The sequence below is a fragment of the Mixophyes fleayi genome, chromosome 2 (genome assembly GCF_038048845.1).
Source record: "Mixophyes fleayi isolate aMixFle1 chromosome 2, aMixFle1.hap1, whole genome shotgun sequence".
NCBI classification, from domain to species: Eukaryota; Metazoa; Chordata; class Amphibia; order Anura; family Limnodynastidae; genus Mixophyes; species Mixophyes fleayi.
In genome coordinates, this window is record NC_134403.1 from 88351322 (window position 1) to 88423410 (window position 72089).

Below are 72089 nucleotides of genomic sequence, written 5' to 3' on the forward strand. Positions count from 1 at the left end.
AAAGCAGTAAGTGGTTTAGCATAGTCCAGAGTAATTGGGGAATGTAATGTGTATAAAAGGTGAACAGAGAACACTGTAGAACTTAGAATGAAATAATTGTAGCACCTTATAGAAAGTTTTAGCAGTGGTATAATACGTTTATAAGGTGAACTAACCATTTGTAACAGGACACAATTACCAAGCAAAAAATTTAACAGTCATAAAATGACAATATTGGAGCCTATACAAGCTGTGGTATTGGCAGGTAAGCTTACAGGTGATTGTATTTAATAACTTCATGTGCCAGCATTCTCAAAATTTATGGTAATCTAATAAGCGGTTTTAATATAAATTTTAGTTCAGCCCACAAAATGTCTGTCCATAGCACATAAATGTCTTATCCCAGGCTGGTTTATCCTATAGTCAACTTAGATGACTCCATAGTAACCTGATCTCCAGCCTCATTATCAGATCTCTCTCATTATGCAATAGCAAAGTCCATACTGAATGTAACACGTTCTGCATCAAAGGAAGCACTGAGTAGGGAAAAATAAATGCGTACATTATTTTATTTTCACCCAATAATAAATGGTTAGAAATGCCATTTGTACACTAAATATAGCAGAACATTTACAATTTTCAAGGGACTTTCAAAGACAAATCACTCTAAATCCTCAAAGACCAGACTACAAAAATAATAGATTATACATATCACTAATTTTTCAATATCAAAAGGCATGGATAGAGTTTCATCATACGTTACCATTACAAAATACCAAACCTGACAGATGTGCCTTTAAAATCCCTGAAAACACCATAGATCACTTTCACAGAATCCCCAATAAAACAATTGTGCTACTATATATAGTGCTCCCTCCTATCTATATATGTAAACACCAACATACTACTCCCCCTTCTGCTTCACTACTTCGACTCTTACATTTCTTCATATGACGGTCTTTCACTCTTGCTATTAAGATTTAGAATGGAAACAAAAAGAAAACATAGGGTTAGAAAAAAACTCTACAAAGTCTTCTTACATGTTGTAAAGTAAAAATGATCAAATTATGTTTACCCATACCTCCCAACTGTCCTGACATAGGCGGACAGTCCCAATTTCTGGGTTCTGTCCCGCCATCACGATCAGGACAAGCTTGTCCCCCTGGTGGGAAAGTTGGGAAGTATTCTGTTCACTGCTGCACACCGCAATTAAGGTGAGAGGAGAGAATGGGGCATCCCAACATTTCAAAAGTGCTAGACATAGGATGTGGCCACACCCCCATCATGGCAAGGCACACCCCCTTTGTGATGTAGACATGCCCCTTTCCCCCCAGGCAGCCCTTTCAAATGGGATGTACCCAAGCAATAATAATGTAAGGTTGGTCAATAATTAACAACATTGTACTGAATGCATAAGAACCCTCTTTCCAAATGGAGCTTCATTTACTGTTTTCACATCTAGCAGAATATGTCTTCTAAAAGGTGTGGACTGTAGACCATCCTCCCACTCTACAAATTTCTCCTGTTGGTACTTGTGCTCTTTGAGCCCAAGAGGTTGTCACTAACCAATTGAGTGTGCATTTATAATTTTGGGGACCTTCAGACATTTCCCCTTATAAGCCTGTATGATGATCTCACAAACTCATCTTGCAAGGATATCTTTTGATGGGGCATGACTTTGTCACCCTCCAGAGGGTAATACAAACAGCTGATCAGTTTTTCTAAAAAAATAAATAAAAATAAATAAAAAAATCAGGATTTGTCCTTATTACGCTATGAGGAAAATATTTAAGAATGGTTCCATGCACCATAATATATGTATTTCTCCTATTCATTTTGTAGATGTAATTGCCACTAAAATCAAACACTTTAAGGGCGAGCCATTTGAGACACGTCCTTTGCAGAGGCTCATGTGGATCCGTTAATAATGAGTCCAGAACGAGATATAGATCCCAAGATGTCACAAACGAGTTAATGTATGACCAAAACCTCCAGACTGCTTAAAAAAAAACACTAACTCTTCCAATGCTAATTTTACATCCAGAAGGACAATTAATACTAAAATAAGAACTTTCAAAGTTTATTTAGGCCTTCCAGCAAAATGTCCAATATTTGTGGAATATTTGGCATGTTTGGACTAACGGTGAAGCATTCCCCAGACTATGGTAAACCATGGTCGCCAGGGCCAGAAGTAGAAAATTGCTATCACCTCTAATCCCATTTTTATCTTTCTCAGAACTCTTGGGATTCTTGTGGGGTAGAAAAACTGACTCAGTTGTATTCTGTGTTGTTGCCATTAAATCTATTGGTAGTAGACAAAACAGTTGCACCAGTAGTCAAAAAAATGTCCATTTTACTGGCTGAAACCGATATCGGCTGAGGTAATCTGCCACCATGTGCTTTCTGCCCAATTAACAATTGGGGCCAATTCCTTCATGATGGCCATACTTCTGGTACCTCCCTGTTTTTGAATGCCACCACTGTCTGGTTCTCCGAGAATCCTTTCAGATACCTTTGGCAAAGGAAATGTTGAGTACGTATGATTGCTTTCCAATCTGCTATCATTTCTAGGACAATTATATGTAGCTCCTTTTCTTCTATGCTCCAAGTACCTTGTACCTTCTGAGAGTTCAAGTGTGCACCCCAGCCTGGTGCTGGAATGTGTTGCTAAAAGGCGCTCTCTTATTGGTGTTGTTGATTGAGAATGTAACAATCAAACCTCCCACCTTGTCCATCCATTCTTTTCAAACAGTTACTTTGTCCTATTCGATGTCTATATATATATATTTAGACCTAGTAATTGCAACTGCTGTGATGGTACTAGATGAATATGTCTGTTGATGATCCATCCATGATCTTGTATAAACAGAATTACCTTGTCCATTTCTTGTGATCCTCCTCGCCCAAGTAAGGCCAACCATAATTCCCTGTTTTCAGTGTGCCACCATTATTACCACCAAGACTTTGATGAATGTTTTTGGAGATGTTGACAGACAGAATGATAGGCATATGAACTGAAATTGGTAACCTAGAACATAACACCTGAGAAACTATGATGTTGTGGTGCTATTAGAATATGAAGATATGCATCTTGCAAATCTATTGAATGTCGGAAAATATTCTAACTCCAATGTTTTTATAATGGAGCCTACAGTCTCAATCAAGAAACGCTTTACTTAAATCCCATTCCGTCCTGAAATATCCTGTTTTTGCACCAGAAATAGTTTGAAGTAAAATCCTTTCCCTGTTTGATCAGAGCTGATGAAATTACTTATTTTGTCAGAAATGTCTTTAAACTGTTGATTAGTGCTTATTTTAGTACTAGGGAGACCTGGACCTTACAAAAAACACTTGTTCTTAGAGTTTCTCTGAATTCTATTTTGTAACCTGTGGTTATATCTCTTACATAGTGATCCAGGGTTGCTAGGATTGCCATAAAAATTCAATATCCTGACCCCTACCTGTCTATATGAGGTACTGTCTCCCAGGCCTATAACTACTTACCCCACTGAATTGCTGGCAAGGGGTCAATGGTCTCCTTAGATCCTGTGGTATATGATGCGATTTTCCTCCAGTCACCTCATGGATCATAGTGTAACTTGTCTCCAAACAATATAAATCCTTCAAAAGGCAGTAAGACCAGTCTACTCTTTGCAGAATCAGCCATCACGGCTGAATCTACAGATCTTGCTGACAAAGTTACCATATCTAATGAAGCCTCACACCAATACCTTTTTTCATTGTTTCAATACCTTTCAGTAAAAAAATCTCTATTAAATTTCGTCCTCTACGCTTTGCATAAAGCTTCTTTTCAAGTTTTTTTCATCGCAGTATTTTCACCATGTATTTCAGTTTCTCTGTCTAATACAATGTTGACATTTTAACTGTGTTGATCCTATGAACATGTACACATTATGACTGTCGACCTTATAACTGTATCGACATTATGATAACCCCTGGCAAAAAATGGATTTCTGGCCTTGAGCAATGTCTGAAACACGCAGTACAGGAAATCCTTGGCTCTAAAGATGGTGGCTTCAACTGCCATGCCGTTAATGACAACCAAGGTAAACATTGATAAAACAAAGGTCCCTGACTTAGTAAGTGTAGCCTTAGAGGCAGATGGCATTACGGCTCTCCACTATGCCCCAAAGGCTGGCATCCATAGTCACTAGTGTCCAAACAATGAAGGGGCGCACCTTGTCGAGGTTGTGTCTCCTCAGCCAACAGAGGAGAAACTATCATACAATTGTCGAGTCTGCAGAACTGACTGGTCAGAAGATATTTGTTCCATTTCAAAATAAATTTAATCTGGGACTCTCTTGAGTGAAACCATGCAAATTGCACCACCTGAAGGTAGACTTTCTTGCCTAGGACTTTCATGTAAAAATAACAGACATCAGTTTGCACACTAACACAGAGTTCCTATAAAGAGATGTTTTTCTCTCTGCTGACCTTCATGAGGAGTGGAGATTTGTCCTCTGTAGTTCTGACTCTTCACCTTCCCTGGATGACAAAAGGAACAAAAACCTAGGGTCCTTTGGTATTGGGGCATTAACGGAGAAAAGAACACTCTCCTTGTGGCCACTGAATTAATCTTATCCAATTCAAGAGCCTAAGTACTATTGCACTCTACTTCTGCCACCTACATCCAAAACAAGAGGGCACAGCGTGCTAGGACTACCGAGGATGAGAACCTAGTCCCAATGAGCCCCACGATGATGGCGGTGCCTTACAGATATTTGGAGGGCTCACGGACATGCACTGCCAGATTGCAAACCCTCCGTCAATTGCTCTGACTTATTGAACCAACCTGAAGCTAAGATAAGTCTAAGGGACGGCCCCCTGCTACCATGTAAATAGACTTAAGAGTGGCCCCAATTCTCCAGTTCATGCTCTCCCTTAAGGTAGAAGCATTCGGAATTGGAACAGTGGTAGTCTTAGATAGGCGAGCCATGGAAGCATCTAACAGGTGGAGATACCCATTTTACCATATCCTCACTATGGAGATGATAAAGTGACTGCAAGCTGTGGGATACCCAATACCTATGATCAGGCTAGGTCCAAGCTCCGCATAAAAGGACTCCAACTTAGTGTAAGACAACAGTCTTAAACAGCAAATTATCTGGAATCACCATTGCCCAGTGTCCTGAATATTTAGTGTCTGCCAGACAACTCACACAAGGTCCCCTACTCCCTGTTGGGAGTCCTCATCAAGACACTAGGAAACCTCAAGGTCAGAGACTTTGGCCTGGGAAAAAAAATCAGTGTCTGATAATTCCCAAGACTAGAGGAGGTGGCGCATTCCATAATCCTTTCTAAGGGAGAGGAAACCTGAAACGGGCTCTGCACTGGCCTCAAGCCCAAGCCAGCTTGTTGGGGCAGTAGCCGAGACGCTGTAAGACTCTTGTTGAGAGCCATAGGGGTAGAAGAGTCGCTCCCTTTGGCTACAGTGGGAAGGGTGAAGGGTCCCTGGGACTTGCAGTGAGTTAGATAGCTCTGCAATAGATTGGACCTAGTTAAGATTGGCCTGCCATCTAAGTGGACACCCCCATAGTCAAGGGCTGCCAAAGGTCCTCCCTAAAAGTCCAGAGCAGACACACAAAGAACTCAGACAATACACATACACTACTTCCCTGCAGATGTAGTTTGTAGAAGAGGATGAGCTGCTCACTGGTGTCTCTATGGACTTGTTGATTAGAGCCTAAGTGTTTATAAGAAGTCAGGTTCTTTTATTATTATATTTCAGAAAGGTTTCATCTAGTCAAACAGAGTGTTGCGCTCTGATCAACAAGTCTTTGGTTGGATCATTATGGGGGGAATTCAATTGGCTGCATTACTGTAAAAGTAACGCGGCCTGTGTACTATTACCGTTATTACGGTAATAGTGCGTTTAAATAGTTATTATGGTAGTTTTAATGCCGACTTTTTGCTCGCAGCTCAAAGTCGGGTTAATTTTACCGTAATAATGATAATATAGAGTTATCGCAACACTACTTTGGGAGAAAATTGAATTCCCCCCTAAATGTTAGTATTAATTTTCATTATTACAATTGGGTGATTCTAAAATCTTTATGCAAATTCCAGAAAAAGTAATCCTGAGGCAATATAACCACTCTCTCAGAACGACATTATAAATGTCAATGTTCTGTACACAAGAAGATATAATTGTATATTAAGTAAATATACCTTTATTAATAAATTGAGACAATTCAAAAGTGACTGAATAAACTATTTTGGTCCAGCTCTAAAATGGAATTTCCTTACTATTTAATCAGAGTTTAACTGATCATCCAAGGATCCATCATCCTTCATCAGTCTACTAATTATTTTTAAATGGTTTAAATATTTCATTCTAAAATATAAAAACATTTTTATGGGAATTAAATAGAATGATATTATTTAATATTTCTGGTCTGAATAGGTCACAAAGTTTGATGTGAGGAACCTACTAATATTCTCTCTCTCTCTCTCTCTCTATATATATATATATATATATATACCTACCCCAGGAGTGCCTCACACGTTAAGTCAGAAAGCACCCAGATATACTGACATAAGATGTTGAAGAAATAAAATATAAACCATATAACAGGGTTATTTCGATTCTACGGATTTGTAGCGCATAAGGTTTATTCGATACGTCCTGTAAAACCAATCAGAGAAGCCTACTATGACATCACTAGCTGCACCACAAGCACATTTTTAATTTTGTTTTTATATTTATTTTTGAGCGCATTTATAGCTGTTTTTCACAAACAAGCAATTTCATGGCTCAGAGATAAAACAGCTCCCAGAAAGTGAGCACCCTTGTTTACGTGAACCACCAGTCATGGTGATATGTGCTGTTGGTATATCAGGGGCTGTGTTGAACTTGATTTAATAGTATAGTGAAGGGCTGTGATACAGAAGTGGTAGGTTTATGTACATCTGTACCGCTACAAGAAAAACCCTGCATCAGCAGTTTTCCAAGCTGTTTAACAGAAAAGTTAAGCTTCACACATAGTAACCGCTTATATTAGTCTGACTCCTTGTACAATAGATTATGCAGACTCAAATTTAGTAGCGCATTCATAAAAGGAAGTAGAGCGGTATCACCGAAGGAAAGGTATCCCCTTCTTCAAACAATCCTCCTGCTGTCAAGAGAGATAAATGATGTAGACTTGGAAGACACACAGTCCCTGTGACGAGGGTCATTCCCTGGAAATGCTTTACCCACTTTAAATACCAAGGTTAGTATCCAGGAAACACCCTTTAAATGGCTTGAAGCACAGAAACTGCAGGCACCTCCTTTTAAGGGCTGTTTAATGTGCAACACATTTAAACAGCAAGGATACATAAATACACATCTATAAACCTACAAGGGAATACAACTACTACAAGATGCCTCAAAATGACATACAAACGTAGGAGACTCAGATTTCAAAAAAATTACAACAGGTCCACAAAAGTCTACTCAGTGATGTATTGGTTAGTTCACCTGTTTGCCTCATTATCCCATTATTATTAAATACAAAACATTATTAGAGATTAGCTAAGAAAGCTTGTGTGTGGTGGTGTGAGGGATACTATAAAAGGGGGCTTTCCACCTTCAAACAAATAGTCCACGTTCCCAGTAATAGTACGTAGGTAGGGGACCCACCATTTACATCAGGATTCTGATATACACATCTAACCAGGACCACTGTTGATTACCTTATGGTATGTTTGGTTCTCTCCATAGCAGGAAAGAGCTGAACAGCGCCAAGTGTTTGAAAAGGGTCACGGCTATATGGGACCCTGCTGAATAGAGTGAATGGTAGGAGGCCAAGTGGTGGGGTTAGCGGTATATTTGGTGAAAGATGAAATATAACATACATAGAACTTTTAGATCCCAAAGGATTCAGGGACCCAAGTAGTGTCCGATCCACATATGTTGAGAGAGGTATTTAATGATGGTATATTTTCTAATCTTTAGATATCTGCATGCATTCAGGCTTTTTAAACAAAACAAGAGATTTTCAAATGGGTTTTATAAATTTTAAGATTTTAATACCCCATGACTGGGGAATTGTAAGATACACAGACACAGGATAAGGTACAGGTAACATGAACAGACAGATGGGGGCAGCACAACCAGGTGTCAATCAAGAGTTCCAAGGAGGTTACAAAGCACTCTCGCCCACGAAAAGAAGGACGTCTCCCTTCAATGTGCCAGCAAATCACCCAACACTTTGCTCTCTAGCTAGAAGACCTTGCAGTAAAAAACAGACAAAAAAATGCTCCCAGCCTCCTTTCATTAAAGTGCACTCCGAACCCCATGTCACCCATCCCTGCCCAAAAATATTTAAAATACAATGATTCAAAATAATAAAAAGTTATATAGTTAAAAGTTAAAATATTTTACTAAGGTCAAATAGTGCACTATAGAGTGAGACACAGAAATTCCCAATTGTCATCCTTCTGGGATACACATTTCTCACCCTCTCCATTCACAAGCAGCCCATTTCCTCTGAGGAATACATGGACCTTTCTGCACAGTTCTCCACTTTGTACAAAGAAATCATAGGGATATGTAACTCTCATAGCATCCAAAAGATATGAAACAATGAAATGACCTTAAACCCTGTGCAAGTGCAATGACTGTCATACTGGATACCATTGTTGGGAAAGAGATATGTTCCCTCTACACCAGTTACAACAGAGGCAAATATGCACTAAGGAGGAGATGCTCTGGCTCTTCTGGAATAACAGCCATGAGACGCCAACATTTTAAATACCAATTGTTCGGTTTCTTGCACTGATAACACGCACATAATAATCTTTGCTGCCAGAGATTTGCTATCCATTATTCCAGATTTGTACTGGAAGGTAATCCCCATTACAGCAACAGTTTTCATATTGTCTGATGCACTGATGTTTTCAGAAATTAAAAATTACAATTTGAGTTTTCTTCTCCCATACGCTTTCTGTGTTGGAACTCTGCACAGTACACAACGTGGTTCTATTAGGCATAGAACTGGTGAGGATCCTCTCCCAGGTGACTCTAGTAGCCGTGGTTCTTGTGAGCAGACACCCATGTAAGCCAGATCAGTTCCCATCCAGTCCATAGCTTTGTAAGCATAATGAGCTCATTCCTCTATCCCCACAAATTATTGCAGATACACACAGTACTGTTTGCTGTGCACTACGTTTCTGGACCCTCTAATAGAGAAAGGTGTAACAGTGGATCCTGCCAAGTTCTATCCTCCTCCATTACAGGCCCCATTGGGGAATACTTTTCTGCAGTTTATCCTTGAACAGCAAACCATTGCTGTGCAGGTCAGTCGTCAAATAAAATAAATCATGGTCATGACACAAAAGGGGCACCATGTTCCTGGATAGCTCAACGCCTAGTTCCGAGACTGTGGGAGATATTGAAACGGCAGAAAAAGATTTCCACAAACTTTCTCCACTCCCCCCTTTGACCGTTTCCCCCAAAACAAGAACCGTCCCACTATTACTGTTGGGCTGGGGCAACTGTGTTTCCAATTGATTCTGGAGGCAGAGGAGTTGCAGAGTCTGAAAGAAGAAACAAATGAGAGTTTGGAAAAAGCTGTAACAAAGAAATCCACCAAATTAAGCACACAATTCCAAACAGGTTAAACTATAAAGAAAGTTCACTTGGTGTATTACAAGAGCTGTCGTTGTATCACAGCTTTATCTAAATCTTGTCCACGGACGTGTATGTCAATACAATGTTTACTATTAATGAGAAATTAAGAAACAATCCATATTTGAAGAGAGTGAAAGAGAAAAAAAACAATTGATCTTTCCCCATATACTATTTTTTAATTCTACATTACAGTAAAAAAATATGGGACACAGATTCAGAAGATACAATGGGCTGTTTAGCTAAAGAATATACAGCATTATACAGAAGAATATGAAGAATCAGAAGATGTGTGCAGCAAAGACGAGAACTAAGCATTTCTATTCAGTCTAACAAATGAATTTCAGGCAGAGCCCAAACAGGGTAATAAAGCGAGACCAGAGGACAGTGTAAGAATGACTAGCTTAGTACCCGAGAAGAGATCAATTAACATGCTTACAACTCCCCCGTGTGACAGGCTGGAAAGTGCAGGCACACATTACATAAACAGTCATTCAACTAAAAAATTATCGTACCTAATTAAAATCATTATTATGCTGTTATTCTTGAAGATTCAGCATTAGGTATTGTATACTTCTACCAATGAAATGGTGGTTTTTGCTTGTTTGCCTTATCTTTACCAATCCCCTTTTTTATCCCAATATTTGAATTGAATAAAAAAAAAAATGGACACCCCTTTTGACAGACAAGTAATGAATAACTGACTTCTGTAGTAATGGAAACAAGATCTGGGCTGCAGTGATTGCTTCCATGGTGACAGATGTTGCTAAGGAAGAGGAGTTATTGTCAACCTGTCAGATCACAATAACGGTGTATTTCTGGAGCTTTATCCAGGCAAGTCCAATTTCAAGTATAAGGAGTCAATAAGTTGGTTCTAATTTAGCAACATTATTTAGGTGTTACAGTTTACGTAATATGTAAATATAGCACTCATTACATAATGTGCTTAATTTAAGAACACTCCCTCTAAATCTCTAAAAAGGCACAAAAACTATATTGTAAAACATAAGATTATATTGAACACATCAGTAAAATAAAAAAAATAAAAGTTAAATTTCTTAAACAATTTTAAGCAGAGTCTTGTGTTAAACAACAGCAGAATCTTAGGTTAATTTGTGTCACGATTTACAGCTTGTATACTATATGTAACACTTTGTACACAAGGTTTTGGACTTCTCAGCTGTGGAAATCAAGATGCACACTCATCTCTAATAAAGCAGGACAAGTAATCATCAGCACTGCAATTGTTGCTGAACCACATCTTGCATCATATAAAATCCAACAAACAGTAGAAGTGATCATATTTGCATCACTACTTTTACATTGCATTTGAAATATTTTCTATAACATGTGGCCCATTCACAAGTAAGCTCACCTGGCACAGGACTGGATGTGACGGCAGCCCCTCCCTGCATTGCGGCTACGATCGCGGGGCTATGAGAAGCAGCTGAACCCAGGGAGGATGGCAAGTTAGGAGGCGCTGAAGACATGGTTATGGCAGAGTTATGTGGGAGTGGAGGTGCCCCACCGACCCGACATGCTGCAGGAGGGAAGGTGCCATGCATGGGATGGTGAACCGTATAGGGGTTAGTCGGTGGGTTGTGATGCACAGAGTCACCTAGGTCACTACCCAGATTAAATGGGACAGGTAAAGGCATGCTGGGATGCTGATTACCGGGCACCGGAGGCTGGACAGGAACAGGTACTGCTGATGGGATCAGTGGGTTAGGTGCTGGTTGACCTGTGTACGCACCAGAACCTGCAGGGAAGAAATGAAGACACCGTAGTTCTGAACAAACACTATAAAACAAAGGCAGGCCCTCCTTAGTAAACTCTGTCCAAGACATAAAGGGGGATATTCAATTTCTGCGTTGTTCTAAATAGCAATGTGGGCTGCTTCCTGAGCCGCGAGCAGAAATCCGCGTTGAAATTACCGTAGTAACTGTAATTGAGCGCGGCCCGCGATGTTGGGAATTGAATTCCCCCCAAAGAATCTTATTAAATAACCTCATGGAAAGAACAATGCTGTGCTATATTGCACAGCCACCAGATATTATCATTTATTTGACTTTACAAGGCTAATTAAAAGCTGATATGTTGCTACGGATAGTAGCACACCATTGCTCTTTGCATCAGTCTCTTAAGCTGGCCCCATATAGGTCGATCATGCTGTAAGACCAGAGCCACATAAGGTGGAAGGTCTAATTGGAGGCGCTGCGGCTAAGCAGCAAGATAACTTCTGGATTCACTATACCCAATTACAACGGTCATGAGAGAACTACATATCTTTCCACCATGCTCAATAATGATCCTGCTAATCCTACTGAATCATTATTAGACATAATTGCCGTTTTAGGGCAACATCTGCTGCATTATCACACCTATAAGGATATCACCTGCAATATGACAGCCCGTGGCCAGCTTAAGAGTTCAACAGGAAGTACTATGTATAGAAGTTATGTTAAAAGATGAATAAATTATTGTAACTAATTATGTGCAAAAAAAAAAAAAAGAGTAAAAAAAAAAAAAGAGAGGTCCGATATTGATTCGGTGTTTGTTAGGATAAGGTATGTATCTGATGATGAACTTCAAGGCTGAAATCACAAGAGTCAGCTAGAAATATAAAGTAATATAGTTAGTAAAACTTGCAGGAGTACATGTATAAGGGCAATCAGTCAAAAACTACTATTTAAAGACCAGCCAATGAAACTGTAGTAGAACATAAACTCTGACTCTGCATATAATAATACATACACAACAGAGTACATAATGGCACAAACATTCAAAATATTGTTCTAAACAATAGGTATCAGTTAAAGTGTCTAATGCACTATAGAACACAAACACGCACACACTATATATATATGTTATGTTAAACTATAATTCTAGCATAACATACATATATTTTGTTACAACTGTATTGTTATAAAAGATCAGTTTTATTAACAGGATATGCCTTTTTTGTAATGTAAAAATAGATATATAAAAGGCTTAATAACACTAGTTAAAAACAAAAATATGCATGCAGTATACAAGTAAAGAAATGAAGCAAATGGCAGGTCACTCACCATGTGCCGGGCTTGGCTGTGTCCCTCCCTGCTGTTGACTGCTCACTGGTGGCTGTGCTGAGGGTGCATTTGGCTGACCAATCCCATCCGCAGTTCCTGTTGAGCTCCCAGGTGCGGGTGTGAGAGACACCTGTGGCACTGGGATGGAATGAGCAGTGGGCGGCACGGGCTGACTGCCTGGTGGAGTCTGATGTTGCTGCTGGTGTTGGTTTTGTATGTGCTGGAAGTGCTGCTGACGGGCTCTCAACTCTGCATATTTCAACTGTTCCATGTGGAAGGATTGTCTATCTGCTAGGAGCTGCTGGCGCTGGTACTCCAACTAGAGAAGTAAGTGGATTTAGAAACTCATTCACAAAAGGCAAGACTGTTCACTGTGAGCGGACAGCTTAGGAACCACCTGCAAAATGCAGCTGGAACAGGAATCACTGACCCCTATTATAACAAGTGCTAACTAGAGACAGGCTGAGAATGCTGCATGCACCGTTTCAACTTTGTATCATTTAGGTGTGCATAAGTACTAGACTCAATAGTCACTGAAACAGGCACATATGTCAGACAGTTCACAAGCAGTTTGCCTGTCACAAATGTGCATATTTTATTATCAATCCATTCTTTCATAATAAATAACAAGTCCACATTTAACACAAAAATACACCATCATTCCAGGTTTCCATTAATGAAGTACAAAGTCTCATTACACCTACATATGTCAGGTGCAGTAAGGGCTATACATTCAGAATTATAATTGGTCCACTGGCATTTGAGATTGCTTTTAAGCACAAGTTAAAATGCAAATCATATACATAAATCGATATGCATGTTAGAAAGTTTTCATATGCATTGAAAGCCGGTAACACAACGGAAGGGAGACATGTAAAAATGCGGTAATCGGTATAAACTCACTTGGAACAAAGGTTTTTAGTGTCAACATCCATGTACATGCCTTTATCCAACATTAAAAATGAATGTAAACCCTGTAATTCAAATGCCAGAAGGCATGTACTCCAACACCAGCATACATCGCAATACTGACAAATGCAGGATATGCAATATCCCAAAGGCTACCAAGATAAATAATGGTGATAGATTGATGCACTCTTAGACATTTGAGAACATACATTTTAATCAGCAGGAAAAGGCCTGCACTGTTTTCCCACCTGTATTCAATGTCTGGCATTGAGGATAGCAAGCTATAGCATGCGGCTCCCTACTCTTAAGTAGGGACAAGTGAGAAGACCTGGCTTATTATCACCTACCGCTTCCCTTTCTCTGTCCATGATGGTCTCCAGCTCCTCGAAGTGCCTCAGTTTGATTTCTAGCTTCTTCATCTGAGTCTCTACCAGCAGAGCCACCAGGGACTTGATCTTGCGCTCCTCGACAGCTGCCAAATGCTAATTAAAGACACAGAATTACTGGCAGGAGAGGGCAATACCATATCATATAATGGTTTACACTTTATATTCTTGCAACATAACCATGCAGGTAACTCCAGGATCACAGCAGGTGCACTCTACTCAGTGTACTATAAGTAACATCATGTTTGAGTACTGCAATTAAAGTATAGCATTCCTTAAAACAAAGTAAAATAGGAAATAGAAGACAGTGTAGGAGGTATTATTAAGGACGCTGGGAAACATCTAATACAATCTCCAGATATATTTGATCTAAAATTCTGTTTATAAGTAATCATTTATTATTCATGTTAATTGTTAACAAAATGGAATCCCTTACATTTCGATCAGTGCACTCGCTCATGCTCTTCTACAATTACTTTGTGTGTTCTTCCTATCCAACGTTATCTCCTATCTCCAACGTTATATTGTGGGCTCATCACTGACCAGCGACATTGCCATGTTAAACCCTATGCACACAACCGACTCACTCACCTTAGCCTTCACAGCAGCAGCTGCCAAAGCAGCAGCAGCAGCTGTAGACAAGTTGCCCTCTCCGATGTCTCTCTCTACTTTGTTCTTTCCATCACTGTCTTCCTTATCTGTCTCTTCTGATCCTTCCTTACCATCCAAAACTTTCTCTCCGTCAGCTGCAATAAACAGAAAGAGTCAAAACACCCAGCCGGTTATTGTACATCTTTCAGGAACTGTCGCACACCCAATCTGCTACGAAACAACATTAAATACCTGGTACATTAACCAAGAAAAAAACCAAACAAGTGGGCACTTTTTAATTTTATACATACACTTAAATGAGATCTTGTCATTTACAATCTCTTACCCAATCATTGCTCTCACTGCCTTGTGCTACATATCAGCACAATAACATGCTGCCTGGTGCTTGGGATTTTAAGGCATTATGAGGGCACTGTGTCACTGCTGTACCAAGGTTGCCTAGTGTAAGCCAGGTATAGATACAACAATAAAGCACATGGAACAGCACAATAGTAAACATGCAGCATTTCACATGACCAAACGATGGATGTTCATCTTCAAATTGGGAAGCACCTACCCATGTCAACATCACTCTTATCAGAGTCCTTATCAGTGTCTACATCTTTGTTCTTCTCATCTTCCTTCTTTACAGTGTCACTGACACGCTCCTTCAAGTCATCCTCTGGAACAGCCTCGCTGGGTGAATCCTAAAGGTAAAGCAAAAATGTGTTTTTATAAATAAGGCTTTTAAGTGTATATATAATTTATATAATCAGTGGCCACTTTATTAGGTACACCTTTCGAGTATTGGGCAGTATCCCCCTGGGGCCACCATAGCCTCAGTTTCCTCCCCTGGGGCCACCATGGCCTCAGTTTCCTGTTTCGGAGTGGAAGCAGGTGTGGTCTTCTGCTGCTGTAACCTATCCACTTGGTTTGACTTGTTGTGCATTCAGAGATGCTCTTCTACATACCACAGTTATTTGTGTTATGGTCACCTTCCTGTCAGCTTGAACCTCTCTGGTCATTCTTCTCTGACCTCGCCCATAGAACTGCCACTCCCTGGATGTTTTTTGTTTTGCGCAACACTCTTTGTAAACTCTAGAGACTGCTGTGCATGAATATCCATGGAGATCAGCAGTTTCTGATATACTAAGACCACCCCATCTCGCACCAATCATTCCACAGTCACTTAGATCAATTTCTTCTCCATTCTGGTGTTTGGTCTGAACAACAAGTGGACCTCTTGACCATGCTTTTAAACACTAAGCTGCTGCCACATGATTGGCTGATCAGGCTGATGCCGGTGTACCCAACAAAGTGGCCACACAATATTGTTGTCAACTGAAGAATGCAAACCTGTAGTTTAGACTTCTGCACTGTCACAGAGTGACAATATAGAAGCACTACTCTCAAAAGTAGCTTTTTAAAGAAAACAACTATCAACAAATAGATGGGACATGTCAATTTTGTGAGGCACACGCATTTTGGATATATCAAGTCACTCATACTCGGCTTTAATATATATACTGAAAGGCCAGTAAAGATAGAAATCATTAACCTCCTCCTCCCCCATTCAGACATGTAAGTGTGTATTGTCAGCAAATACCCCAGGAATGGGCAATAGTGAGTAGGACCGAGCTGCAGGACTCTTCTGGTGGTGTCATTATCATCAATTATTTATAGCTAAACTATTATGCAAAATGAGGGGCTCAAGATACATTATTATAGTGTGTGTGTGTGTGTGTGTGTGTGTGTGTGTGTGTGTGTGTGTGTGTGTGTGTGTGTGTGTCAACCAGCTGCAGGAGTGAAAGAGAAATAACATATTTAGTTAAGTATATACACTCAAAGTAATTCATGTATATTCTTCAGCTCTGTAATACACAGATTTTACTATAGTACTCAGTAATAGGTCCTCTGCTCCCACTTCTATTGGAAACCTAATAACCCTTTTGGATTTCAGTATCATTTCACCTTCAATGCCCTCTTGCCAACTCAAACTCAATCTTTCAAAAACTGAGCTACCAACAGAAGTTACCTACCTGACATTTCTATTTTTATGACATCACGACCATAAATCCCACCCCACAAGCTTGCTGTCTAGGTATGATCCTTGATCATGAACGATCTTTTGTTAACCACAAACTCTCTATCTAAATCATGTTACAAACATCTAAAAAACATTTCCAGAATATGCACATCTCACACAAGATACTGCAAACACATTAATTCATGCACTTATCTCTATTGACTATTGCAATTCCGTCCTTACTGGTCTTCCTTGTATTAGACTCTTACCTCTACAATCTATTTTGCATGCAGCGGCTAGATTGATTTTCTTTGCAAATCATTTGTCCATTGCTAATCCACTCTGTCAGTCTCTACATTGGTTGCCTGTTTTACACCAAATCCAATATTAAATACTTCTACTAACATGCACAGCCATCAACAAAACTGCACTCATGTCTCAAAATCTCTTTCAACTCGACACCGCTGTTCTGCAGAAGATCTGCATCTCTCATCCACACTTATTACCTGCTCTCATTCCCGGTCACAGAACTTTTTAAGGGTTGCACCCACTTTGTGGAATTCCCTCCCTCACACAATAAGACTTTCCACTAGTCTTCAAACCTTCAAGCATTCTCTGAAAACACACCTTTTCAGGCTAGCTTATAAGATTCCTGAACCTCCCAAGGTTACCTATTACCACCCTTTACACAGTTCACACAAGACAACAACCCTCTGACCAACACTGCTGCGTGACTGGATCATCACTTCCCTTATATCTCTAACCTCCTTTCCATTCACACTCTTGCCCATTCCCTGTGCTTGGCCAATGACCGTCACCTCTCCTCCCCACTGATCACCTCATCCCATGCTAGAATTCAAGATCGCCCCACTCCACTGAAATGACCTCACTCGCTCCATCCATCTGTCCCCTAATCTGAGCACCTTCAAAAGGGCTCTCAAAACCTACCAGCTATCCACCTAATTTTCTCCATCCTTGTTCTCCTCACCTCACACTTCCCTCTTGCGCTTGATCCCCTCCACTGACTCCTCTCGTGCCTGATGTCTGTTTCCCCTTCCTTTAGTATGTAAGCTCTTACGAGCAGGGCTCTTTCCTTCTGTCTTAACACTGTTATCTCCACTCCGACGTCACTGTACTTGCTTTGCTTGGAGCCTTGATTTTACTAATTTTGCTCTGTACTGTTGAACCCTGTACTGATTGTATTATACTTTGTATGGCGCCATGTAAAGAACAATATTAATCATCAGATCCTACTTGATTTGAAAACAAGAAACAATCTTAGGTTGGTATGAGGGAGCTATACAAAGGACCACCTACTCATGGAAGACTAGTGTGAGGACTTATGGAGAAGAGATACAAGCTCACAGATAGGCATAGCTGAAAGAATAGCTAGGAGAAAAATCACTTGCTAAGTGAGAACGCATAAAGGTACAGAACGCAAGGGCTTAAAGGAAGCACCCAATATAACCATCGAGACTAAGGAAATAAAAGAGACTAGAAGGTCTGCTGAGCATGGCCTGCTCCTTGTAGAAACATTAACATCTGGAAGTAGCGCAAGCTGGCACTGAAAACAATACTTAGGAACCTGCACCTTGAGAGAACTCCAAGGCAGGTATTTTAACAGAACCCTATGGAGGAAAAGATGAACACAAGCAAATATAAAAAGTCTCAGATGGAGCTTCTATTCCTCACACTAGGCAGATAGAGCTATAAGATATCTCCTCTTTTGTTCTATAGATGCTCAGGCCCAGACACAATGGACTCCTGAGTGGAGGATATACCCTGCTTGCAGTTCATAGGGACTACCTGCCACACCAGAAATGAGGAGGATCTCCCCATAAGTTATTATCCCTGTGCTCCTGCTACTGTCTGGCTGCACAATGCGTACAGAACTCAATTGGTCTTACAACCTTCAAGCAAGTGTCACCCAAGAACTCCCCTGGAAACCCATGTTCTTGCAGTCCCTATCTCCACGTTGTGGCTACCATCTTGCCAAAGATCGGATGTCCCATGAATTGGAATTGTGGTGTGCTTCATCGCTGAAACCACAAAATATGTTTTTCTACAACCGGACTTCATATCACTTATATTCAGATCTTCTCTGCTTACAAGCATTAAAACCTCGACTTTGGCTTAATGGTGGATGCATATGGTAGAGATAGCTTTGTTTTATATCTCTTCTATAAGCTTAATAAGGGGTTGCTAACTCCTTCCCCTTTACCTGTCCAGTTATACTGTGACATTCTACCACTACAATGACATAACACCCACCCATATCAAGCCACTGCCTTCTAAGTAAACTGTCACACATGAATAAAACATACAAAATATCTAAGGAGGAGTAAAGGGCTTATGGAAAACAGAGAAAGACTATAGTACTCCACTGAGAGCTGGGACTTCCAAGTTCATCCATATTTTGAGGACACATTTAATTAGAAATGTAGGTGTGCCTCTCAAAAGCAGTGTCTTTCTTTTCTTCTGATAATTCGTGTTGTAACATATATTACAGAGGGAGCAAAATCCCAATAAAATCATAATACAGTGGTCATTTAAATAACAATAGATTATGACAATTACATTCCTACATATGGAGAAGTACATTATTTATGGGTGATATGGTATTACAACTTTTCAGTACGGAGGGTTTTGCAGTTTGAGAACTCCACTGAAACTGCAAGCAGATTTATAGACACTTCCTCATGTAACACAAGTGCACTATATATTTATCTCATAAGCTTATGATGCCTTTACAGATGGAATAGAGAGTACTTAACTGGTTATGTAGGGTATAGGTTTTACCTTTGGTTCTTTTTTTTCTTCTGTGGTCTGTACTTCCAAAGGGGGCTCATCTGCATTATTTTCCTCTGGAAGAGGAATGTTATCAATATCAATGCTGCCAATCATATATTAACAAAACACTTCTGTATGTATTACCAATCTACCCTTACCCTGTGACCTACTTATGGGAGAACCATGCATTTGTCTCTGTATTAGGCATTTACCTCATTATTACATTTTTTTATTCAATCTTTTATTGAGCTGAAAGACTGCAAAGACAACTTTTCCTAAATGATTCTTATACAGTAATAGTGATGACAAGTTATGGAAAGTGCTTATGTTTAGGGATTTTCACACATATGCTGGCGAGCTGTTCAAACAAGTTTTGGATGGACAGAGATGCCCACACAGGGTGTGCAGTATTTGTAGGTCACAAGCAATAGGATCATTTTCAAAACTGGTGGAAAATATCAAATCAGACTAGCTACATCAGAGCCTGTAAGGGTGGTCGGAGGATAATCACAAAAGGAGGTGGATTGCAGTCACATTACGACCGCATCATCAAGCTGCAACAGAGCTTGGACCAAGGGGCGGAACAGCTGAATCTAATCCGAACAGTCTGTGTGTGGCCAGATTTATTTCTAACACATTTCTTTTGTAAATATATTTGGGGTATAATAAACAGTTGAGTATTCCCTACCATGGGTTTCATGGGTGTTCCTTTTGGGGCAATCTGTAGAAGATATCAATAAACAAACAGAAAAATTGATAACACCCACTGATCAGTGAAAGAAATAGTAAAAACCTATTTAATTTTTTTTTTTTACACAGTACATTAAGGTATTTTTGAACATGTACTTGAGATATACATAACCTATTAAATAAAACTATACATTAGGCTTGAACAAGTTCTGGTTCTCAGCTATTTTGAAACTACAAACCTCAGCATGCTTGACAGCCAGGTCAAGCGTAGTCTTGTAATTCCAAAATAGTTGCGGAGCCAGTTTGCTTAGCTTTCTTTTGTACTAGATGCAAAATAAACCAAGCTATAAAACGCAATAAAAAAATGTATTCACATGTTCGTTGATACACGTGCAGTTATGAGTATCATTTGTATTATTAATTGAAGTGAGATATTAATTGTGTGGCACATGTGGTAGAAAAAAGGTCTTTATATCAAGAAGTGTTGGATTTCATATCTTCGTTCTAGGTTACACTTTGAAGCTACAATAATATTGAAATACTTTAAAAAAAAATAAAAAGACCTCCCCAATAACCATATTAGTTGTGTTTCTTACATTAGCTTGCAGTGTCACCTATACGACTAGTGGTTTTATATCCAGGACCCTACACAAAATCTTCACCTTTTATTGTTTCTATGTAAAGCTGTATGTTGCCATTTTATAAATATTTAATTTTGATGTTCAATGGTGAGCTCTATCTAAAGCATAAGTCCTGTGCTATTCAACACAACGGCTTCAAATTGCAGATCACAACAGCTGAAACCCCTTTTGTAGACATACAAATTGTGAACTTCTTTTCTTCGTTTTCGTTTAGACACATACTATGATCGAACAGGAAGATTCTCGTGTATTCAGAACAGGTAATGAAAGATTATCATGAACAGAGTGAGAAAGGGCCGAGTAAACAGTACACAAACATTTTATGTCAAAGCTCACCTATCCGCTCACCTATCCGCTCATTGTCTTCACCAGTAGTGCCAGCAATTCCACTGCTCTCAAGACCATAGCTAGGGTCAGGTTTACCCGTCATTTTAGCTGCATCCTCCACCTTGCGGACATGAGCTTCCACTAATGCTGTGGGAACTTCCTCCTTCATCTTGGAAAACTCGTCTATTACGAGAGATAAGAAAGCTAAGCAATTGCATGATGAACACATGGAAAAATTCTGCATATCGTGGTGAAGGTCTTCTTAGAAAACCTAAATGATTTTACATCGCTGTTGTGTAACCTTACATAAAGTAATCTAGTTTAGTTGCAAAAATAAGATCCAAAACAATAATGCATGAACCATGCTATTATGTCCACAGTAACTCTCCATACTTTTCAAAACAGCCAATACCGGGAAAAACATACCAAGAGCTGATTTGGCTGCAGCAGATGCTACACGAGGGTCCACCACAGACGCCAGAAACGCTACAGTGCTCATTACAGGGTTGCCAGATTGGCTAAAAGGTATGGGCTGATAGGCCAGAGGTCCAATTGAGGCCTCCGAGTCTTCTAAATAGGGATCCTCAATGGGTAGACGCAGGAAGTGTAAGATACATTCATCTTGAGTACGACTACCAACATGTTCAGACACCTTGTTCCAGTCGTCTTTGTACATTTCCAGTGCCTAACGAAGATACAAGGAAAAAGCTCAGACACATAAAGCATAATTTGCAATAGTGTACTTTTCGCATATAATATACCTCAAGCAACAGTAGAGTTTCTTGTTCTGTCCATTCCCGTGTGGCGCTTGCAGCCGATTTACTCTATGATTAAACACAGAAATAACATTGCATACAAATCACTGAAAGCAATGGGTGAAAATGTGAGTATACTGTATATACCATGTAACAAAAAAGAAGATTTATGTACTTACGTTAAATCCGTTCCTCTGATTCCGTCTGGGGGACACTGCTTACCATGGGGTTGTGGAGGGGAGCATGGGAGTTGGCACCTAGCTGGTTAAGTTTAGCACTGCTGACAGACCCCTCCCCTCTACAATATCCCTGCCCCTTCCTGTTCAGTTAATTAAAAAGCCCAAGGAGAAAAGGCCAATCAAACAAGAACACACAGAAGAAAAGCAGAAGGGAGGGATCGCAGTGTCCCCCAGACGGAATCAGAGAAACGGATTTAACGTAAGTACATAAATCCTTTTTTCTCTTTCATCCAGTCTGGGGGACACTGCTTACCATGGGGACGTTCTAAAGCAGCCCCCTAAGGGTGGGACCACTCTGAAAGCCCCGCTCGTAGAACACTACAAGCAAAATTTGCATCCGCAGATGCAAATACATTAAACTGATAAAATTTTGTAAAGGTGTGGACAGAGGACCAGGTGGCTGCCCTGCAAAGCTGGTCTAAAGAAGCGCCATTTCTCGCTCCCATGACGCCCCAACTGATCTGGTGGAATGGGCCGTAAGTCTCTCTGGCGCAGGACGGTTAGCGTTTATGTAAGCCTGCTTAATGGTTGCCGTAATCCACCTTGCAATGGACTGTTTTGAGGCTGGCCAGCCTCTTTTATTAGAATCATAAAGAACAAACAGAGAATCTGTACGTCTAATCTGAGAAGTTCTCTTGACATAAATGCGGAGAGCAATAGCTAAAAGAAAGACGACCTTCCAAGTAAGATACCTAAAATCTGCCGTAAGTAGTGGCTCAAAGGAAGGCCCTTTAAGCATATCCAGTACCAGGTTAAGATCCCATGGTGCTGTAGGCGGAACGTAAGGAGGCTGAATATGTAAGACTCCCTGAAGAAAAGTCCTGACGTCTGGCAAGTCCGCTAATTTCAGGTGAAAGAAAACTGAAAGTGCTGAAACCTGAACTCTTAATGAACCTAAACGGAGGCCAGCTTCCAGCCCATCCTGAAGAAAAGCCAACAAGCGAGGGAGACGAAAAGAAGATGTGTGACAGGACTTATTTTCGCACCATCTAATATAGGCTCGCCAAATACGATGATAGATGCGAGTCGAAACCGGTTTTCTAGCTCGCAGCATAGTGTTCACTACACTGGGGGAAAAACCCCTAGCTCTCCAGAGGCTGGCTTCAACAGCCATGCCGTTAAACTGAGCTGAGGTAAATTCTGGTGACGAAAGGGACCTTGGAGAAGAAGGTCGTCTCGTGCCGGAAGACGATATCCTTGCCCTACCGCCATGGATATTATGTCTGCGTACCACACTCGACGCGGCCATGAGGGAGCTATTAGAATCACCGGCAGAACGCCTTACCTTACTCTGGGAAGCATGGGAATCAGGGGAAACAGATAACCTAACCTGAATTCCCATGACATGGACATCACGTCCACCGCTATTGCTAAGGGATCTCTTGCCCTTGCGCAAAACCTGTGAACTTTCCTGTTGTGTCTGGAGGCCATGAGATCTACATCCGGAAGACCCCACCTCTGAACTAGAGACTGAAATACTTCCGGGTGGAGGGACCACTCCCTTGGCATCATCGAATTGTGACTGAGGTAATCGGCCTCCCAATTTTTTATTCCTGGAATGAACACAGCCGATATTGCTGGAACATACAGTTCTGCCCAAAGAAATATCTGAGCTGCAACTCGCATTGCAGCTGCACTCCTTGTTCCTCCCTGTCTGTTAACATATGCCACAGCCGTGGCATTGTCGGACTGAACTCTGACTGGGTGGCCCTGAAGGAGAGTCTGGGCCCCCCGAAGAGCTAAAAGAATTGCCTTCAATTCCAACGTGTTGATTGATAAGGCTGATTCCTGAACTGACCAGAGCCCCTGGGGCCTGAGGTGCAGGACCACCCCCCCCCATCTCTCTGTCTGGCGTCTGTTGTGGCTATGATCCATGACCATGGAGCAAAGGACCTGCCTACCGCCATGTGATCTTGAATCAGCCACCACTGGAGCGATTCTCTCGCCCTCGGAGACAGCGAGATCCTCTGGAGATCCAAGCGTAGGTGGGATCCTGACCATTTTGTCAACAGATCCCACTGGAAGCATCGAGAATGAGCTCGACCGAAGGGGATGGTCTCGAAGGAGGCCACCATCTTTCCCAGCAGCCGCATGCACAAGTGTATTGAGGGGCTGGGAGAAGACAAGACCTGAGATGTTATACTCCGAATTGAACCGATCTTTTCGGCAGGCAGGAACACCTTTTGCTGGCTGGTGTCCATGATGAGCCCTAGGAAAACCCTGCGTTGACACGGAACCACCTGGGATTTCTTTAAGTTTATCAGCCATCCATGGCCCTCGAGAACCGCCAAGGTGAGGGATAAGTGCTGACGTAAGCAAATCTCTGAGGAGTATTTGATGAGCAGATCGTCCAAATAAGGCACGACCTGAACTCCCTTTAGGTGAAGACACGCTGCCATCACTGACATGATCTTCGTGAAAACCCTCGGCGCTGTGGAGAGGCCGAAGGGAAGAGCCCGAAACTGATAGTGGGAGGACCCCACTGTGAATCTTAGGAGAGACTGATGGTCGCTCCAAATGGGAACGTGGAGGTATGCGTCTTTTATGTCTATGGAAGCCATAAACTGATCCTTCTCTAAGCCGTTTATTACCGACCTCAGGGATTCCATCCGAAATCTGTCCACCCGTAAGTGCACATTGAGATTCTTTAGGTTTAAGATGGGTCGAAAGGACCCGTCCGGCTTCTTGACTAGGAACAGATTTGAATAAAACCCCTGTCCCTTCTGGTCGTCTGGGACCCTGCAGATGACTCTTTGCGAAAGAAGAGAGGCGACACAGGCCTGTATTGCCTGTCTTCTTGTTGGATCTCGGGGTAGCGGGGTTATGAAGAAACGATGTGGAACCGGACCCAGCAGGTCTATCATGTACCCCCTTGATATAATGCCCCGAATCCAAGGGTCTTGGGAGGACGCTGCCCACTGTTCCTGGAACAGAGACAGACGTCCCAACACTGGCGCCACCTTTGGCAGAATAGAGTGGTCGTCGGGACGCAGGCTTCTCCTGGGTCTTGGAGGCCTGGCGCCTAGCTGCAAACGAGGATCTACCCCTAACAGAGGAGCCTCGAGCATTTGGTTGTCTTCCTCTAAATGACTGTCTTCTAGGCAAGGAGGTCCCCCGAAAGGGCTGACGAAAGGAGCTGACCCGAGGGTTCTGGCCCCTACTAGAGAATACCGGCAAGGAAGTGCTTTTGCCCCCTGTTGCCTGTGAGATCATAGTATCCAATTCCGGGCCGAATAAACCTGCTGCTGAAAAAGGAATGGTTTCAACTGACTTTTTTGATTCCGAATCTCCTTCCCAGGATTTCAACCATAACGTTCTTCTAGCTGAAATAGATGCAGCCTGAACAGAGGAGGACACAGACGCAGAGTTCTGGGCCACCTCATAAAGGTACCCCGATGCCTCTATTCAAATGTAAAGCCAGGGAAAGTAAATCAGAGTCCTGTAAGGCCTCTGCCAGTTGGTCTGCCCATGTTTCCATGGTTTTAGCAACCCAAGCTGAAGCAAATGTGGGCCTAAAGGAAGAACCCGCTGCCACAAATATAGATTTCAGCTGTGATTCCACTCTGCGATCAGTGGCATCTTTCAGCGTTGCTGAACCTGGGACTGGTAGTAAAGTGTGTCTGGCCAAACGGGCTACCGGAATATCTACCTTAGGAATACTCTCCCAACGAGCCACGTCTTCCTCCTGCAATGGATACAGGGAAGAGAATCTCCTGGAAACAGAGAACCTTTTATCAGGCTGTTTCCAGGCTCCCTCTGCAATATCTCTGAGTTGTACAGAAGGGGGAAAACGGATAGCCTTCCTCTTGGCCTTCTTAAACAGACTTCTGTCTCTAGGAGTAGGATCCTCCGGTTCTGGGAGGTCCAACGCCTGTCTCACCGCTAAAACCAAATCATTTATAAATTGGCTTTTAGTGTTCTCTTCCTGTTCCAAAGGTTGAACCTGGTCAGGATCAGAATTTATTTCCCCCTCCTCCTCTGAAAACCCCTCAGAGTCTGAAAGGACCATAAGGGAATTAGCAGATCTAGTCCGCTTCCTTTTAGCAGGCGGGGTGTTTGGGGATTCAAGTAACTGGTTTAGTTTGTCCAAACCCTTTATAAATGCTGCGGACCATGCCGGTTCTGTGGGAACAGGGGGCTGGTCCGTAAGCAATGAGGAAGGTCCTGGTATAGACGTTCCAATAGAACCTGTGGTAGCAGGGAGGTCCAATGAACTAGCATTATTAGCCGCTGAGGCTGCTTCACTAGATAGCAACTGAGTAGATTGTGATATCATCTGCGCTAAAGAGGAAACCAACTGTGTCAGGGAGGCCACCCAGGCCAGTTCCTCTGTCAGTGGGGCTTGAATATGCTGGGTTTGCACAGGGGGGACCCCCGCTTCGCAGACAGCCCACTTTGCAATCAGTAATTACAATAATATGAGATTAAATAAATCAGATACTTAGCCCACAGGACAAACAGGGGAGAAGTCCAACAGCAGTGTCCTGGTGCCTGCTCCCTCTGATCTGTGTCCTTTCCTGGGCTTCTCTTTGGCGCCAGAAGGCCGGGCTAGTCCAATATTTCATGGAGAGTAGGGGAGCTCTATGTTCTAGCTACCCCCCCCCCCCCCTCCGGTAATGCTGTTTCTCTGAATTTTTTTAGAAGCCACCTTTGGAAAAAAACGGGTGGTATACGGCAGAGTAGTGGAGACCTCAATTGAGGTCTCCGCAGCGGATTTGCACCCCGATGCCCCCTCCTATGTATGAGGGGGGATCTTGGTATGGCCCCCTTCTGCTGTCTCTTTTTCTCTCCTCCGCGGAATCCAAGATGGCCGCCGGCATTTAGATTTTTCCGATAACCGGCACTCCATGCCCGCAGTGGCAGCGCCGGTTATCAAGAGTGACAGCGGTCCGGAGAGACCGCCTTTCACTCTGTTTTCAGACACCTTATTTACTCTGCAAGTGAGAGCCTCTGGCTCTCATCTTACAGAGCTGTGCCTGCGCTGCTGTTCTGGGAGTGTGTTCTCTATAGTAGAACATACTCCCAGGTCTGCCACCAAAAGAAGCTTTTCCTATTAAAAAAAAGGAATCTAATAAAATAAATTTAAGTGAAAATAAAATAAAAAAACACTAGCAGTACTAAAAACACAGCCCAACTCCATGGGCAGCTAAAAAACTGAACAGGAAGGGGCAGGGGGATTGTAGAGGGGAGGGGTCTGTCAGCAGTGCTAAACTTAACTAGCTAGGTGCCAACTCCCGTGCTCCCGTCCACAACCCCATGGTTAGCAGTGTCCCCCAGACTGGATGAAAGAGAAAATAGAGTACAAATACTAGTTACGAATATACAAACAGCAGCAGACAACCGCCAGGACACTTATTATGCTGTTTTATATAACACTAGAGCAGAACACAACCTGAAACTTGAAGACTTTACAGAACTAAGGCTTAAGCCTTTTTGCTCTACTGTCTACTATTTTGCCATGAAGAACCACGGGTGTCTAACCTTAGAAGTGGTGTTCTTCTTGCTGTACATATCAGTCCTCAGGCCAAAGTTTTGCAGGTCGCTTGGTTTTTCTTTACTTTTGTCAGGGAACGTTAGCATCTGTTGTGAGGCAGACGTCTGTGGGGAGAAGGCCAACAATCATAAGTGAAGCAAGGTAAATTACAGGTAAAAAAAAAATGGAAGAAAAATAAAGCCCATGTTGAACTCATGTTTGAGGTTTCATATATCTTCTCTTTTATGTTTATGTGTGACTTTCATGAAGACAAAAAACCATGTAAATCATGAAAAAGGGTTTAATAGTGAATGAAAATCCCCCCACCAAAAACACATTTCTGAATTAAGTGGTTTCCATGATAATCCTTCAACTAAATGTGAGGTTACAAGTAGAGGCTACCTGTGGTGTTTTTGGCTGCAGTGGTACCAATCCTGATGGTGTATCAGCTAAGACATGGAAATGTGAAGTGGGAGGTGGTCCCATTGGTGTAGGGCGACTTTCAGCATCCACCTGATAGTTAATCAGACCCCATTGTTCTAAGAAGGCGTGAACCCTGCAGCAAGCATAAAATAAAACAGCTTGGACAACTATACACTCCTTCTGAAACAGAAAGCACTTAGATACTGCTCTACCAAGAGTAAGTCAATGTTTTTACGCATTATATCAGCAATCGCCCCCTTTCGGTCATTGCCTTTTAGTCCTGTCAGCTGAAGTTCCCCTGTCACTCGCACCTCATGATAGCACAGACATCCCCTGCCAGGTTGCGTCGGCACGCTGTGGAAGTGAGGTATTCCTGAGGGTTGAGTCGGTAGGTGTCAATCATGAAGTTTCTATACGCCAAGTAGCTAAACAAAAGAAAACAGTATTCCCACATTTTATGGCATTTTAAAGATTTCAAATGATATCAATCTGTTACTGGCCAGTCTGCATATTTATATCAGGTATACATGTTCCTGTCCCTAAGGCAATGTAGATAAATGGTGGCTGGTAATAGCAGACCATTTCTGGACCTTGGATGCCAATAACACTGGTTCAGTTTCAGGCACCTACTGTAGTAACAAACAGACTTTAGGGGGCATATTCAATTACAATTCCGGTCCGCAGGATCGCGCCGGAACGGGCCGTGAACTTAATCCACGTTACCGCAATACCGGCAATAACGCGCACTTTCGGCGGACCGGAACCCTTATTGAATATGCCCCTAAGGATTAATGCGGAGGCTACAAATTCTACCTGGCTATAGCTGGGTATTACAGGTTGCCATGGACAAGTTTCCCTCTCAGGCACAATAGAAAAGCTACCCAGGCCAATCTGACATGTTAATTATCCAACATTACCAGGTTTTTAACTTTCAGTGAGAATATCTACTTGGCTAAATAACTTACAATTTTAACTAGAGCTAATTAAGCAATACTGTACTTCTATGAAAAATGCATTTATAAAAAATGTTTGGAAAGTGGTCATAACGTATATGGGATCTAAACAAACAGGAATGCTGTATTAAGTGTTAATTAAAATGGAGCCCCTCCTTAGACTCATACAAAAACTGATTGTGCAACACTTACATCTCTGGCGTTTTTGACTTGTTCTTGCCGTTGAAAAACTCAGGCAGTGCTCGGCGCTCAATGGCATGTACACTGCAACACATAGTACAGGAGGGGGACACGCATGAAATACTGTATTGAAGACAGTGCATTGGACATCTTAAGGAATATTAAGAAAAAAAAAAAAAAGTAAAAAGGATTTGGGGGATTATATGTAAGAAAACTCAAATGGGTTTATGTTGTACCTATTATAGTCAAACCATGCCGCATAACTGGGGATGATAATATGATGTGTTTGTTCAGTTACATTGTCCTCATGAAGGTCAGAGGTCTTCACTTGTTCATTTTTGATCCCTGAAGAGTTCTCATCCTCTTCCTAAGAGGTGGACAAGTAAAGATACTGGCTGTCATATGCTCAGAAATTACCAGAATTGAATATACCTGTATAATATATGTAAAGTATTCTGAATAACAATATCTATTTGCACACTGTAGAGTATGCTGTACTCAGAATGGCTCTTGTCGCTGTATAACTGTCATGTGCGCAAAATGATACCATGTGTATGCTCATCACTGTACAGTGCTATCTCTGTAGAATAGTGGTCACTTACTGAGGGTAAACAGGTGTTCTTTGAGAATGAACACACACAGATACAGCTTATTCATATTGCTCCTTCTTAAGCGCAATGAAGGTGTTTATTCACATACAGATGGAGTCCTATGAGCACAGCATTCAGTTAATCAGGCATAGGTGCAAGTACGCATGGGCACTGTCTGACCCTGGCGCATTTTAGAGTCGCTGTGCGAGTGGAAGAGCAGCTGTTTACACTTACATGAAGTGCAGCCCAATGCACAGTAGAGAGTATGAAAAAAATGTAATTAAAACCAGACAACATGACAAGCCAGATGTTCCTCACATACAGCTGTTCACTCCACACTAACCCGACTTGTTTAATCTCAACAGAACACTATAACAAGCAGTTAGTATAAAAAGTTAGCTTGGTTATTAAGGGTTTGGTAAAAGGGGATAGTCAGTCAAAAATGGAATGTAACACTGATGCAGGACAGGCAAAGGGGCCATAATCATTTCTCACATTGCAGAGAAATGTATTTGCTCAATGTATAAATAGATCTACTTGTATGGAGGCCATGGTAGAATATGCCATTTGTTCTGAATGACATACTGAGAGCCCTCACAGTTTGTTAATAGTCTGCCTCTACTTTTCTTGCTTCATTGCAATGGCAATAACATAACGGATATTAACTAATTCAGCCGAGGTTATTGCAGCTGTACAAACAGTGTGAAAATCAGAAGTCAGTCGCTAAGTAATACACAAACACTCACCTTAGTCACAGCTTCCATGCTCTCATCTTCCTGTTCATCTGTAACACAAGAAGAAAAAAAAAACAGGACATGAAGAAACATTATCAACACCACTCCCAGATTCTGCCAACAATATCTTATAGGTAAGGATATGATTTACATGCACACATATTATGTCCACTTTTAGCACCCGTGAATCAGAGTTCCCAACTGTAACTATAACTGTAACTATATTTTTCTTTTTATCCCAACTATATTTTTATTTTAATAAATGAAGCATCTCTGACATGACTATATTGATACATTTTTCTTTTATTATTTTCTTTTATATTGGAAAATTAACTCTCATTATTCTTATGTTTATTGCTCTTATATAGCAACTTGATATAGGACCCACTCGCATCAAGATTTCTTTACATTAATACTAAGCATATCTATGCTAGGTTGGTCACATGACTATTACTGTGATTCAAAACCAGCTACAACAACAAAACCACACAGGGATGACTCACCCAGGTCAGTGACAGTGCCTCCTTTCACTGGGGCAGATTCACAATCTTTCTTGGTGTTAACTAGGACAGAAAGAATCATCCATGTCACTAATGTGCAATACGAACATAACAATCGTTGGTCTCAAAGACGCAATTACCTGTTTTAGGGAGTGTAACTTCTTCTACATTAGGCACAGGTGATGGCTCATCCATGTCCTTTGTCAGATCCTCTTGTTCTTCCTCACGGTGACCCCTCTTTGATTTGTTATAAGGAGTAGAGGGTCTAATGTAAAACATTTCAGGGATTAAAGGCAATCACTACAGTCAACACATCCCCACAGTAAGCCAAGGCCATGTAATGCTACATCAAGCATAGTAAAGGTCATTGATGGATGATATACATGTAATACAAGCAAAGGGATTTATGCACTGAAAAGGCTAAATCTACAAAGAGTAAAATGCCCAGTTCAAATAAAATTTCATGTCTTGGAAGGATCATGAACATACTAAGCAGAATAATTCAATGACACCAATTACACCACTTAGAGACATCATTTGTGATTTAAGCTGTGTGCACTTAGACTTAAGCGACTCCCAGACGTATATACAGAATACATATCTCAGCTTGTTCAGACTAGGATTTTTTACATGTGCTGTCTATGCACTGCAAAATTAGGGAAAGGTTTCAAATCAACAGCCTGGTGACACAGGATCATTGATCAATATGTCCCAGGACAACATGTGCAAAAATCCAACATTCAGTGTTTGCTACATAGAGATCCAACGTGCATGAAGCTAAGCTGGCGAGTTCTACTTTCAGATACAATCTAATTTAAACAGGGAAGCATGAGGCCTTCAGCATTCAATGATTCCCGAAGCACTGCTCATGTAGTAGACATGCAGTCAGCATTGACCACAGCATTTATAAGATATAACAAGGAAAGGCACTTTAGCAGACAATACATATATAAACCAACCCTTTTTTGACATTCTTCTTCTTTGCCTCTGCACTTGGGGGAGGTGAAGGCGAACGTTTCCTCTTTTTGTAATTAGGCCCCTTCTTATCCCTGCGATCCGAGTCGGGGCTGCTTACCTTTACACAGAAAGCAAGTATAGTTAACAAATGATTTTCCTGCCAACACCTACTCTGCCTACAGAAAAAAATACATTCTCGTATCATTAACTATTACTTGGTACATGTCAAGGGTTCTACTATTATCACGATCAAGTGAACACATGTATAATAAATAAAGTCCATGCAAAACTTTTCTGAAAATACTCCCCTCCGCCAACTTGCAACACTGTCTAGAGGAGAGGTGCATATTTATACTCCAGGCTACGAATCCTGAAGTGGTGCTTGGCCATCGGCCAATCAGAGCTTGGGACCACCCTCCTACAATCGCTAGTGTGATGATAGGGGCTTTATTACAGAAATACAATCTTGCATAAAGATCTTCATTACTTATCATTTTATAACTTTCTAACACATACTAATCTAATGTACAGCAGGACAAGTGTTACAGCAGGAACAATGCAAGATTCAATGGAGCGATTTTAGAAGATATATAAATATTTTATTTTTTTTAAATACCATTATTTATTCATTAAGAGACTCAAACTGTATTAAATATGTACCCAGGAATTTCTACATGTAGTGTGTTTCCAAAATGTTTTGTTGTCTTTTAATTCCTGGCAGGAGCTCATATCTACTCCTTCCATGAGTTCTATTTCATTGAGCTTTAAAAAACACTTTTATTTACACCTTAATTGAACTGTCTAAATTGTTTATTAGACTGTAATATTCTTTACTAAATCTTGTATACAGTCAGGCCTCGCACTCTTCCCACACATATAGAACTTCTTGTCCTTACATGCTTTCTATAGTTTACATTTATGTTTCTGTTGTAGGTTTTAAAAGCTTGTAAGAAATTAGAGATATAACAAATATTTGCTGGTAGATTTGGGTTCATAAGTCTATACCTGAAAATGTTTGTGATGTATTTTTCTTTTCAGAGTTAAATCAGGTTAAACAAAAAAGCAAAAACACAAACATAGTCGAGTGACCTCTACCAGAGCAGTTTGCGGTAATAATCTCACTTCATCAGTCAAGGTTTTGGCAGAGATCTTCTTCCGACGAGCAACAGGACTCCTCTCATCATTCACTTCATAATCTTCTTCATTCATCCACTCGTTAAACAAATCGGTGTCCAGAATCCATTTAGCGTGCACCTACTCATAAAAATTAAAAAGTCTGTGTTAATGAGCATCATGTTTATGGAAAGCCTATAGACAGCTTAAAAACATTTTATTTAGGATGACATTTAGACAGTACACGTATGAGCACAGGATAATTAATCACAATCCGCAATGCCGAAGAAAATCAGTTTTGAAATATCTGCTTACATGGTAATATCTAGGACCTGTACTACATGATGCCAGAGTCAATTATAATACTACACTCGCAACTGAATGTTGTGGTAACAGTGTGTGGGGGAGAGGATCACCGTCTGTCCAATCACAGCTTGTTAGGAACTGAAACAACGCTGTTTGAATCTAAATTGCTCATGGCTCTCAATAACAAGCAGAGTTCAAGTGTTGAAGGGGTGTTATTATGAAGCACACATACCAAAAATACACTATGGATCATAGGGCTGAGGGCGAACAAATCTGTTTAAAGCTGAACTCCCAGTTAGCTGAAAGTGCTTATAGTTATCTGAAAATGGCGCCTGAAGGGGCTGTGGTTGCACCTACCAATAGGAAGCTGTAAATCCCTAATAGATTGGATGGATTTACCTTGCGTGGTTTTTCTGGGGTAGGTGTATCCTCAACTGGAGCTTCTACCTCACTGGCAGGGATCCAGGTGTCATAACTGAGAAGAGAGTAGATGTCAGATGTAACATTGGGTTTCTCTGAAAGTAATTCAACCACTTGTAGTAGATATAGTAAAGATGGTGCATTCAGCCCATTGCTAGATGTCAATATAAAAAAAAAAATATGCTAAAATGACATTGACTAGGATTCAGAATAAAGTAGGGGAAAATGTTTCCGTCTCTGTACATCATAATCTGTATAAACAACAAAAAACAAAACCAAAAACTTATTCTGGCTATTGAGTATGGAGCTCATAAAAGGTTGTGTGATATACCTAATCAAATATCATAAACATTTTATTCATGTGCAAATTCAACACACTCAAATGCATTTACACAAATTACATGACGTCTGACCGTATTATGTCTGAAATTGCCAGCATTTTAATGGTCTTTAACTCCTGAAACCACTTCCTCCTTCACATGTAAATATAATCAAATGTTTCCATGGAGACCAGATATGATGTTGGTAGACGATGGAAGCAAATAAAATCCATACGTTTCCCAGTTTTCTGTCACATTTCTCACTTATAACAAATTCTGAGCATCACTTTTCTTTCACTTTTGAAGATCACAGATCATTGAAGGCTATACTCTGGAATCATTATGAAAGATTATGAGTTCTTACCTATCTGGATAATAACCCCAGTGAAGAAGAACCTGCTTGTCTCTCTTCATTATGGGTCGGACCCATTCTTCTAAACACAGTAAACACCAAAGAAAAAGAAAAAAATAAGGGAGAGGATTTTTGTACATAATATTATACTACTTCCTCCAATACGGCAGGTGGACATAGACCGTGCTTTACCTTTCACCCTTAAGAGGCAGGACACTAGGGGGAAACTTTCTCCTCCTCAAATTGCAAACCCATAACGACAACAAAAAGGAACACAGTAAAAGAGAGATTCCCTTCTCTCGGTGGGATGATCCGTGTACCTCCAAAGTCTCTGAGAAAGATTTAATGGAATGTACAAAAATCTCCTTTTCTCCTTCAGTAGTAGAGAAAACATCAGATGGAAAGGAGAAATGTCTAATAGACAACCATTTGGAGCACCTTCCTTCCTATTAAAGACGTCCTCTCCAAGGTAGCTATGCTCACTTTGGAAAAGGTATGTGGAGAAAACTGGAAACATTTCCACTCAAGAAGGACCAAAAACTCTGGTGAAGTGTACCATAAGTCAGTGGAGGGAACCTGTACACCTTCCATAGAATAGGCCTGCTTGATACTACAGCAATCAACTTAAAAGGAGTCACATCTGTTATCCTAGGAGATAAAAGACAACAGAAGGAAAGCCAAACATGTCCTAATCCTTATAAAACCACTAATATCTCGACGCAATGCCAGCTGGTGTTGAAAACAGTGAGAGAGCAGAATCCTGCACCTTGAGACACATCAGAGGTAGGATTATTTGCAGGGACCTATGTAAGAAAATAAGCTAGCAAGAAATACAACACACATCAATACGAAAACTCTGTTCCTCACGCTAGGACCACATAGGACTTTCAAACCCTAAGATAGACAGAGGAAAAAGGGGACTGCCATGCCGCAATGTGGTCTCAAATTGTTTAGCTTAATAATTATGCTTTCAAGAACCATGGCATTAGAGCAAATCCTGTTACGCCCTTTCAAAAGAAGGGGCCCTGAGACAGAAGGTCTGACCAAAGAGGTAGACACTGAGGCTGACTGATCACAAGATCAGCATACCAGGACCGCCTGGGCAAGGGAGGTGAATAACTCCTGTACCTCTTCTTGTCTGACCTTCTGTAGGTTCAAAAGAATCAGCAAGATGGAGGTAGATGAAGTGGAGAGTCAACAGACCTGCCATTATGTCAATGAAAAATGGCCCTGTACAAGATACTGTAGATATGGTAATTGCAACGCCAACAGATCTGAGAGCCTACGTGTAGAAAACTCAGGACCAGATAAGATGGCTTTGAGTTCCAAAACAGCTCCAGGACAGCAATGTGTAGGATGGACTCCTAAGGAGACCACATACTCTGAATGCTGTGAAATAAGAAACCTATCCCCATTCCCAAGGGACTTGCATCCATATTGGCTACTGGCCAAAACAGAACAGAGGGGGGCCTACCCACTCTTAGATAGGAAAACTCTCCACCAATGATGGGTGCGATAGACCAAAAAAAGTCTATTGGCGATGCCAGAGACCTGTTTAACAAATGCAAAAGTGTATCTTGAATGGAGTACATATGAAATTGCACATATGACACTGCTTCTAGGGTTGAGACTATTGTCTAGATTGTCAGAATTCAGTATTGAATGCATATTCCTTTGACCTGGGGAGAGACGTCAAGTCAAAAGAATACTCTCTGAAGCACTGGACATCAGGATGATATTCAAGTAAAAACTCTGAACTTTCTGATGATTTGGAAAAGAGAAGCCGACTGCAGCCTCAAATAGCCATTGAATGGTCAAATGGAAAGCAGCTCTGTGTTCCGGTCTTGGGGAACCTGAGAGATGAAATAAAGAAATTATGGTGTTGAATACCCAGAGGTGTGAATATCCAAAGGTAGGACTCTAAGTGCATACAGGAACTGACCAAGAGGAGAAAAGCTCCAATCACTTCTAGGCCCCAGGGCCCTAGCTGGTAGTCAGAACTAAATGCTGCCACTAGCTTTAGAGTTCTACAGTTTAAAAGTCCAGAACGGCTTTTTTTTGGCTACACTGTCTCCTCTGATGAAGACTGATGAAATGACTATATGGTGTCCATTGAGCGAAAGGGGCTCTTGCCATCCCTGAAAAAAGCAGGACAGGACCCTTTCGGAAATATTGTAGAGCAAAAAAAAATTTAAGCCAGAGGACTTGCACACCTCCAAAACTGGTCACTATTCTGGAAGAATGAAGTAGCACATCTTTTGTGCAGGATAATGCATCCAATACATTCAAGACAATTTGGGGCACAATCAATTAGGATTCGCAGCCGCACGGGTCCCGATACCTCAACATCGCAGATTTCTGTGCGCACCCATAGGGCTGCTAGGCTAGCTATAATGCAAGAGTAGAAAGACTAAACACTTTCCTGAAAACAGGAAGTTATGGGGGAGCAGGAATCCTTGTCAGCTGGCACCTCCTTTTCCGCTGGAAAGGTTGGCATGATGAGTGGTCGCAGTAAAGACAGACTGAATCAAGTCTGGGAGGCTGAAGGCACTGTGGAGGCAGAAGTAGCAGGCAAAGACTTTTGAAAAACTGAAGACATTTTGACCACACAGGAGTCTGCTGTTATCCCTGGGGGTAATCTCCAGGAATTGCTATTATCCTCTGGAAGAAATTTTGCTCCATTGCTGACTTCCTGCATTTCAAATTTATTCTCCTCCTACTGCTCTGCCCTCTCCCTTGCTAAACAATCCTTTTTTAAGTCCCACATTTCATCCCATTTCTCCAATCCCCGTCGCCTCTTTGCCACATTCAACTCTCTCCGCACCCCCCCCCCATCCCACTTTCCCTCTCTGCTACTGACTTTTCCTCCTCAAAATTGAGGCCATCAGACTTGACATCTACTCCTCCCTCCCCACTCTTCGCTCCACCTTTCTCTTATAACCAACTCTGGTGCTCCTACCAACCTACCTCTGGTGAAGAAATCCACTCCCTTATTTTCTCCTCTCCCCTGTCCACCTGCCTCCTGGATCCTGTCACTTCTCACCTCCTTCGCCTTCTCTGCCCCACTGCCTGTACTCACCTTGCACACCTCTTCAACCTATCACTCTCCACTTCATCATCCCCGCCTCCTTAAAACATGCTCTTCTCTCTCCTATCCTCAAAAAACCCAATCTTGATCCCACATCACTTGCTAAATACCGCCACATTTCACATTCCCCTATGCCTCTAAACTACTCGAGTGGGTTGTCTGCGACTGTCTCACCAGGCACCTCTCGGACAATTCCCTTCTCGACCCTGTCTAATCCAGTTTCAGCCCCCTCTACTTCACTGAAACCGCCCTGGACAAAATTAATGATCTCCTCTCGGCTAAATCCAGGGTCACTTCTCCCTGCTCATCCTCCTTGACCCCTCGGTGGCCTTTGACACCGTGGACCACCCCCCTCCTGCTGCAGTCCCTTCTCTCTCTCTGCCATTCAGGCTCTGTCCTAGCTTGGTTCACCTCTTACCTTGAAGACCGCTCCTTCTCTGTTTCCAAGGCTGGCTCATCCTATCCACCCCTCTACCCCCCCTGTTGGAAGTCCCTCAGGGCTCTGTTCTCAGCCTTCTACTCTCTCCGCTTTATACTACCTCCCCGGGTGCTCTAATCTCTACCTTTGTTCTCCAGTATCACCTTTACACCGATGACATTCAACTCTACATCTCTTCTCCCGATCTCTCCCCCCCCTCTCTCGTGTATCCGACTGCCTCTCCACCATCTCCTCCTGGATGCCCTCACGTTTTCTCAAAATCAACACTGCTAAAACAGAACTCATGGTCTTCCCTCCTTCTAGACTCTCATCCCCCCCCTTGATCTCTCCATCACTGTTAACACCACCACCACCGTCTCTTCTGTCCCCCAACTCCACTGCCTGGGCGTCACCCTCAACTCCTCTGGCACTTACAACTCACCTCTACCTTAAAGCCTACCAGTCATCCACCTAACCCTCTCTCCATTCTTATTCTCATCACCTCTGTCTTCCCTACCCCTTCTCGCTCCTCCTGCACTTTGTGCCTGCTGTTTGTTTGTCCTCTCCTTAGGAAGTAAGCTCTTACGAGCAGACCCCTATTCCCTCATGTGTCTACCATTTCTACTGCTCCAGCCTCACTATAATTGCTATGCCTGGTGCTCCGGAAGTCTTGGTAATACTCGTTAATTGTTCTGTAGTGTTTTCCCCGTATGGTCTACTGGTTTGTATTGTGTACGGCGATGCGGATATCTTGTTGCGCCATATAAATTATAATAATCCCAGCACTCCAGATCTTTGCCGATTCGTGTCACTTGTACAGGATTTAGTTAGGGATAACCCCTGGAAACTTGTGCTTTCATCTGCCCCTCAAATTAGAATGCACTTATGTACAATATACTGTAAACCCCCCTTCAGTGGGCTGTCATGGACAGCCATTCAGTCTTGACTCTATAGTGGCCATGACAGATGGGCCACCAATGCTGCAGGTTCTGCAGATGTGTCTAACCCTTTCACAACCTAGGTTGTCCAATGTCCATTTGATCGGTGGTAGAAGCTGGGACAGAGGTGAGGGGTAAAGAACGCCTAGTAATAGAAGGGGGCTGGAGGAGTAGTGAAAAAAAAAATGATGCCCTCAAGTGATGTAAAATAAAATAATAAAAAAAACACAATTTATGTGTGACCACGTGACCATCTCCTATGCAGGGCACTGGAAAAAGAAGCAGGCTAATTGTAAAATGAGGAGGAGCAAGGGATCAGGGAGGTTGTTCCCAAGTGCCCCCTGAAACATAACCCACCATCTGTGTCCACCTTCTGCAGAAGAAATCTGTTACCATCTGTTACCTATTTAAAATCACCAACAAGATTTGCTTTGTAGCACTTCGATTAAATCAATGCAAAATGTCTTCCTGAATTTGCTGAGGAGGAGGAGAACATACTAAGGTAACCAATACTAAAGTGTCATGAGTGGGTGCCCTTTACCATCTTGTCTTGGTTTGTATCATTATGCATGTCTGTGTAAATCTACAAAAAATGTACAGTGCAACGTAAAATATTCTGCATTGTAATAAATAGTGAATACTACTTGAGAACGGGCAGCAAACAATTATATAAATATGTATCCTCCTAGTTGCCAGCAGTCATCTAAACTTCATCTATTGCTACCAGCTACTTAAAAAATGAGTAGCAACATCCTTTTAAAACCTGTATAGATTATGTGGAACAATGCATTCATTCCCTTATCAGATTACTCTGACACTGAAAGAGACAAAGGAAATTTTCTGACCTTCCTCCAAAGTGCTGGGAACTGGAACGACAACATGGGAAGAGTGACTTTTGTCCTCTGTTACTGTACCCTATAGAAACAAGTGGGTAATCCAGATTGACACGTGAATGAATTCACAAAGGATAAAGTTATTTTCAGACAATATGTTTCAGCCAAACAGATGATAAACTGTACATGTCTGTAACCAAACACCTCCTAGTGTGAAATAAGCAGGAATATAATTGCCATTATAAATTAGTAATTGAAAATCCTCCAAAAAATGAATAAGCAAAATCTTTAAGAGGCATAAGATAATGAAGGAAGGGGATGTTCTGAGTGTAGGTAAGATCCTCATACACAAAGATATACAAACCTCAGCTTCCCTAATGTATCCTGCCACCACTCCCCACACATTACAAGCAGCCCTTCATCAGATACAATAGACGTCTAACACCGTACAGACACAAACTAAACAATACCATACACAAAATTCTGCACTGATAATAAATTGGTAGTACTGTACAAACAATTGGGGTACATCTTACAACTGCTCTATCGTCCTTGCAATTTACAATATGCATTTGTTATAACAATATTAAAAAAATGAAATTAAAAAAAAGTTTTCATACTTCTGATAAATCCATTTCTCTGGCTCCATTTGGGGGATACTGGTACCTGGGGGTTTTGAGGGCTTTTGCTGAAGTAGGCAAGGATTAGTTTTAATCCTTGAAGAAAGTTTGAAACCAAAGCCCCTCCCCTTTCTATAGCCATCTAACAACGGCTACTCAGATGATTTTTTTGGAGATTTTTTTTTTTTACAAACAAATATAGAATAGAAACAAACAAGAATAACCATTGTGTAATGGAAACCACACACAACCTTAAAACAGAGAGTAATGGGGTTGGTTAGTGCCCCCCAAATGGATTTAGAAGAACGGATTTTAATGCCAGTATAAAAAACATCTTTTACCACTGTGGGGGACACTGCTCCCTAGGGTCAACATTCCAAAGCTGCCCCTATGGGACACCGCACAGCTTGTGTCCAAAATTAGCTCTTACTATTACAAAATTCTACTAGAATTTGTATGCTGACAGATGACCAGGTTGATGCCAAACACATCTGCTCAGCTAAGGTCCTGTTAACCTGCAACCTGTGAAGAACTTTAAACCAGGCTTCTCTCAAAGGCTCAAATAATTGGGGAGAGAATCATCATCATCATTTATTTATATAGCGCCACTGATTCCGCAGCACTGTACAGAGAACTCATTCACATCAGTCCCTGCTTGCCCCATTACAGTCTAAATTCCCTAACATATACACAGAGAGAGAGAGAGACAGAGAGAGAGACTAGGGTCAATTTGATAGCAGCCAATTAACCTACTAGTATATTTTTGGAGTATGGGAGGAAACCGGAGCACCGGGAGGAAACCCACGCAAACACGGGGAGAACGTACAAACTCCACACAGATAAGGCCATGGTTGGGAATTGAACTCATGACCCCAGCACTGTGAGGCAGAAGTGCTAACCACTTAGCCACCGTGCTGCCCAATGAAATGAAATAGTGTGCTTCAAAGAAAAAATATCCAGACCTCTGGTTCCTCAGGCCCCTGAATAATAAAGGGCTTGTTGGACAGCCAAAGCTAACTCATCAACGCCCTGTTAGTGGAGTTATCCCCCCAACCTGTTTGGTCCTCAAAGCCTCCTTTAAGGACCAAACAGATTGGGGGGATGGACTGAGTTAGCTGCTTCGCCTAGGCCACTCCCACCAGTTCAGCGGCATCCCAATAAGATGTGCATGCATTGTGGTCCTCAGCCTTGCAAGATGCACATCGGGCATCTGGTTCCAAACTTCTATTTGGTAATTTAGCCAAGCATTTAGAACAGGTAAAGTAGAAAACAGATTTCCCCCCAGCAAACTTAGATCTGCTACTGTTCTCCTTATCTAACATGATGTCAGGTGGACAACAGGGAGAATTGTTATGATTAACTGGTTGTTTGAAATTATTGCAGTAGTCCAGAATAGGTGAAGGATATAACGGTTTATTGAAGCACAAACATACCGTTGAAGATCATGACTGAGCAATGCAATAAACAAACACAACAGGGGAAAAGCAGTTAAAAAATTCCAGGTTTAACAGAATCTTGGTGTGGTTTGGATAGAAATAAACAGTATGTGAAGATAAACAGGATAACAGGCAATTCGCAGTAACAAGGAAGGAAGGAAAGCTACAACGAAATACATTACACGGCATAGGCAAATGTTGTGAAGCAGATGCTGAAGGAATCCAGGGAAACTGAGTATGGAATGATGGTAGAAGGTAGAGCCAAAGTTACACAGGAACAAACATTGAATGTCCAGGGCACAGGAAAAGGCAAACAACAAAATTTTGACTCTTACGTCATATCTCTCTCTCTCTAAATGCATCTGGGGACACTGCTACCATGGGGTTGTATGAGGGGCACTTAAATAGTTAACTAACTGCTGCTGACTCCTCCCCTCTGCAACCCCTGCTAGCTTCAGTATGATACAAAAGCCCCAAGAAAGGAACCAAACAAACAACATCCAGCAGAAGAGCAAAAGGGAGGGAACGCAGCGTCCCCCAGATGGGGGAAAGATTTGACAAAAGTACCAAAATCTTCTTTTCTAAGTCATCCAATCTGGGGGACACTGCTACCATGGAGACCTTCTAAAGTAGCCCCTAAGGGAGGGTTTGCTCAGGAACCCCTGCGGCCAAGGGTAGTATTCGAAACAGCAAAAACATTAAACTGGTAACATTTGGTAAAGGTGTGAACAGACAATCAGGTAGCAGCCCTGCACAGCTGGTCCACCGAGGCACTGTGACAAGCAGCCCAGGACACCCCACCGAACACGTGGAGTGAGCTGTGAGCCTCTCTGGCACCGGCCTGCTAGAACTCACATTAGCCTGCCGAATCGTAGATGCATTCCAACGGGCAATGGATTGCTTAGATGCCGGCTAACCCCCCTCTTATGGGAGTCATACAAAACAAAGAGAGTCCGTCTTACGATAAGTAGAGGACCTATCCACATAAGTGCGTAAAGCCCGCACCACATCTAATGATGAATCCTCGCGGAAAGCAGGAACCACAATATCCTGGTTGACGTGAAAACCAGACAGAACCTTAGGAAGAAAAGGCAGTACACTCTTTAAGACCGCCCGGTCACAAAAGATGAGGAAGGGAGCCCTGCACGATAAGGCCCCAAGTTCTGACACCCAGCGTGCCGAAATGATAGCTAACAAGAAAACTACCTTCCACGCAAGGGTTCGAAAGGAGGCTACTGGATAATACCCAGGACCAAACTGAAATCCCAGGGCGCTATCGGTGGAACGTAAAGAGGCTGAATGCGCAATACTTCATGGAAGAAAGTTTGAACTTCAGAAAGAATAGAGACTTGAACCCTAAAGGAACAAAGACGAAGCCCAATATTCAAACCATCATGGAGAAACTCCAATAAACGAGACAAACGGAAAAAAAGTCGACTGACAAGAATGAGCCTTACACCATTTAACATAAACCAGCCACATCCTATGGCAAATACGTGCCGAGGACGGCTTCCTGGCCATCATCAAGGTCTGCACGACACCGGAAGAGAACCCCTTGCCCTGCCAAATGTCGGCCTCAACAGCCATGCCATTAAAGCCAACTGAACAAAGTAAGGATGATGAAAGGCTCCCTGCTCCAGTAAATCAGGCCTGAGAGGAAGAGGCCAACCCAGGCCATCTGCGAAGAGAAGAATGTGGGCTTACCAAACCCTCCTGGGCCAGTTTGGCACAACAAGAATAACCAGAAGGCCCCGTCAGAGCCACCCGACGAAGTACTCGCTGAATCTTGGGAATGGGAGGAAACAAGCACCCCAGTTTGAAGCCCCGATGCATGGTCAGTACATCCACTGCCGCTGCCAAAGGGACCCCCTGGACCTTGCGCAAAACCTTGTTACACGGAAATTGTGACGAGAGGCCATCAATTCTATGTCGGGGAGGTCCCATCTGTCGACTAGATCCTGAAAAACCTGAGGATACAAGAACTATTCCCCTGGCAGGATCACTGTTCAAGTAATCGGCATCCCAGTTGAACACCCCGGAATGAACACCGCGGATATGGCTGGAACAAACCTTTCCGCACAAGATCTTGTTCGCCACTACCATGGCGCTTGCACTTCTTGTCTCGCCTTGGCCGTTTACGTAGGCCACTGCCATGGCGTTGTCCGATTGAATTCAGGTCGGCATTCCTCTGAGAAAAGACTACGCCCCCTGAAGAACCAGGAGATCGCCTTTGAGGACATTTATCGACAGGGCGGTCTCCCTGCTTGACCACAGACCCTGTAGGCGAAGATGGAGGTCCACTGCCCCCCACCCCCTCAAACTGGCATCCGTGGTAACCAAGATCCATGACCATGGAACAAACGACCGACCCATCACTAAGTTCTCCGAGTTTGCCCACCACCGAAGGGAGAGACAGGCTATTCTGGACAACTGGAAATACTGAGACTCGAGATGGAAGGGAGATCCCGACCATTGGCATAAGATGTTCCACTGAAAGACCCGTGAACGAAACTGGCCGTAATGAAGGGTCTCGAAAAAGGCAACCATCTGACCCAAGAGCTTCATGCCCATCAACATGGAGGGTCGAGGAGAAAAACCTTTCTGTAGACTGGTGTCCATGAGAAGACCCAAGAACACTATCCTCTGGGACAGAACCAACTGGGACTTCCGAGTAATTTATCACCCACTCGTGTTATTCCAGAATCTGAAGGGTCAGCAAAAGATGCTGATCCAGGACGCTCTCCATAGGAACTTTGTTAAGGAGATCGTCCAAATAAGGAATTAATGTTCACACTCATGGCCCGCAGGCAGGCAGCCATGACAGTCATGATCTTTGTGAACACACGGGGCGCTGTTCACAAACCAAAAGAAAGCTCCCTGAACTGAAAATGGTCCCTCCCCATCATGAACCGAAGGAGAGAGACTGATGTCCCTCCCAGATGGGAACATGGAGATAGGCATCTTTGATGTCTATCTACGCTAAAAACTCCCGGGGTTCTAGTCCATTGATGATGGAGCGGACCGGTTCCATCCGGAACTTATCCACTCGCAAATGCTGATTGAGTCCCTTGAGGTTTAGGATTGACCGAAATAACCCATCCTGCTTTGGGACCAGGAATAGATTCGAAAAAAACTCTGACCCTTCTGGGAATCCGGCAATCGGCAAACGACTCCTGCTGAAAGAAGAGAATTGACGGCCTGAGTCAAGGCATTTCGCTTCAGAGGGTCACGAAGAGGAGGAGTTGAGAAAAAACGTTTGGGAGACGGGCCCAAAAGATCTATCACGTATCCTCTGGATATGATCCCCATAATCCATCTCTCTCGTGAAGACACTGCCCACTGGTCTCTGAAGTTGCAGACGGCCCCCCACCATCATCATCATCATCATTTATTTATATAGTGGCATCATATTCCGTAGCGCGAGGAGAGGGATGTTCCCGTCATGCTGGGCCTTGTCCGGGGCCTTGACGAGGAGCGCCTCCTGGGAAAGGAGACCTTTCCCCTGTGAGACTGTCCTCGGGACGAAAAAGGTCTACCTCTCGCTGACGCCTGACCCCTGCCAGAGGTGTAGCCCCGAAAGGACTGCCGAAAGGAACTGAACCTAGGTGGTCTGGCCCTAGGAGCATTCACCGGCAAAAAATTACTCTTTCCACCAGTGGACTGGGAAATCATAGTGTCGAGTTCTGGAGTAAATAAGACCGACCCAGAGTAAGGCAAGGCCTCCAGCAACTTCTTTGATTCTGCGTCCGCATCCCAAGAGCGCAGCCAAAGGGCCCTTCTAGCCGCCACAGCCATGGCCTAAAAAGAAGCCGCCGAAGCCGCATTCTGAGCCACTTCATAAAGATAGACCGAGGCTTACTTCAAATGGAGATCTAACGGAAGGAGATCAGAATCCTGTGAAACTGCTGCCAATTGGTCAGCCCAGGTTTCCATGTTCGGAACAAAGCGCCCGCTGCAGAAAGCATGTTCTTAAGGAAACTCTCAGTCTTCCTATCTGTGGGGTCCTGTAAGATCGCCGAGCTATGCATCTGCAAGGTGGTATGACAGGGTAACCTAGCTACCGGCGTATCCACCTTGGGAATCTGCTCCCAGCGCGAATCATCCTGATCCTGCAGTGGATAGAGGTGAAAAAACTTGTGAGGGAAGGAAAATCTCCGGTCCGGAGCTTTCCATGCAGGTTCTGTAATCTCAGACAGTTCTCAAGAGGAAGGAAAACACACAGTTTTTCGTTTTTTTGGTTTAAAAAGACTCTGAACTGAACTGCTCCTCTGATGCCACCAAGTCCAAAGCCCGGCGTACCGCTAAATCAAGGTCCTGCACCCCTTGGTTTCTGGCATTGTCCTCCCAGTCACCCCACTGGGTGGAGTCAGAATCCTAAACTAGCTCCCCTTCTTCCTCGAAGTACCCCTCTGAGCCAGAAGCGGAAAACAGAGCATGGTATAACCTAGCCCGCTTGGCCCTAGGGGGAAGCAGCCCAGGGGAATCCAGAAAGCTTTTTAAACGGTCTAAACTTCTCCCCAAGCAAGAAGCCCAAGCCGGCTCTCCCTGGGATGTCTGAGGGGACGGGGAAAACCCCTGACAAAACGCCCCCATGTTAACCGCCGTAGCTGGGTTAGTAACCCCTTCTGCTGAATTAAACGGAACTCGCGGCGGAGAGTACAGGGGCTGCCTGTGCCTCTGTCTGTTGGGCAAAGAGCTGTGCGAGAAAAAAGTCCAATTGGGCCAGTGAAGACTCCCAAGCCGGCTACCCTGCAGACAGCGAGGACGCCCCCTGCGCCTGCTCATCCCGGGCCCCCGGTTACACACTGCACACAGAGCACATCCCGTTCCGTCTGTGCCACCGTAAGTTTAGCAGAACACTTTGAACAGACATAAATTTTGACACTGGCAGATTTACCCTTATCTGACATGATAATAATCAGAAAAAGGAATACACCAAAAACTAGCAGCAAGCACACCAAACACACACAGGGTGAGCAGAAACAGGAACGGGGTTTTGCTAGGATCTCAACCTCAAAAACCCACGTCCAGCAATAATTATCACTATGTATTAGCTTTATTCTCTCCTTTAAAACATATATGTATTTTTTTTTTTTTTAATAGAGTAAACTTAAAAAGACTACCAGGACAGACTAGCCCTCTAAAGATATGTAGCCTTAAATTTAACTCCGCTGATGGGGAAAATACACTAAACAAGTAAATTGCGTGTGTTGCACAGATAACCAACTAAGAAATAGACACTTAGCTGGGTTCCAGGGTAAAGAAGGAAGGAGTCAGTGACAGCACACTTCTTTCTCCTCACAAAGCCACTTGAGGAACATCCGACCTCCTCTGCAATCGCAGGAAACTTTCGCGTTCTTGGGATATACCAACAGGCAGGGGGTAGGTCTCCACTGCCCCCTCCTCCCAGATTCTCACTGACAGCCGACCGCAGCGTGGTACACAACTTCCGTGTCCTCCGCTAGGAGTCTAGCAACAAATAGAAACGTGCCCAGTGTTTCTGCAATCTTACCTAGTTAGGCACTGCCGTGGACTGGCCCCATGACCGGAGATCCAGGTACCCCCTCCGCCTTAGCGGGGAACATAATATCTCCCAACATGTCCAGCTTCCTCCTGATCGTGCGCTCTCTGCCTGTCAGCAGTGCCAGTACGAGTAGCGCCAGTGACAGCGCCGCAGCAAGCGGCTGCTGTCACCCAAATAAGCCCCAAGCTTGTCTGTATGGACAGTTCAGGACAAAAGGTTTTTTCATCCATCTGTCCGGACTGCTGACCTAACAGATAACAGGTAGCCCACACCACCTGTATCAGTCTACACTCACCATATAAACTAACAACAAAAGAAAAAAACTAAATTATCTAACAGCACAAAAACAACAGCCCAACTCCTTGGGCACTTGAATTAAACTGAGGCTAGCTGGGGTTGCAGAGGGGAGGAGTCAGTAGTAGTTAAACAGAGATGCCATGCCGACAGCTGATTGACCCCTCTTGTCTTTCACCAGCTGTTGAAAGGACCATTCACCGAAATGAAGGCCCTTCCAGCTAAGGAAGTCGCTTCCCAGGTCTCTACCCCTGGGATGAACACCACCGCTGTAGCAAAAAGCAAGAACCCATCTGTCTCTCATGTCTAGGGCACTCTTGGTGCCTACCTGATGATTAAGGTATACCACCATTATCTGCCTGGAGCTTTATGGCCTTTCCTCACGGGAATTGCTGAGATTTGACCAGGACCCTGATCTCCAACACATATATTGGTAGCTCTGACTCAAAGGAGTCCAAAGACTCTAAGGAGTGAAAGATGACTGCCTTCCCCAGCCTCAAAGGCTGGCAATCCATGGTTACCAGTGTCCAGTCCAAAAATGCTAAATGGGCAGCCCCTGTTGAGGTTGTCATCCCACAGCCACCAAAAGAGAGACTGTGCAGTCAGTGTTTCAGGCTGGAGACAGTCTGAAGCACTGAATGGACAGCTGAACTCCAGACTTGTTCCATTTTAAAATTAGTTTGATCTGGAACATCCTAATTGAATAGTGCAAACTGAACTGCTTCTAAGGTGGAAACCACCTTCTCAACCACCTTCAAGAGGTGGTTCACCAGTCTGAGGCCTCTCAAATATGCTCCAAATAAGGGAGCTTAATTTTTTTGGGCCCCATGGTGGTTGAGGGGCCAATCCAGTCGGAACCAAACAAAACAGAAACAGCAGGGCTGTGGACAGCCAGGTCAGTACAGGGAGGCAAGGTGCTGGCTGCAGGACAAAGGGAGTCTAGGGCAGAATCATGGGTGAGAGTCTCCCGCATACATTAGCAGCAGTACATCGTGGCAGGGGTGTTGCACAGCTCAAGTGGGGACCAGAGTAGTCTGTAGCCAGGGAGAAACCCAAAGAGCTGCCCTGTGCCAGTATCAGTAGCCCAGTCTTGACCGGGGTCAGACCCCATGGGTGTCTACGTGGTGGAAAGACTACGGTGTGGGCAAATGGCTGGATACAGGTGGCTCCCTTACCATGCGCAGACAAGACAGCATTAGAGTGGCAGCTGCACGGCTCAAATTGCAGACAGGGCGCCAAACAGTTTTTAAGGATTCAATCTAAGTGCCTACTCCAGTACAAACCCTTTATACCTCCCAAGGGAGCAGTGTCCTCCAAAGTGAAAAAGATAAATTAGCTTAAATGTAACTAGGTTTGCTGGGATTGGAATGTAGATGTATTATGGTTAGCAAAACATTATTGTCAGATGCATGTCCCATGCCTAAAGCTTCCATTATGAAGCATCCATTTTAGTAGTGGCCACAGAGTCCGACCGGGAGTCGAGCAAACCAAACATCCCTTCATTTGGCCACACACCTTGCACCGAAATCGTACTAACTGATAAATGACCAGATAATATGCTCTACCAGACCCAAGTGAAGCTGAAGTCAGAAGATGAGGGCACACACACAGGCAGATAGCGCCCACGTTCTCACCACATATTCTGCCACACCTGTTAATGAATCTACTATCTTTCAATAGGATTATTATAAAGCATTGAGGACTATTTGGAGTCACCCAACACTATAATATTGGGCCAATTACAATGAACTGCTTATCAGACTGGAATACAACCATGCAGAATGCGTATTACATAAGATTGATATTAATTGGCCTTTCTGGTAACCCCATAAACACGTTTGCATACACCTTCATATAGTAACAAGGCATTTTTCCTACCATGCAAGAAGACTAAAACTGCACCCTGATTATTATCTCAATTACAATGCAAGTATATCCTTTATGTATATGCAGGCCTGCTTACCAAACATCTTCACTAAAACTTGTTACATTAAGCAAAATTTTACCAGTATACATCTGTGTTGGTTAATATTCCCAAATTATTGCAAAATGGGCATTACAAGGACAACAGGAAACTTAAGCAGTGTTAATAAAAGAGCATATACAGCTGTCATGGAGTCAGGTCAATGCTAGAATCAATAATACTGATAGGAATTGCAAACTTTAATTCCTGATTAGACAGGTTAGATGGCTGATTAGAGCCCTTGTGTATCTTACCTGGTTTTAATAAGCCCCACAACCTGTACAAGGTAGAGGTGTCAACAATTAAAGGGGTGAGTTGGCAACCGCAAACTTCTGCTTCGTTTAGATTTTAACTATTAATACTTAGTAAAGCTATTCTAAGCAAACATTGGATAGAAAATCATATTTACAGACAAAAGGTGAAGAAACAAGCTTTTATTACCTGATGTCTTTTCACAATGTCTTTAAGCTTGCTCTGTAGCTTCGAATCTATGTCTGCATGAAGGAATATATTTGGTCGGGATAAACAGTTATTCTGTGGAGTTAATAAGAAGAGCATACATTAAGTGATATCAATATAAAAATTAAAGGGGAAAATCACATTGATCATCTCTTTTCTCTCCTTTGCACAAATCATCATTGACATTAGGAAGAGGAGGCCAGTAAAGGAGGGAAGACGACAAGTAAAAAGATCAATTCAAAAACATGTTTGGAACAAATGGCTAAAAGGCTTATTGAGTTTTTCTGTATTATACAGTACCCTCTTTAACCTTATTCTTAAAATAGTATCGGGGGGAATTCAATTGACAGAGTTAGTCGTGGGAATAACGCGACACGCGCTATTACTGTTACTACGGCAATAGTGTGCATTATTACTGTTACTACGGTAATTTCAATGCGGATTATTGCCCGCAGCTCTCCGCGTTAAAATTACCGTACTAACAGCAAAAGTGTGCAGGCCGCGTTATTCTCACGAGTAACACTGTCAATTGAATTCTCAGCTATGAATAGCAAATGCTGACTGCTATCTTTTTTTCCTGGGAGTTGGTATTTTATCTGGTGTAATAGAGGAAAAAGAAAGAAGAGGCTACCTGCACAAGGGACTTTTCAATGTTCATGAACATTTCCACATTACGATCCATACGCGATGGGTTCTGGAAATCAAACCTACGCCTACGGGCAATATAAAGATGAAATTAGAGAGATAACCGAATTGCGCTTATGACACATTACACAACTCTGTGAAATTCTGTAAACACAGACAGCAGCATTTTACAACAATAAAGCATGGAATTAAAAATAACCTATAAAACAGCTATTTGCAAGACGCTTCATAAATTTGCTTTTCTGTTCCATCATAATTTCAGTACTTCTCTCATCCTCACAGTACCATGGCGACTGAATGCAGCTACACTGAACGCAGAGGTCATACCAACGCATTTAAAACTGTATATTTTTTATAAGTCAAGTTACACTGAATCACAGAGTGCCAGGTATATTTACAAAGGAATATACAGGATGGTAAGTATCTAACACACATTACATATGTAACGTGCTAGCGGGAAAGACCCTAAGGACTGTGTGTTTAATATGCATATTGAAAGCTTTAACATTGCTGAAAAGTCTGTGTGACAGAGCTCTTTCTGGTACACAGAAAATATGTCACCTATATCTCCAAATGAAGCAGTCTGACTTAATTAGCACATAGCTGCAGAGGTCCATCCCGGGAGCAAAGAGAATGCCAGCAGATTAGTAAGCAGTTACACCGGAGACAACTGTCTATTTACAGTTCTGCTACTTTTCTTTTACAACTAGTGAATAAAGTTTGATATAATAATGTGAATGAATGGAAAGAAAGTCTCTCACCATCCCTGGTCACTCTTGAACTTATAAGCGGCAGCAAGTATATGACACAGAGCTCCTCCCACCTTGAAATCCAGGAAGCATTTCATCTGCAAAGTAGACGTTTCATAGCATTATAAAAACTGCTTGTTTTCTGATAGATGATGATTAAATAAATGTAGCTTACAAGTCAGGTTGTCTCAAGTTCTACAAATGCTGTGCAGAAAATTATTAACCCAATCTGATGAACCACAATCAGAGTGAAACAACCTGCCAGCAGGTGTGTGTCTCAGCACTTGCTTGTATCATTCTCTAAATACTCAGCAGGCAAAATATTGGCTTGAATAGTGGCTATGAATGTAAATAACGTTCACAGTAATTGAATCTTAGTCACTTAAGATATCCGTTTATTTTTATTCAAGTCAATAGTTAACATTAAAAGAAAATTGTACTCACAGGCAATTTAGTGAGTGGTGCGTTACTGACATGTTTTCCAAAGACCTCTTCTTGGAACTGCAAGAGCTGGACCACCAGGCTGGACAAAGACTTGTTAGTAGGAGGCTCTGCCTGAATGTACTGTAACAAAACAATTGTTTTACAAACATCTGGTTATATAATGTCAATCAAGCTTTGAGTCTTTATGTAAAACACAACAGCATTAAACCTCCTTACTGGCCCGACACTAAATAAATGATACTGAATGTAAACGTGAATTTCAAAAACTAGATTCAGGTAAAAGAGACCTGAACTCTTAAAATATTGGTTAATGTCAGGCTGCGTACACAGACGTTTTTAGGTGTTCAATGCTTCATGGTCAAAAAATATTGCAGAGTGCAATTAGCCTAAGTTTGTTTTGAAACAAAGTCGGCTTGAAACTATATAATTCTAACCTCAGAGACCCTTTCTCAAACAATTGAGGCAAGAATTATAGTGATTCCTAAAGATGAGGCAGCACTCAACTGTGTCCACTCTAGGACTATATTACTATCAAACACAGACATCAAAGTTTATGCCAAAATTCTTGTGATTCTTCTGAACTCAGTACTACCCCAATTTCACCATAACGGTTAAGTTGACTTTGTGCCTGGTAGATAGGCACAAGACAATACCAGATGTTTTATTAGCCTTATCCATACTATTAACTCACACAGGACTCCAGCTCTTTTGTTTTCTCTAGATGCAGAGAGAACATTTAACAGGTTCAGTTGGCACTTGATGCTCGAAACCTTCCACCAGTTTTGGTTCGTAGGTAATTTCCTCACAGCCTTTACTTTCACCCCTTCGAATAGAGTTTCAGTAAACAGGATCTTGTCAAACCCTCTCAACATAACCTGTGGCACAAAAGGAGTGCCCGCTCAGCCCTGATTTTTTTAATTGCTCACTGAGCCACTGGTAGCAGGGATACGACTCTCTACAGAGTCCTATTATAATAGAATAAACCATTGTTTCCCCTATTAGACCAGGCACCATGTGAGCACTACAGCCAGCAGTGTGTGTTACACCACTGACCACTAGTCTGACCAGTACTGGCAGGCGTGGGCAATAACCTCCCAACATTTTTCATTATTACTGCAAAGTATTACACTGCCCCGACCCGGCTACTTCTTAATGCCACCTGCCTAGCAAAAAAATTCTGGGGAGAACGCTGGAATAACTTATCCACGCATCTAGATGTTATAAATGATTTTCTTACAAACGACTCTCACCCCCAGAAATGTTGTCCCCACTGGTAAAGAACCACTGATTTACAAAAACCAAAAAGGCATTTCAGGCCACTCTGGGGAATTACAAAATCCTACTATTTGCCATCGACATCTTGCTTATTTGTCATCTTCCCCTACATCACTTCCAAACTTATAAAATCTTTACAACCTACAGGGTAATCTGTGGCTACAAAATTAAATACAATAAAACAGAAGCTTTCCCCCCTTATCATAACAGATGAAAAATTCTTAAAAACACAATTATAAATTTGCCTGGAGGGCCAATAAGTTAAAGTGCTTTTCTCACTCACATCTATAATTCTCGCTACAAGGAGAACTACCAACAAATTACTTCAGCCATAAGAGTGAAACTGTTCAGGTAGGATATAATTATATCTTGCCTTCATCATCATCATCATTTATTTATATAGCGCCACTGATTCCGCAGCGCTGTACAGAGAAACTCACTCACATCAGTCCCTGCCCCATTGGAGCTTAGTCTAAATTCTCTAACATACACACACAGACAGACAGACAGAGAGACTAGGGTCAATTTTGATAGCAGCCAATTAACCTACCAGTATGTTTTTGGAGTGTGGGAGGAAACCGGAGCACCCGGAGAAAACCTACGCAAACATGGGGAGAACATACAAACCCCACACAGATAAGGCCATGGTTGGGAATTGAACTCATGACCCCAGTGCTGTGAGGCAGAAGTGCTAACCACTTAGCCACCGTGCTGCCCAAGGAGAATAGTAGTGATCAACATGAACCTCCTGCCTAGGCTTCTCTACTTATTCCAAGTTGCCAGAAGCTATTTTGATACAGCTTCATAAATGGTTTATGTAACATATATGGAGAAATAAAATTTCAAGAATTCCCAAACTAAAGAATACCCACAACGAATGGCGGTCAGGGTTTCCCAGACTTAAATCTGTACTGTTTGCTAAAGATTAACCCCTAGACATGCACTGAGGTGGATAGAACTGGAAACCTTTGCAAGTTAAGTGGTCTTACTGCCCTTTCTAATGGGGGTTACCTCTAAGCACAGATCTACCTTAACTCTTGTGCCCCATTTTATATTTCACCTCTCAAATTTGGTACTACTGCACATGACATTTCAAACTTGCTTCATATCCCTCCCTTCTCACCCAATTTGGGACAACCCTATATCTCCTCCTGAGCAATCCCCAGCTCGCTTAACTCCCTGGCTCAATAAGAGTCTCACACCATTCATAGATGTCTTGGGAAATGACTCTTGTATATCATTGTGTGATATATAGAATAAATGTACATTTCCACAGGCAAATCCTATTACATATCTCCAGTTGAGACACTTCATTACCTACTTAACAAGTCCAGCAACCTCTCACAACTTCTGATCACTAAGCTACCACAGACTGATAGTGAAGGGCATCATCTCTGACCTTTACAACTTTCTGTTTGCACCAAAACAAACCCCACTCCAAAATATGAAATTCAATGGGAGACAATTTTGGACAGGCCCCAGGAGGAAGACTATTGGTCCAACAGATGATAAAGAGTTTTAAATATTGTATCTCCAGTCATGTTAAAGAGAATTCATACAAAGTATATTACAGATGGTACCTGGTCCAGACCAGGCTATATAAAATATAAGGCTCTGCCTCCCCTCAGTGCTGGAGAGGTTGTGGCAGTTTCGGTAACTTTCTCCATATATGGTGGTTATGCTCTATAATAGCGGTGTTCTGGGATGAGCCGGTAGATCTCTTAAGCAAAGTGTCCAACATTCCATGGTCCTTTCAATAGATGACCTAGATAGTCAGGCAGATAAGTTGGCAGTCTGTAACGCTCCGGTCCCACAGATAGTACCTGTCTCGTTACCTGCAGTCCATTCATCTGGAAACTGCCATGTCCCAGCATCAGTCATTCTCCAGTTCATTCATTCAGCTATATTCAGATCTGTGCAGGTGCAAGCCTATTGCACTTCAGGACCTCCTCCCTCTTTTTCATTGGCTAAGCACTTCTGGAGCACTATTTAAACCTCCTGGATTCACCTGTCTGATGCCTGTTCTTCAAGCTCACTTCCTGCAGCCTGTGGTTCTGGTTCCTGTTCTCCTTGTGGTTTGCCTGTGTTTCAGTCTGCTCTCAGTTTGTGGTCTGTGCTAAACCATCGCTGTTCCAGTACCTCTCTTACAATCTCCAGTGTACTTCATCGTGACAGCTCCGGTTCTCTCATCGCTACCGCTCAGAGCTGCTACTATATCTGTGACTCATCAGCTGTTTCCAAGGGTTACCTCCGCTACTCCAGCCTGCTCTCAGTCTCTGGCCGTGTTGAACTATCGCTGCTCTAGTACCTCCATTACCATCTCCAGTGTACTTCATCGTGACAGCTTCAGTTCTCTCATCGCTACCGCTCAGAGCCGCTACTATATCTGTGACTCATCAGCTGTTACTACGAGTTACCTCCATCCACTTCACCTGGCTCCCCCACATCGTTCTGCTGTACACTCACTCACGGGACCGCGACCTGCAGACTTGGTGCAGCCAAGACCATACCTCCTTGCGGGGGTTCCTGGTGAAAACCACCTGTCTGTTAGACTCCGTGCCCGTGGGTGGTCTTAGCTATGTTCAGCAGAGCCTAGGGATCAATTTCCTGTAAGCCAACCGTGACACAGTCCAGATCACTCGGTGCAGCCAGATGATTAGTAGCCTCCCATTGGAAAACTCCAAACACTAATTCCTTGCAAATGGTCATCAGCAAAACATTGCATCTAGCAGCAATGTATTAATATTACAAGCTATCTCATTCAGAAATCCCACAAATTCTCCCAAATGTGGTACCTATGGTATCTCTTCCTCAACCGAAGAACTATGGAACCTTTCTGTTTTAACACTCTGCACAAGAGTTTCCACTAGTACCCTGCAAACATATAAATCTTATTTCTGTGTAGGACATTGCTTTATTTCTTATGGTGCCCTCTAGACCATCAAAGACCACAACTCCACCAGCCCCTTCAGTCTTCCATTAAGCCCACCCCCCTCAAAAAAACTGAACGCATGCTTTCATCATGCCAATACCCATTTAAATGCCTGACACGCATAGCTCACATGAAAACTCATTGTTGAAATGGTTACAATTTGTTTTATTGCATGTGCTATGTATCACTTAAGTCATATAACACTCAAATAGCAGCACTGAATACTGTCTTTCCCCTGTGACATATTCACCAAGCTATCTGCTACATAGAGGCATTGGCTAGAGTTTGCAAAATAGAGAGCTAACACCTGCCGAAGTAAAACAAAAAGTTTGAAGTGGGAGGGGGGTAAAACAGACAATCCCAAAACTGAATAGCAGTGTCTGCTACATGTAGCAACCAAACTAAACAATATCAGTCTACAAGAGGACAGGCATCATTGGGTTTTCTAAATTAAAACTCAGCATATCAAATTATAATAACTAAAATGTATTTTTAGGCATAATATATTTAATGCTAGCTACTTCTCTAAAAGTTGAAATGTCCTTTAATTTTACATCAAACCCATAAACTCCGGAATTGCACTGCAGAACAATGTAATGTTCTGCTAGCATGACAAAGCAGAAGCGTGGTAATAGCTGGAAGAAGCTTTAATAAGAATTCTCACTACTATCACAATAACTATTTCAGAAAGACATAGAACAGCAGCAGGGATGCATTCAGTTGACTCACTCTAGGTCAAAGGTAATTGAGGATTATAATCATACAACCACGTGCTGCTACCATACACCAGTTTGTAAACATTGCAATCCAATTTGCTCCTTTCACTACATGCTGTCTAGGTCATGACCACTGTCTCACACTAGTCTGCATGAATCTCTTTTCTTTTCTTGCCCAAGGGTATAGGAGGTAAACAAATAAATAAGCCAAGCATTTGACATTGGGTGGTTTTCGGGAACAGAAGAGAGACTTCTCTCTCAATTTACAATAAATGTACTAAATGCACATGCAAGGCATTATAATCAGAAAACATCTAATATATACAACAAGGTAACTGGACAACACATTTGAATGGTCAGTCCATATAATAAGAATCACAGTATTACAGAGAGGTTGGGAATATGTAATAAACAGTAGACATGGATAGTGGAGAACAGTGCAGGAAACCTGCTGTAGGACCAATGTCAGGGTAAGTAAGGACAGCAGTCACATGACAAGTTTTTCGGAAGGATTAACCTGTGTTTGACATGACAGCTGAGCTATGAATGGGAGCAGCTGGCAGCATGGGGCTTGGTTTACTGAGGGGTCAGTATGACAGCGGGTAATGTTTGCATGAGGTATAGTTATGTGATTAGAGATGAAGTGCTCTGAGATGTTGAACATTATACCTGTGAATGGGAATCTCTGGCCCACATTCCACAGCAGTCATTGCGGCTGCATTTATCTGTGTTTAATATAATGGTGGATATGACAAGAAGGGAGTGTGTTGATATTTAATGATCTATTTCAGGGGAGCCCAGTGGCCCTGCGGGGTTATATCATGGGGTTATTACCAGACATCTGGGTGTATGTAGGCCTTACACACCACCTATAATAAGCGCTGTCCAGGCCCAGCTGCTTCCTTACACTGGCAGCCAAGGGGAGCGATCCCTATGCCTACTGCAAAGGACAGGACAAGCCGGGATCGCAGCCGGGAGCCCTCCGCCTGTCCCCGCTGTCACCCGCCCCCCTGCCGGGCCCGGTTCTTTGTTCTCGGTGAACAGATTAGGGGGAAGACATGGCAGGTCTCTTCTGGACACTAAGCGTCTCCTTCCGGTACCTTCTTGTAGTTTTTCCCCAGCCATAGCCGCACGTTGTCAAACTGGGAAATGGTGTCAGAGGACTCGTAATATTTCACGTTCGGGCCGCCGTCCTTCTTCCGCACCGCCATCTTCTGCCAGCCTGCCCGGCACTTCCAGCGCCACAGCAAAGCGACATCTAGTGGCCACGCAGCAAACAGTAAATCGGGGGATCGGAGAGCCGAGCATGCAAAAAACGGCACCTAGTGGCTACACGTGGAATTGCAATAGAGAACATTGCCGGCGAAAGCCTTATCCTGGAATGCGGGGGTATGAGCCCAACCAGGAATCAATCCTGGGGAAGAGCACGGTAGTCTCCTTTAGAAACACGCAAAATGTTATACAGTGTATGAAGTCCCAGCATGTCTGCTAAAGTAGGCGGGAACTTTTTAGTTCTACAACAGCTGACCGACTTTGATTCAGAATACTGTCTACTAAAATAAAACAATATAGCGTTACTAATACAGTCCGCCCCAATAGCGGGCTCGTTCATTGACCTAGGGTCTGCTGTGCAGGATCCAACTAGTTAATCTGCGTCGGATTCTACACTAGTGAGCTCAGGAGGAGGAGGAGGAGTTTCGAACTGTATCAGGCTGGAGCGCGAGGCCGTTGGCTGACAGTCACGGTGGCCGAGTGGTTAAGGCGTTGGACTCGAAATCCAATGGGGTTTCCCCGCACAGGTTCGAATCCTGTTCGTGACGAGTAATGTTTTTTTTGCACTCTGGGATTTTAATATTGTTCTATTTAATTAAATATATATTCCAGCACAGTAAACTGTAATAGAGCGAAGAACATTGCACGACTATGCACAATGACATGACATGATTTGCTGCATGTCTTGTTTGTGCAGAAACTGCTTACAAATACTGTAATTAAGTAAACACTTAAATGCATTATATTGATAATAATTGTTGTACCATTTGGTTGAAAAAATAGAATAGATTTGTTAAGGATGGATTATCTCATCAAAAGAAATATGCATAAAGTAGAAGATGAATGAGACAGATGTTACAGGTCATGTGGACGTCAAGGGAATAGTTTATACAGATAATATTTAATGTTGCTTAAAACCAGTGCCTAACTAGACTAGTGCCCTGGGCGAGACAGGGCACCAGCACCCCCCATCTAAGTGGGAGTGACATTTGCCAAGTGGGTGTGGCCAACCTAATGTGGGGATGTGGCTATCAATTTACTGAAAGAATTCTGCTACACATATTTGCAAATGCATGAGATATATATATATATATATATATATATATATATATATATATATATCTCATAGAGAGAGAGAGACGGCTCTATCTCAGTGGTTCCCAAACTTTTGCAGTTCGCGGCACCCTTAGAGTCTCCAAATTTTTTCAAGGCACCCCTCCAAAATAATTATTTCATTATTATGTCAGGACAGAAATCCTTATTTAGTTGTATGAAGGGCCGGTGCTAGGGTTCACGGCGCCCTAGGCAAAATTTCGCCCACGCCCCCGCAACACACTAGATAAAAGAATAATTAAATGTTACTTACCTTTTCTTCCTCTAGCTGCTCCTCGCGATGCATGCTGAGAGGGGAGGGGATGGGAGAACTTTATTCACACTATACCTCAGAGGCGCCGCCGGACAGACTATCACATGATCACTGACGTCAGTCAGTGATCATGTGTGAGATGCACCCCGCCGCCGCTGCTGTGCATCTCTCTCGAGCCGCTGAACCGCTGACTAGATTAGAAAATCTAGTCAGCGGCGCCCTGCAGGTCCCGGCGCCCTAGGCAACTGCCTAAGGTTGCCTAATGGGAGCGCCGGGCCTGGTTGTATGCAAAAATGCCCCCTCTGCATCCAGACACTCTGCCCTCAGGCACTCTGCCCCCTCTGCATCCAGACACACTGCCCTCTCTCACACTGCCCCCTCTGCCCTCTGTCATGCTGTCCCGCCTCCTCTGCTCTGTCACTCTGTCCCCCCTCTTCTGCTCTCTGTCCCCATCCTCTGCCCTCTGTCCCCCTCCTCTGCTCCGCTGTCACCATCCTCTGCTCTCTGTCCCCCTCCTCTGCTCTCTGTCCCCCTCCTCTGCTCCGCTGTCACCATCCTCTGCTCTCTGTCCCCCTCCTCTGCTCCGCTGTCACCATACTCTGCTCTCTGTCCCCTCCTCTGCCCTCTGTCCCCCTCCTCTGCTCTCTGCCCCTCTCCTCTGCTCTCTGTCCCCATCCTCTGCTCTCTGTCCTCCTCTTCTACTCTCTGTCCCCCTCTTCTGCTCTCTGTCCCCCTCTTCTGCTCCGCTGTCACCATCCTCTGCTCTCTGTCCCCATCCTCTGCTCTCTGTCCTCCTATTCTGCTCTCTGTCCCCCTCTTCTGCTCTCTGTCCCCCTCTTCTGCTCCGCTGTCACAACCTCTGCTCTCTGTCACCATCCTCTGCTCTCTGTCCCCATCCTCTGCTCTCTGTCCTCCTCTTCTGCTCTCTGTCCCCCTCTTCTGCTCCGATGTCACCATCCTCTACTCTCTGTCCCCACCCTCTGCTCTCTGTCCCCCTCTTCTGCTCCGCTGTCACCATCCTCTGCTCTCTGTCCCCATCCTCTGCTCTCTGTCCCCATCCTCTGCTCTCTGTCCCTCTCACTATATATATATATATATATATATATATATATATATATACATATATAAACCTATAAACCTATATATATATATATATATATATATATATATATATATATATATTGTGGCAAGAGCCTGCTACTGCAGAAGCACACGCGTACAACTTCTTCCTTTTTATAGTTCTTTATTGTCAGGATGCTAATAATGTTTTGACACCGTATACTTGCACAGCAATTATGGAGACCCTCAACGCTTACTATACATAGTCCAGCTCTCTGTCCGGATCAGCCAGCTAGCCCAGCGTTGATCTTCCTGAACAATGAAACAAGCAGGGTTTTATACCTGACACTCCTCCCACAGGCCTAGCTTGATGGATAGGTGACACACCCACCTTCTCTTTAAAAGGAAACGCCCATCCCTGGCTCTGTTTAGACTATCAGACCCACCCTGTCTGTTTGCTGAGAGGAAGCAGCTTTTAAATCATGTAAGTAAACCAATTTTAAACTACACATATGTTTTTACCTGGTTTAATCTCCACCTAGGTACATAACTGTGCCAATGTTTTACTCTACTTCCCTGCTTTCTCTGCATAGTGCCAGCTAAATGCCTCCTTTTGTTACATATCCCTCCCCCTAGCGTCTCCAAGTAGGGAGACGCGGACTTCGCGAGGAGCGCATATTTTCGTGACAACGCATCTGCATTTTTGTGTAGAATCCCAGGCCTATGTTCTACTGAGAACTTGAAAGGTTGTAGTGCCAAGAACCAGCGGGTTACCTTGGCATTTACCTCCCGGTTGTTCTGCATCCATCTTAATGGTGCATGGTCTGTTATTAAGGTGAACTCTCTGCCTAGGAGATAATAGCGTAGAGCTTCTGTAGCCCATTTTATGATGAGACATTCTTTCTCCACAGTGGCATATTTTTGTTCCCTTGGAAGCAACTTACGACTTAGGTACAGGACAGGATTTTCTACTCCATTCTTCTCCTGTGACAAGACTGCACCTAAGCCAACACCAGAAGCATCAGTTTGGAGGAAGAACCTCCGGGTAAAATCTGGTGCTTGTAGAACTGGAGAGGAACAAAGAGCTAACCGAAGATCAGACCAGGCGGTTTCTGCAGAGTCAGACCAGGTTAATCTATCTGGACAACTTTTTTTTTAACATGTCCGTAAGTGGAGCAGCTCTAGTGGCGAAGTGGCTTACAAACCGCCTGTAGTAACCTACTAAGCCTAAAAAGGTTCTTAACTGTGACTTTTTCATGGTCTTGTCCAATTTTTGACTGCCTCCACTTTGTCTAGCTGGGGTTTTACATGTCCTCAACCAACAATGTACCCCAAATATTTGGCTTCTCTCATGGCTATGGCACATTTCTCTGGGTAAGCTGTTAACCCTGCGGACCGTAATGAAGCTAAGACCCCCCTCAACTTTGGCTAAATGTGATTCCCTGTCTGGGGTATAAATCACTATATCGTCCAAGTAAGCAGCTGCATAAGCTGTGTGAGGTCGTAGCCATTTATTCATAGCCCTTTGGAAGGTGGCAGGTGCCCCATGCAACCCAAAGGGTAGGACTTTATATTGATAGAGACCATCAGGGGTGGAAAATGCAGTCTTTGGCTTGGCCGTGGAAGTCTGGGGAACTTGCCAATAACCCTTTGTTAGATCAAGGGTTGTTAAATAATTGCTACCAGCAAGATTTTCGACTAGTTCATCTATACGTGGCATCGGAGAGGCATCAAACTGCGACATACTGTTTAGGCGCCTAAAGTCATTGCAGAACCTAATTGTCCCATTGGGTTTCGGGACAAGCACAATGGGACTATTTCATTCACTAGTGGACTCTTCAATTACATCTAACTGGAGCATCTTCTCAACCTCCTTTCTCACGTCCACCCGTCTGGCTTCTGGAATACGATATGGCTTCTGCTTGACAATGACTCCTGGCGCAGTGACACTGTCGTGTTCGATTAAGGTAGTGCGCCCAGGAATGGAAGAGAAGACATCCCTGTTCCGGCGAATCATTTCTTCAGTCTGTTGTCTCTGCTGAATGGACAAGGCTGGCTGTATGGGCACTTCAGACTTTTCAATGGCAGTACTCACTACCTGAGGAGAGGTTTCCTCATCATGCCAGGGTTTAAGGAGGTTCACATGATATATTTGCTCCTCCCTTCTCCTACCTAACTGGTGGACTCTGTAATTGACAGGACCGACAGACTCTAGAACTTCATATGGACCCTGCCAATGGGCGAAAATTTTGCTTTCCTGGGTAGGAACCAGGACTAGGACCTTGTCCCTAGGCTTGAAAGATCGAACAACAGCACTTTTGTCATAACTTTTCTTCTGTCGTTCCTGAGCCTCTTTTACATGTTGCTGCACAATGGGCCCTATCTTTCCTAGCCTCTCATACATTTGGGACACAAATTGTACCAGATTTGGCTCCCTGGGACCTTGCTGCTCCCACCCTTCTTTTAACATATCCAAGATACCCCTGGGCTGTCTCCCAAACAATAACTCAAAGGGACTAAACCCTGTTGAAGCTTGAGGTACCTCACGGATGGCAAACATCAAATAGGGAATAAGAGTGTCCCAATCTTTTTTCTCTTGAGCCACTGCTTTCCTGAGCACGTGCTTTAATGTGCGGTTAAAGCGTTCCACCAAGCCATCTGTTTGTGGATGGTATACAGAGGTGTGAAGCGCCGTAACCCCTAGCAACTGGCACATGTCCTTCATCAGTTTAGACATGAATGGAGTACCCTGGTCTATGAGAATTTCTTTGGGTATTCCCAATCGTGTAAACATCAATACAAGTTCTTTAGCTATGGTGCTGGACTTTATGTTTCGTAGGGGAATTGCCTCTGGATACCTGGTTGCATAGTCAAGCACCACTAGTATATATTGGTGCCCACGTGTGGATTTTTCCAGGGGCCCCACAAGGTCCATAGCTATCCGTTCAAAGAGAACTTGTACTATTGGTATTGGAATGAGAGGTGCCCTGTACATGGGTTTGGGACAGGTTCTCTGACAAATGGGACAGGACCGGCAATACTTTTTCACTGCCATGTGTACACCGGGCCAGTAAAACCTAAGAAGAACTCGTTCCCGTGTTTTATCCTCCCCTAGGTGTCCCCCACAGACATGTGTATGTGCTGCTTTTAACACTAGGGTTACATGGACCTGAGGAACCATTAATTGTTCTACTTTTTTCCCCTGTACATTAGCAACTCTATACAGGAAATTATTTTTAACAATAAAATATGGTATACCTTCTGCAGGCTGGGCGGCTTTCGCTACCCCATTTACCTCAGTCACACTTTTAAAGGTATGTTCCAAAGTGGCATCATTAAGTTGGTCTCGAGCAAAGTCCTGCAAAATTGGTATTGCGGACCAGTCCGTATCCTCACTGACAGGCGGGGTGGGCTCATCTGCGACATCGCCGACCAATGCTAGTTTGGACTGTCCATGTTTCCCCACAGTTGGATGCTTTTGTGGAACTCCTGCTGCGACTCCCAGGATGGCATTCCGGTTTGGCGGTTCCCAAAGATCGATGTCCAGATGTTGTGGATTCTTAGGCGGACCCTTTAAGACCGGGCTTCCGACCGTTGCATCAGTTGCCGGCATGTCCGGCCGGATCCGCTCACCGAGGACATCATTAAACAGTGGGAAGTCTCGCCCCAAAATGAGTGGATATGGGAGTTTAGGTGCTATGGCAGCTACCACCATAACAGTTTTGTCTTTGAGTGTGACTGGTAGTATTGTTCTCTCATACTCCTCTGTTGTGCCATGTACGCAAAGAACTTTCACTTTGGGCAACCGAGAAGTTATGGTTTCGGGTAAAGCAGAGCTGGAAACCAATGAGAGTTCACTCCCCGAGTCAACCAAGGCCAGAACAAGGTTTTGGTTGATTAGCACAGTCACCCGGAACAAACAAGGACTTCCTGATGTGGGACTCATGGTAAAACAGCTTGGAAATGCAGGTCCAATATGTGCTACAGAGCAGTCCATGGGTTCCTGTAGTTTAGGACACTCTGCCTTAAAGTGGCCTGGCTCACCACATTCAAAACGCTTCAGATTAGACAGCTTTGCACCTGGCCCTCTGTCCGTAGCAGTTTTGCCATTGGGCCCTGTGGCAAGGATTGTCAAACCTGGCTTTTGGCGTGGCAGCTGCTTTGGCACAAATGCAGGTTCTTTAGTCATTTGCTGTAGCGCACAAAACCTTTCTACCACGATGGCAAGCTCTTCATAAGTTTGTGGGTCTGATTGCAGAACCCACCTTTGCAAATCGCGGTTCAGCCCCCGGATGCAGTGATCTATCGCCAGAACTTCAATAATCCGAGAAGGCGAATTCTCCTCAGGCTGCAGCCATTTCTTTAAAATTTTAGAAAGCTCAGCCACTTGCGCTCTGACCGGTTTTTCTTTATCATAGCGCCATTGGTGATAGCGCTGGGCTCCGCCTGGCCCGGAAACTCTAATGCAAGCCAATATCTCAGACTTTAGGCACAGATAATCAGAGGCCCGTTCCTCATCTAGATCCATATAAGCTCGCTGAGCTTCACCAGTCAGATATGGCGCCAGTCTCTCAGCCGCCCAATCTTTAGGAGGCCATTTTGCCCTTTTTGCAAGTCTCTCGAAAGACACCAGATATGCTTCTACGTCATCAGCTGGTGACATTTTCTGGAGAACAGGACCAGGTGGTTCATTTCTGTCATGCCTCACCTGGCTTAACTCTTCTCTTAAGAGCCTTGTGTTTTGCACCTGTGCCTCGGCAACTTGTAGCATCTGAGCTTGCTGCTGTTGCTGCGCAGCGGCCACATTCACGAGGGTTCTCAGTACTTCCTCCATGTTGACGTCTGCGCGGGTTGGGTAGCGGAAACTTGCTTCCCGGAGCATCCCACTCCTGACACCACTTGTGGCAAGAGCCCGCTACTGCAGAAGCACATGCGTACAACTTCTTCCTTTTTATGGTTCTTTATTGTCAAGATGGTAATAATGTTTTGACACCGTATACTTGCACAGCAATTATGGAGACCCTCAACGCTTACTATACATAGTCCAGCTCTCTGTCCATATCATCCAGCTAGCCCAGCGTTGATCTCCCTGAACAATGAAACAAGCAGGGTTTTATACCTGACACTGATCCCACAGGCCTAGCTTGATGGACAGGTGACACACCCATCTTCTCTTTAAAAGGAAACACCCATCCCTGGCACTGTTTAGACTATCAGACCCACCCTGTCTGTTTCTGAGAGGAAGCAGCTTTTAAATCATGTAAGTAAACAAATTTTAAACTACACATATGTTTTTACCTGGTTTAATCTCCACCTAGGTACATGTACATATATATATATATATATATATATATTATATATATAAATGCCTAGTGGCGTGTGTGAAAAAAAACAAAACAAGCTGCAGCGCCACCTGCTGGGCAGAGTTATACACTGACCTATATATTTCTTGAAGAGAGAAGTGACAGTTGGGAGTGGTTGGTGGTTGCCGGGGGTGACAGTGGGGAGTTTTTAACACCTTAAGTAGCTTGATGAAGGATGTGGCGATAAAGATGAAGGATGAGGTGATGGAGAAAAATGAGGTGGTGACATGTGGACAAAACCACGTTAAAAAAGGGCGCTTGCGTCGGGAAGTAACGCTCTTCCCCTGAGGAGGCCTGGGCTAGGCCCAAATGCATGACAAGAACCTTTTTAACACCTTGATTTGACTAGAATGCATGAGTATCATGCACGGGTTAACTTGTATACACACACACACACACACACACACACACACACACACCACCCCCCCCCCCCCCCCCCCCCCATTAAACCCTGTCATTGTGTGTTATATAAAAGAATTTGACCTACTGCTCCTCTTTTTTCGTGTGTTCCAGCGGTGGAACTAGTTAGGTCATGTTTTGTAGCTCACATATGTTCTACAATAAAATAAATACAATTAAATATAAATAAAAATAATACATTATATATATATATATATATATATATATATATATATATATATATATATATATATATATATATATATGATGAAAATAAATGAAAACGAGAATACATACATAAAAATAACAAGATATATTATACAATAGAAATTTATATTAAAATTTTAAATAAAAAAAAGAGACAATGAAATATTGTGAAAATCAAATAAAAAATAGTTTAATTAAATAGTTGAGAAATAGAGATAGATTGAGTAAAATAAGGTGTCAGTGAGATCAGTGGGAGTAGAGGTGGGTGGTTAGAGTGGAAGTATATAAGTGGGCTGGAATAGGGTATAGGGTATGGAGGAGGTAGGTGGAAGGTTTGAGTAAGCAGGGTAGTTGTATAGAATTCAGTAATCTCCATAACAAACTGCTCTAATGAGCAGTTTGTTATGGAGATTACTTTTCTTTTTACTTACAGTGGTGGTCAGTGGTGAACGGCGCTGTAGCTGCGGCCGAGCGGCATCCTGCATTAGCATTTGGAACGCAAGTGCGTTCCATTGACAGGAAGTTCGGCATTATAAATGCTAATGCAGGATGCCGCTCGGCCGCAGCTACAGCGCCGTTCAAGCTTCCGATGCCAGGAACAAATTTTTTCTAGTGGGGGAAGCTGTGTCCAGTAATTGAGCCAGGGCACAGAGGCAGGTAGCGGACGGCTGCTGCGCCCCCTTGGGCTTGTGCCCTGGGCGATGGCACCGGCCGCACCACCCTAGTTACAGCTCTGCTTAAAACTATATGTAATCGAAGTTGTAACTTATTTCATAATTATTATTTATTATTATTATTATCCTTTATTTGTTAGGCGCCACAAAAGTTCCGCAGCGCCATACAATGCACAAACAGTAGACAGTACAGGGCAGTACATTACTGAACAGTAAACAAAAAATACTGACACTTCAGGAGCTCCAAGCAGGCTAATGCAGTAAAGATGGAGCAGAAGAGCAGGTAAGGACACAAGAGGGAAGAGGGCCCTGCTCAATGAGCTTATATCCTAAGGGAGGGTGAACAAAACTCAGGTACAAAAGGGAGTGAGTTGGCGTATAAGGGAGGGGAGGAGGGGTTAGGTGGAAGGTGGGCAGGCTTTGAGGAACAGGTGGGTTTTTAGTGCCCGTTTGAAGGAGCTAAGAGTGGGAGAGAGAGGGATGGAGCGAGGGAGGTCATTCCAGTGAAGGGGGGCAGCACGGGAGAAGTCTTGGATTCTGGAGTGGGAAGAGGTGATCAGAGTGGAGGAGAGGCGACGGTCATTGGCCGAGCGCAGGGAGCGGGCAGGAGTGTGAATGGAGAGGAGGTCAGAGATATAGGGGGCAGTGGACTGGGAGAGTGCCTTGTACATTGTGGTCAGGAGTTTGAAAAGGATTCTGTAGGGTATGAGGAGCCAGTGTAGGGCAAGGCAGAGAGGGGATGCGGAGGAGGAGCGGCGATAGAGGAAGATGAGTCTTGCGGCCGCGTTAAGAATACAGCGGAGGGGGGCGAGGTGGGAGAGGGGGAGACCGGAGAGGAGGAGGTTGCAGTAGTCGAGGCGGGAGATAATGAATGCGTGGATGATAGTGATCTGTATGCAAGTATAGCCTTGCAAAATGCTACTTACCTTATTATGACTTAAATACTTTAACTACCTAAATTGAGCCTGGTGCTGGTCAGATGACTGCGAATTATGCATTTAGGAGAATGAGAAGCATGTAATGCAATGTAAATAGCGAGTAATAGCTGACCTGAGATCACTACAACAGTGTATTATAAAAAAATATATAGAAACTATATCAGTGGATTTCACTTGGGAAATTCAAAAGGAACACTCCAGTACAAAGTTATATAAAGGGACACCAGAGTGTGGTTTATCAAAGTAATCAAATTTAACAACATAAATGTCCAACTCTTACTTCAATCTCTCTACATCATTAACAAATGGTTTTTCTTGTTTTAGAATTTTTTTTTAGAGTTTGACTGTTCTTGGTTTGTGATACTATCATATATACTGTTACAAAGACTATGGGAAATATTTAGTTTAACAGGCTGTAGGGGACGAGAATAGGAGCCAACTCTGTGGGTGCAGTTAGTGTTGTTGCAGCCACTAACCACATTTATGCATGGCATATACCAGTGATGGCTAACCTGTGACACTCCAGGTGTTGTGAAACTACAAGCCCCAGCATGCTTTGCCAGTAGATAACTAGCTGATAGCTGGCAAAGCATGCTGGGACTTGTAGTTTCACAACACCTGGCATATACAGTCATATACTCTCCTTTCCTAGTTCTGTCTCTGACTTGAGCTTTTCTCCCCCCATGCATCTATGAGATTCCATCTCGGCCTTTTTGATAAGATCAGGGGGTAAATGTATCAAGCTGAGAGTTTTCCGGCAGGTTTGAAAAACCAATCAGATTCTAGCTATCATTCTAGCTATACATTCTACAAAGAATCTGATTGGTTGCTATAGGCAACATCTCCACTTTTCAAACCCGCCGGAAAACTCTCAGCTTGATACATTTACCCCCTGGTGTAGATGCTCATGTACACAGTGGGGTTTAAAGCATACTTGCCAACATTTAATAATTTTCTTCCGGGAGCTGCAAGGGGGAGGTGGGCATGCAGGGGGCGGAGCTTCGGAAATCGTGCCATTTTAGCCCCGCCCCATAACGTAATGACGCAAATTGCGTCATTTTACAGGGGCCAAACACCGCGATTTACCGTTTGAACCGAATTCTGCCCACTTCACTAGGAAGTGGGGAGATCAGGGAGATTGCCATACTCTCCCGGGAGTCCAGGAGACTCTCGCGAAATGCGGGAGTCTCCCGGACATTCCGGGAGAGTTGGCAAGTATGGCTTAAAGGCGCCCCCAGTAGGCAGTGGGTAATCACATGGTCCTCTGACCATTAGGCGGGTTGCTAGAAGCCAGAGAAGCAGAGTACCCCTATGTCAACTGAGCCAGGGATGCCTGAACATGCACTAATGGATGAGAACACCTTTGCACTAGTAAGGCACTTTGCACAGCAACTTTTTTCTGGAAACACTTTCAGTTCTTTGCCCTGGCCTTATGGCTAGCAAGGAGCATTATTTATACATTCCACATGTAAGCCTGGCGCCTTCTGGCACTTTTTTATTTATTTAATTTTTTGACACCAGCACTAATTCTGCAGTCTGCACTTTTTCTATATTTATATGTGTGTGTCCAGTTTTTGCAAGGGGTTTGGGTATAGGCCCTTATGGGCGACCCTCTCACAAAGTTTTAAGAGGCCCCCTTTCCTCTGGGGTGGAGCTGAAGAGTCAGTTCCTATAGCAAAAGCTTTGGCCTACCTAGGGGAGAAAGGGGCCTGCCTGAGCCTTGCGGCAGAAGTGGGCTTGAAGACCCTTGCCTCCCAAAAGGCTTTTGGGTCCGGAGGTTGGGGATGTGGAGGTGCCCTCCCTAGCTTCGGAGAAGGGGGGCCTGTCCCCAGCACAGACACTGCACTGGGTGATTTGGAGCACACACCTTGGGCTTATCAGACACTCCCCCAGCTTTCAATTTTTTAAACTCTAATTGAAAACCTACCTCTTTAGTAGAGCCTACCGTACTCTTACACTGAAGGCTCAATCTCCTCGCACTTCTTGTCTCAGCTCTGCAGTGTTCTTAATAGATTGTTAGCGGTCACAAGCAGGACCCTCCCTACACTTGTTTTCATGCCTGTACTTATTTTGTCTACCTTGTAAGTCTCTGTTTTATGTATGTTCTGTTTTCTCCACTGTCGAACACTGCGGAGCTCTGTGGTAGCTTACAATTCAATGACTGTAATGATAATTATAACTCAACTGTGCATGAATTATTGATAATTTTTATGGGGGTTGCATCAGAACCCTCATAAGATTTAATTATCCACAGAGCCGCCATCAAGGGGGTACAGGGTTTACTAAAATAAGTAGCCCGTACCCACCAAGGTGATGATCCTGACAGCAGCGAGCCATCTAAGGACTCCTGCTGGAAACACTGTCTCACGAGGTGAAGAGCAGCTGAAAAAGAGTTTGCTGTTTCCCTGCACCCTTAAGTGTCGCAGACGTGACCTAATGACACACACAACGCTGTCAGGGCAGAGGAACCAGGAAGAGTCGAATAGGGTTTGGTGATGGTCAAATACTTAAGTAAACATTTTAATTCATTATATTGGTAATGATCGTTGTATCACTTGGTTGGAATTTTTTTTTATAGATTTGTAAGTAATGTTACTTACCTTATTATGACTTAAATACATTAACTACCTAAACTGAAAGTGATGCTAGTGAGAAGACTGAGAATTAAGCATAAGTGAGAATGGGAAGCATGTAATGCTATGGAAAGAGCGAATAATATCCGTACTAAGATAAAAAAAAATAGAAGCCACATCACTGGATTTCACTTGGGAAATCCAAGAGGAACATTCCAATATGAATGGGGAGAAGGGGTGTTGCAGGGGGTGGGGATGGTCAAGAAGGGGTGGGGCCCTGCCTGTTTTAATTGCACTGGACTCTGCAATTTATGATGACAGCAGCCCTGGTTATTCATAATATATGCTCCAAATTAGGCCATTACAATTTATTTTTTTCCCCAGAGGGCAATCTCATGATAACTCAAGATAATGTAAATTACAAAATTGTGGCAGGTGATTTGAATATAATTATAGATGGAGCGTGGACGATCGTAGGTTAGCAATAGGAAAGTTCAAGAGATGATATACAAAAGAAACACATCTGGACATCATGTTGCCAACCACAGGTCTAATAATGTCTTCAGAATACAAGACCCCACTGACAGGGAGTTGTTACGATGCCCTGCACTGGCGCCTATTCACACTGTTTAGAGCACAACTCATACCTACCAAGTGTACCAATCTGACCTCTCAGACACACAAAAGACCCCCCCCCCCAGGAAATGTTAGCGTGGGGTCTGACACACTTAAGTAACAATTAGGAAACCTGTTATGAATATTCAGTACCATCTCAATAGTTTTTAAATCAGCTCAATAATATGTAAGTTAAAAGAGTCCTTCTTAAAAACAATCAACATGTTTCAACCACCTCTGTATGTATAGTGTGTAAGTGTAAGAGTTCAAGAGAAACTAGGTAGCAGTGAGGACTGGGATGGACTAGGCGGAATGTCTAGGCGTCTCCAGAAATCTCTGACTGCAGTGGAGTGTGCTCTTTGGAGAGGAGTAACTAACCGGTTAATTGGAGAGTGAGGTGAAAGAGATGCAACAATCCATTGGTTAGCCAAGTATGGGAACCAAGTAACAATGGTTTGGATGTGGGGAAGAGAGGTGAGGGGGAGCCAAATGGTGGAGTAAACCTCTGGCTCAAATATGAATCCAAGCCTGCAATATGGGGTTTCCAAAAGTGCCTCCTGAAGTTCTGTAATGGCAAATGGTAAGTCTAACTCATCTATTATTTGACTGGTAAAAGGGGGGATACCTACCTTTCCAAGCTGCGCCTGGATCAAGTGCATCCTACAGGCTTTAGCCGATAAAGTGTAAGCATCTCTCAGATTATAAGGAAAAGCAGAGAGGAAGAGGGAAGAGTGCCCTGCGTGAGAGAGCTTACAATCTACATGCTCATTAAGATATTGGCATTGCTAAGTGTCATGCCCATTGCAAATTTGCATAGAGAACACTTCTAGAAATGTAAAATAAATATCCTCCAATATAAACATAATGTATGGTCAGTAGTCAGATCTGTATATCTCTACAGTTCTCCTGTACCTACTTCTTATAAAAATACATCCA

At 43.1% G+C, this 72089-nt stretch overlaps 1 protein-coding gene and 1 non-coding gene across 12 annotated transcripts; one reads left to right on the plus strand and one right to left on the minus strand.

The window, feature by feature from the left end:
- Nucleotides 1–7984: 7984 nt before the first annotated feature.
- On the minus strand, nucleotides 7985–58310 carry SMARCC2 (SWI/SNF related BAF chromatin remodeling complex subunit C2). Of its 11 annotated transcripts, XM_075199584.1 has the most exons (30): nucleotides 57788–58310; nucleotides 51765–51884; nucleotides 51333–51418; nucleotides 50558–50639; nucleotides 49909–50001; nucleotides 39643–39712; nucleotides 34366–34435; nucleotides 33661–33736; nucleotides 32938–33096; nucleotides 31845–31960; nucleotides 31026–31150; nucleotides 30889–30948; nucleotides 30398–30435; nucleotides 29298–29428; nucleotides 29074–29145; nucleotides 28240–28353; nucleotides 27908–28061; nucleotides 27514–27630; nucleotides 21800–21862; nucleotides 21465–21723; nucleotides 21048–21221; nucleotides 20069–20101; nucleotides 19390–19454; nucleotides 15142–15271; nucleotides 14565–14719; nucleotides 13935–14069; nucleotides 12679–12997; nucleotides 11286–11369; nucleotides 10986–11057; nucleotides 7985–9519 (listed from the first exon to the last, which is right to left on the minus strand). In XM_075199584.1, the coding sequence occupies exons 1-30, from the start codon at nucleotides 57896–57898 to the stop codon at nucleotides 9458–9460; spliced, it is 3345 nt and encodes a 1114-aa protein (XP_075055685.1). In that variant the 5' UTR covers nucleotides 57899–58310; the 3' UTR covers nucleotides 7985–9457. The 11 variants fall into 11 exon arrangements, with proteins under 11 accessions (XP_075055685.1, XP_075055678.1, XP_075055686.1 ...); XM_075199577.1 differs by having other exon boundaries at nucleotides 10986–11369; nucleotides 50558–50633; XM_075199585.1 differs by lacking the exon at nucleotides 10986–11057.
- A 115-nt stretch (nucleotides 58311–58425) lies between these two features.
- TRNAS-CGA (transfer RNA serine (anticodon CGA)) lies at nucleotides 58426–58507 on the plus strand. Its single transcript has one exon. It is a non-coding gene; the product is annotated as a tRNA-Ser (tRNA).
- The last annotated feature ends 13582 nt before the right edge of the window (nucleotides 58508–72089 follow it).

Bases quoted from the DNA above. Each gene is read 5' to 3' on its own strand.
- SMARCC2 (XM_075199576.1), bottom strand. From the start codon at position 57,898: ATGGCGGTGCGGAAGAAGGACGGCGGCCCGAACGTGAAATATTACGAG. The intron at 21,222-21,464 runs GTATGTTTTTCC...CTCTCGTAATAG, and splicing joins TGCAGCCAAATCAGCTCTTG to ACGAGTTTTCCAAGATGAAG. The intron at 15,272-19,389 runs GTAAAACCTATA...CTTTACCTTTAG, and splicing joins AAGAAAAAAAAGAACCAAAG to GATTCACCCAGCGAGGCTGT.